At 40.9% G+C, this 72,089-nt stretch overlaps 1 protein-coding gene across 1 annotated transcript; it reads left to right on the top strand.

Annotated features, from left to right (window-relative positions):
- Nucleotides 1–23,417: 23,417 nt before the first annotated feature.
- LOC126278014 (facilitated trehalose transporter Tret1-2 homolog) lies at nt 23,418–65,054 on the top strand. The gene is made up of 5 exons (XM_049977723.1): nt 23,418–23,605; nt 36,882–37,170; nt 45,903–46,182; nt 56,640–56,933; nt 63,573–65,054. Exons 1-5 carry the CDS (start codon nt 23,422–23,424, stop codon nt 64,074–64,076), a joined length of 1,551 nt encoding a protein of 516 aa, XP_049833680.1. The 5' UTR covers nt 23,418–23,421; the 3' UTR covers nt 64,077–65,054.
- The last annotated feature ends 7,035 nt before the right edge of the window (nt 65,055–72,089 follow it).

Raw genomic sequence — 72,089 nt, 5'->3', positions numbered from 1 at the left:
TTGAACTGTCAGATTAAGCAAGTCTTCTGTGTTTCTCGGGAGTTTAAGGAGGGTGTTAAGTTCTCTCCGCTGTTGTCGTATTATTGAGACTTCGCTTTGTCTTGTATCTCGCCCGAAAAGCTGTGTTAAATATTATGGAACCCACTCATTAAGGACTTTGACATCTTAGTTTACCTTTTACTAACACGTGTATCACAGCATCGGAGATCTTCTTGCATCCTTGGTGTTCCGTTAGAAGGCCGTACAGTCCATAATGGGTATGCCAGTCATGCAAAATCGCCTTGACCATTGAAGCAATCATGCCACTGAGGCACCAGGTTGAAGATACCTGAATCTCGTCCGACAGGAGTTGCCAACCCTTCAAGGCCTGTTTGCGTGATAATCGTATGGAGAGGACTATAGAGCGGGTGCTCGAGAATGTCGCTGCTATTGTCCGTAATGGGTGAGACTGGCGACACGGCTTCTTTTGTCGAATCCCAGCACAGATGTAAAAGCACGTTAACGGAGGCTTTCGACATGCATGGTCATCATCCTGCGGTGGATTCGCACCGATGTTTGTCCTTCGCCAGCCAAATAAATGTAACAACAAACTGGTTCTGTTTGCGCCATAGTTAACGCTTCCGCATTTACCGCACACGTCTCCGGAAAACACGGATGCCATACTGATACCTTGCCGACAAGTCAGTGGTTATACATGCTCATCGGAGTCGCGCTACTTTGCAAACAAGCTGCAACGACGCCCTCCAACGCGAATTTTCTGATCATCCTTCATAGATCCCCTGTGCGTCATCAAGTTTATTCTCCGTCCTTATTACACTAATATTATCTCACCTACAAATTCACGGAATCATTATTGCAAGATCCTCTACGAACGTTTCAAAAATATTACAGTTAATTTCTTTAAGCTCAGTCTTTTCACTGAGACGGTTAACGTATCTGGCCTACATTACTTGATAACATCTGAGTTTGCACTGTAGCCTACATTTTACTTCCATGTAAGGCTACACTCTAGACAAACAGTTTCAGAAAGGCTTCATAACATTTAAATTTATATAATATGTTAACAATACTTGCTACTGAGAGTTTGAATTCTGTTTCGTCTTTACTTCTGAAACCGCCTGTTATTTTGCTGCCCAAGTAGCAGGACTCCACTATCTTTGGTGTTTCAGTTCGCCGGCCGCGGTGGCCGAGAGGTTCTAGGGGCTTCAGTCCGGAACCGCGCGACTGCTACGGTCACAGTTTCAAATCCTACCTCGGGCATGGGTGTGTGTGATGTCCTAAGGTTAATTACGTTTAAGTAGTTCTAAGTTCTAGGGGACTAATGTTAAGTCCCATAGTGGTCAGAGCCATTTGAACCACTTGTTTCAGTTCTTAGTCGAATTCCCTCAGCAACGCTAGATTCGACAACATCCTCTTTTTATTTTTGTCGACGTTCTTCTTATAAGCTCTTTTTTAAGACACTGTTCTGTTCGCACATTTTGCCACTCTTTTACTGTTTTTACAGAAGTACAAGATAACAAGCAAACCTAATAGTTTTTGTTTCTACTCCTCAAACATTAATTCCCTTTCCTAGCGTCTACACAGTACTAATAATTTATTTGGAACTATGTTATCACAAGAACACTACGGTGGAGTTAACGATTGTTTAGCGCACTGGACTCGCTGTCGGGAGGATGAGTCTTCAAACACGCGTCCAGCCATCCTGGTATAGTTTTTCGGTGATTTCTCTGAATCGCTTCAGACAAATGCCGAGATGGTTCCTTCGAAAGGGAACGGCCGATTTCCTTCTCCATCCTTTCCTAATCCGAGCCTGTGCTCCGTCTCTAGTGACCTCGTTCTCGACGGGCGTTAGACACCAATCGCCTCCTCCCTCCTTCATGGCAGGCCACCAAGATATATCCTTAACCAACAAATATTTTGAAGTGTGGTTATATATAAGTTTTATCGGAAAATGAGGCGACTTTTCTGACTGTCGTAAGTAGTTTTAACGTTTATAGCAAACGAACTGCGACATTTTTTTTTCTAGTGGAACTATATTCCTTTTTCTGTGACGCTGAAAAGAAATTTAGAAGAGAATTTGGACATAACGTATGTAACTTTATCAACTAGTAACAAGATAAGGCCACAAACTTTTGGCACCTGCAACATGTGTTTACGATACGTAAATAAGTACGTGACTCAAGTACGGTTCGCATGTGTACCTGTGCACTTGATGTCCATTAATTTGTGCTCTGCTGTTGTAGCGACCACTTGTCTTGCTCATCAACCTATTCAGTCATTCACGACAGTCGAAAATGTGTTCGTAGTTTTAGTTTAATGCAAATGTTGGGGTACGGTTAGAACGGCGGCGCGGTCGCCTGCTGAAGGGTATCGTGATCATGCCAAGCTCTGACGCAACATGATTTAAGAAATTCAAGAAATCCGAAATGTGGAGAAACGGTAACGAAAAATAACAGAAAGAGAGAGAAATGCAACAAAAGTTTTACCAAGACACAGTCAACATGTTACTAGAAGACAGATTGAATGTGCGAGTGGTATCAGATTAGGAAGAATTCTGCGAATCCTACCTTCCAACACATTTGTCCTTTAAAAGTTTCGCTCTGTCAACAGCTTCAAATCAGTGACTTTTAAAATCGGTTACAGCTCTCCGAATGGTGTCTACGAAAACTGTAATATGAAGGGTCATTTGTATACAACATTTAGTTTAATGACTTTAAGAAACAACGGGCAATCAATCGTGACTGGTGTGCTAACAATTTCGTTCCGCTTATGTACGGACCTTCTTAACAGCAGTTTTGGAGACAGTTACATCGGTCGTTCCGGAAACAAAAGGGGTGTGCACAGTCTGGAATTTTTATATTTTGGAAAATTGAAACACGAGATCCCTAAGGAAACACTGAATACTCATAAAGACATGAAATGCCATATAACCATAAGGCAGTGCAATGACAAATCCAGATAAAATTCAACATGCAGTAGTCTTGTTATAACATGTATCGTTGCCACAGGTCAATATTTCGATAACTTGATATGACATGACAGTAACCATAAGAACGGACAGAGCCATTTCTTTGCTGGGAATGTGTAAGTTTCGCCAGGCATCTCTGCGGTCTCTTTTTCTGACGGCAGGAGTATGGCTTGCGTCCCTGGTATCTGATTGCCTTGCGATCAAATTCAACACATGTTCTGTCTCTCGATTCTTGGAAGGTTCTTATGAGTGCCACAGAGATAAGAGTACACTTTCTTTAAGAAAAACGGTAGTCATAGGTCATTATTCAACAACTTATTTCCTCTTTTTCTTTTGTCATCAGTCTTCTGGCTGGTTTGATGGTGCCTGCCACAAATTCCCCTCTTGTGCCAACCACTTCAGCTCAGAGTAGCACTTGCAATCTACGTCCTCAATTATTTGCTGAACGTATTCGAGTTTCTGTTCCCCTCTGCAGTTTTTACCCTATACAGCTCCCTCTAGTACCATAGAAGTTATTCCGTGGTGTCTTAACAGATGTCCTATCATCCCGTCCCTTCTCCTTCTCAGTGTTTTCCATGTATTCCTTTCCTCGCCGATTCTGGGGAGAACCTTTTAATTCCTTGCCTTTTTAGTTCACCGAATTTTCAACATTCTTTTGTAGTATCATATCTCAAATGCTTCGATTCTCTTCGTTTCTGATTTTCCAGCAGTCCATGTTTCACTACCATACAGTGCTGTACCCAAAATATACATTCTCAGAAACTGATACTTTGACTTATCTTGTCCAGGAATGTTGTTTTTGGGAGTACTTTTCTGCTCTTTAAGTCCTCCCTGCTTCGTCCGTCATCGGTTATTTTGCTGCCTAGATAGCAGAATTCCTTAACTCTACTTCGTGACCATCAATCCTGATGTTACGTTTCTCCTTGTTCTCATTTCTGCTACGTCTGTTCAATCTGTTCAACAGATCCTGTAATTTTTCTTCACGTTCACTGATGATAGCAATGTCATCAGCGAATATTATCATTGATATCGTTTCACCTCAAATTTTAATTCCAATCTTGAACTTTTCTTTAATTTTCGTAATTGCTTTTTCGACATATAGATTTAACAACAGGAAAGTAAGACTATCTCCCTGTCATAACCCTTATTAGTCTAAGCACTTCGATCTTGGTCTTCCACTCATACTGTTCCCTCTTGGCTCTTTTAAATATTGTCTATAATAGTCGCCTTTCCCTATAGCTTACCCCAATTTTTCTCAGAGTTTCTATATCTTGCACCATTTGACATTGCCGAACTCTTTTTCCAGGTCACCAAATCGTAAGAACGTCTCTTGATGTTTCTTTAATCTTGCTTCCATTATCAAGTGTCCTCTTTGGTAACTGTACCTTTTCTAAAGCCGAACTGATCGTCATTTAACAAATCTTCGATTTTCGACAACCAGAAACGTTAAAAACCTCGTGTACATCAGAAAATTTAGCACATTGTCTGTTACAATTTGGCTTAAACAGCACTGTGATGTATATAGAAGGTGGTCCATTGATAGTGAACCGGCAAAATATCTCACGAAATAAGCAACAAACGTAAAAACTACAAGGAATGGAACTCGTCTAGCTTCAAGGGGGAAACCAGATGGCGCTTTGGTTGGCCCGCTAGATGCGGCTGCCATAGGTCAAACGGATATCAACTGCTGTTTTTTTTCTTTTTTAAATAGGAATCCCCATTTTTATTACATATTCGTCTAGTACGTAAAGAGACATGAATGTTTCAGTTGGACCACTTTTTTCGCTTTGTGATAGATGGCGCTGTAATAGTCACAAACGTGTAACTAAGTGGTATCACGTAACATTCTGCCAATGCGGACGGTATTTGCTTCGTGATACATTACCCGTGTTAAAATGGACCGTTTACCAATTGCGGAAAAGGTCGATGTCATGTTGATGTATGGCTATTGTGATCAAAATGCTCAACGAGCGTGTGCTATGTATGGTGCTCGGTATCCTGGACGACATCATCCAAGTGCCCGGACCGCTCGCCGGATAGTTACGTTATTTAAGGGAACAGTAAGTGTTCAGGCACATGTGAAACGTCAGCCACGACCCGCAATAAATGATGATGGCCAAGTAGGTGTCGCGGCTAATCTGCACATCAGTAGAAGACAAACTGCGCGAGAATCGGGAATCTCAAAAACGTCGGTGTTGAGAATGCTACAACAACATCGACTGCAATCGTACCATATTTCTATGCACCAGGAATTGCATGGCGACGACTTTGAACATCGTGTACAGTTCCGCCGCTGGGGACAAGAGAAATTACGGGCCGATGACAGACTTTTTGCACGCGTTCTATTAAGCGACGAAGTGACATTCACCATCAGCGGTAACGTAAACCAGCATAATATGCACTATTGGGCAACGGAAAATCCACGATGGCTGCGACAAGTGGAACATCAGCGACCTTTGCGGGTTAATGCACGGTTCGGTATTATGAAAGGAAGGATAATTGCCCCCCCCCCCCCCCATTTTATCGATGGCAATCTAAATGGCGCAATATATGCTGATTTCCTACGTAATGTTCTACCGATGTTACTACAAGTTGTTTCACTGCATGACAGAACGGCGATGTACTTCCAACATGATAGAAATCCGGCACATGTGGTTGAAGCGGCATTGAATAGCATATTTCATGACAGGTGTATTGGTCGGTGAATGATCATACTGTGGCCCGCACGTTCACCGGATCTGACGTCCCCGGGTTCCTTTCTGTGGGGAAAGTTGAAACATATTTGCTATCGTGATCCACCGACAACGCCTGCGAACATGCGTCAGCGCATTGTCAATGCATGTACGAACATAACGGAAGGTGAACTACTCGCTGTTGAGAGGAATGTCGTTACACGTATTGCCAAATGAACTCAGGTTGACCGACACCATTTTGAGCATTTATTGAATTAATGTGGTATTTAGAGGTAATCACACTGTAACAGCATGCGTTCTCAGAAATGGTAAATTCACAAAGGTACATGTATCACATTGGAACAACCGAAATAAAATAACGTACCTACGTTCTGTATTTTAATTTAAAAAACCTACCTGTTACCAACTGTTCGTCTAAAATTGTGAGCCATATGTTTGCGACTATTACAGCACAATCTATTACAAAGCGAAAAAAGTGTTCCAACTAAAACGTTCATATTTCTTTATGTGCTACACGAATATGTAATAAAAAATGGGGGTTCCTATTTAAAAAAACGCAGTTGATATCCGTTTGACCTATGGCAGCGCCATCTAGCGGGCCAACCATAGCGCCATCTGGTTTCCCCCTTCAAGCTAGACAAGTTTCGTTCTTTATAGATTTCCGTTTGACGCTTATTTCGTGAGATCTTTGGCCCGGTAACGATCGATGGCCCTCCCTATATATATATATATATATATATATATATATATATATATATATATATATATACGGAGTGATGATGTTACAAACTTTCTATGATGATGAAGAAGAATGAATGTATCAATTTGAGGTAAGGGCACCTGTACCGGAAACGAACGAGTAGAAAGTTATGAGTGAACATCTTTTTGGTACCTCCTACAGCACTCACATGTACTGGTAATGTTGGTGCAAAGGGCAGGAAAGTTTCAGAGGTGGTAGTATGGACCAAAACAAGGAAAAAATATGTAGTAAACGTGGGCTCTAAAATGCATACCTGAAGAGGTACGAGCACTTATTCATCTCCACTACTGTGAAACAGAAGTGTTGATAGCTGTGCATGCATTTTAGACCCAATGTTTATTGGAAATTTTATCTTTTTTGTTTGGTCCACATTACCACCTATCAAAGATGCCTATCCTACAGTGTTAGTGACAACAATACCAGTATATGTATTACACAATCAGGTATATCAGAACGATTTTCGCTTATAATTTTCGACTCGTTCGTTTCCGGTACAAGGAGCCTTACCTCAAATTCATACATTTATCCTTCTCCATCATCGTCGAAAGTTTGTAAAATCATCAGGGAATCACTCAATATATACATACATTTACAGGCGCCGGTGCCTATAGCTTCAACGTTCTGTAGCATCGTTGGATGACTTTACCGGATATGTTTTCCTACGTTAAACTTGACCTACTAAGTCTCTTCTACAAATTCTATATGCGTGATAACATTTCGAAACACCCTGTAAAAGGGGCATGAATAGCGTCAGATGCTGATTGATGACTGTGAAAGACACGAAGGTGCCGTGTGTGGCACAGCTCCGCCGGCCGTTGTGGCCGAGCGGTACTAGGCGCTTCAGTCTGGAACCACGCGACCGCTACGGTCGCAGGTTCGAATCCTGTCTCGGGCATGGATGCGTGTGATGTCCTTAGGTTAGTTAGGTTGAAGTAGTTCTAAGTTCTAGGGGACTGATGACCTCACATGTTAAGTCCCACAGTGCTCAGAGCCATTTGACACAGCGCCGTCAGCTCTTGACAGAGTTTGGATGGGGCCTCCATTTGGGCAGTTGGTCAAATCGTGCACTATTCAGATTTCTGTGGTATTCGGATGTCACGTTGTAGTCAAGTTCCCTGTCAACCTCGTCTGGAGGGTCGCCAAGCATATCTTAACACCTTTGTATTTGTGCCTTCCATACGAGAACAACGACTGAACTGGGTGTGGTGTCGTGATGGGGAAGCAGGGACTAATGATGAGCTGTGAACGGCCTGCATGACGTTTAGGTAATCCCATGCGCTGAAATGTCGCTAGCTCTGTCACATGTGTGGGGCCAGGTCGTACGTCAGAGCTTTCCCAGTCCAAGTATCTGCACCAGATACAACAGTTGAGGGATAGCTTTCCTAGGAATGGATGCAACAGCTTTATGACACATGCAACCAGGACAGAAGGGGTGCAAATCATACTGATTAGTTGGTTCACACTGTCAAGTTTTATATAAATTTGACCCTGTTCTTAAACCACTGAAGTAGTATCACGTTATAGTATCCCTTCCAGAAGTTAACTGCAAAAAGTACTAATTCTCTCTTGAATGAATCTACACTGTTAATGGGCGACTGCGCAGATAAAAAAATGAAGGGAAACAAGAATATTATGAATGTTTTTGCGGCTGACAGCAGGGTTTTCCCTAACAAAAATCTTGAAAATTCTCTGAAAATAACAATAACAATTATTATTATTTTTGTACATCCAGCAATAGAGATTCGCTGGAGGAAGAATTCTTCTTCTGAATCTCGTCGAAGTCGATCCCGGGACTCCACAGCGGCGGCGATAGGCGATTTTGTATTGATGGTTCTGCACAACCTCAAAGAAAAACGGGAGGGGAATGGAAATGACAGCAGATTCTTAATCGTTGTAGCAAGAATAAACTCACTTCCGGGGAAATGAATATTAATTTTGAGAAAAGCTGGCAATGTCGCTCATTGCTGGTTTTGATCCGTGTTAATATAAATTGGATCCAGACTCTTGAAATTATTTTCGCCACAGGATGTAAATCTTGCTGGTAAAACTTAAACATATATAATGGCCAACATGAAGTGTCGGGTTTTTAAAAGAATGAACTTCTCCTTTACTCCTTCCTGTTTTGCTTTCTTTGGCGATGATTATATTTTGGAAATTTGTGGTAAGGTCTTATGGGACGAAACTGCTGAGGTCATCGGTCCCTAAGCTTACGCACTACTTAATCAAACCTAAATTAACTTACACTAAGGGCAACATACACACCCGTGCCCTTGGTGGACTCGAACCTTCGGGCGGTGATTATATTCGCCGTTTATTCATAAAGATGAACTCTTTCGAATTATAATGGTTTTTAATCTACCACCTTTTCCATATAGACACCAAACATATAAGTCACAATTCTGATTGCTACGGCGGATTATCTCTTTCATACAACAAAATATACCTCTCTATGCTCACGCTAGAAAGATAACACAAAAACAAAATTAAAACAATTAGAGATGACATCCAAGCCAGCTAACAAAGCCACAGATACAATGTACAACAGTTTCTTTGTAGCATCGCTGAGTCCACTCTGTAACGCTGTCGGATATGGATGTCTCGAAATTACTACGCAGTTCGTCCTTGTTTGTAGTGCTATAAAGTGAGCGAACAAAGTAAGAAACCAGTGGTTGGTAATGACTAGCATCAAAGGACTTTAAATCTAAAATCTCCTAAAGGCCTGTGGAATACTGCTGGACGTCCAGAGTCATTCGAATGTGTTTTAGGATTAACTATAAGTGTCTTTTCCGTTAGAAAATGAAATAGGTTTTAGATCTGACATGCGCTTATGCGGCTACGTCGAGCATTGAGACTGGAAAATTTCAGAAGAGACACTGGGTTTAAGAACTTGAAAGACTTCATAAAACTGCAGCACACTGACAACATTTTATCGAGAAAGGGTCAAGAGAGGGTTGGAAGACTTTGTCCTCCTCCCTACACCAACTGCATTTATTCCGGTAATGCCATACCCACAATTTAGAAACATATAATTCACCTACATTGCTGTCCACGATCTAGGGAGGCTTACAACAAACTACAGAATACTCAAGGAAATGTTTAAGAAATTGAGCCATGAGTTTCAAATGCTGTTATGAAGTAATTATACAATTTATTTAGATTATTATCTGGGAGCTGAAACTAACATGGATCCGCTTAGAAGTTTTTTGCCATACCAGTAGCAGAGATAATGATTTCTCAATTTTTGCTAAAGAAGATTGTGATGTCAAAGTCTTATATTGTTATTCTAAATAAAGATGATTTCAGGAGACACATGTGTTGAACGTATTTCCTTTATTGTCTCACAATCTCAGAGCTTCGAAAATAAATGACAAAGAACTGTAGCAATAAATGTCAATGAATTTCATAGATATCTATTTTTCAAACCGCTTTTTCACAGATGATGAATGAATGTTTTTATTTGTGCAAATGAGTAATACTACGAATTTTTTTTTTTATTCGGTAATAACGATTATCAATTTTTATATGTATTCGTTATTCGTCATTCTAATAAAGTTTTCCCAGCTCTGGTGGTTAGAGAATCGCATCGGATATGCATGCTCTACAAATTCGCAAGCTATGTGCAGGTGGCCGCTGACATGCGCTCACTCAGCATCGATCATCTTTGACAAATTTCGCTAAGGTACACGAAATGTATTCGCACTCTCTCTCTCTCTCTCTCTCTATCTCTCTGTCACATATCGCAGCGGAGTGCAGATGATTCAACCCGCGTTCGTTATCGACGCTCGTAGCGTTTGAAATCTGGTAGTCTAGGGAATGCAGGATTGTGGACGGGGCCGTAATCGGTTACTATAGGTTGCCTTTTACAGTTACACACGATGTATTTTAAATTAGTAATTTTAGACGCAACAATAAGTAAAAAGATACCACACTTTATTAATGAAGGAATAAACAACATGCAGTCATGGACTGTGCGACTGGTCCCCGGGGGAGGTTCGAGTCCTCCCTCGGGCACGAGTGTGTGCGTTTGTCCTTAGGATAATTTAGGTTAAGTAGTGTGTAATCTTACGGACTGATGACCTTAGCAGTTAAGTTCCATATGATTTCACACACATTTGAACATTTTTGAACAATAAACATCAGTTTAATAATAGTGTTTTCAGTGAGTTACAATTTAGCCAATGACCATTAAATACAGATACCACAGATAATGTTTTAAAAGCATGCCACCGTGATCTGGGCAGAAGGCCTTACATGCCAGGAATGTCAATAAATTAAGAAGTGTATAAAACTCGTTGGAACTTACAAATTACAGGTAGTGAAATATTAAAGGCAAGTCGCCACAAACACAGTAGACGGTATCAGACGCCAGGCATGGCAGTAAATAAGGCTTTAAGGCTTACTTCTAAAATACAAATACCAAATTATAATTTTAAGGCAAATGACCACAATCATGGCTGAAAGTCTTACACGTCAAGAACGCCAAAAATATAAAAAGAAATTGAAAACTGCTGTAGAACAGCAAATACAATAGCAAAAGTTAATTTTAAAAGAACAGGCAGCTGAACAAGACGCTGCTCCAGTAATCTACCTCTGAGAAGCCCGGCAACAAACACTTTCGCGAGCGATGAGACAGGCAGCCAAAAGTTGCATTCACTTCACAACTTGATAACTCAGACTAGTAGCAGTCTAGCGAATGACTAATGATAATTTTGCTGAAGCTACCTGACGTCGGATAAACCAAATGCATCGATGGAACAATACGCCAAAGCCGGAACCGATGGTCTGCACTACGTCCCCAGAATACTGTGTTTGAGCGCCCAGAGTAGAAAGCACTCCACTCGCTGATCTTCGCCTCGGCGACACTACGAACAACAACACGAACCCAAGTCACTGGAGAATGGCGAGATATGAGAATGTAGGTTTCTCTACTTGAATTGAAATGCACTCATTTGAAGGATTGTTGGGTCCGGTTTACGACGAGGTCGTGCACCCTCGTGACCACAGCCCATCCATCCGGCAGTCCGTGCTTGCCGCCAGCAGTCCCGGCGTGTTCTGGCACTGCAGCGACCTGGCTCCTCCTGAGTCCCCAACCGAACTGGCCGACTCACACGACCCGGAAAGACAACGACGTCACCCCAAAAATAGGGAAACAGTCAAAACATATAGGTAACCTCCGCTGCTGCCACTAGCAAATAGGCAACGCTTGCGAAACCGAGTGGCGCCAGTCAACACGAGAAAAAGACAAAAAACCGCAACCATACCAACTAAACGAAACCGTCTGGCCTCCAACTGAGGGCGGAGACCTACAAACAGCACCAACACGAGCAGCAGCACGGCTCAGCGTTTTTGAATAGTATTAGGGTAGTGTCTAAACTTTTGTTCTATATTAACTGTGAAGGACACTTATTGAGGAAGACGCTCCATGAACTGAAGTGGCTTTGTTACCCTTTTTTACTCATTATGATGATATCGTGAGGTCGTGCACCCTCGTGACCACAGCCCATCCATCCGGCAGTCCGTGCTTGCCGCCAGCAGTCCCGGCGTGTTCTGGCACTGCAGCGACCTGGCTCCTCCTGAGTCCCCAACCGAACTGGCCGACTCACACGACCCGGAAAGACAACGACGTCACCCCAAAAATAGGGAAACAGTCAAAACATATAGGTAACCTCCGCTGCTGCCACTAGCAAATAGGCAACGCTTGCGAAACCGAGTGGCGCCAGTCAACACGAGAAAAAGACAAAAAACCGCAACCATACCAACTAAACGAAACCGTCTGGCCTCCAACTGAGGGCGGAGACCTACAAACAGCACCAACACGAGCAGCAGCACGGCTCAGCGTTTTTGAATAGTATTAGGGTAGTGTCTAAACTTTTGTTCTATATTAACTGTGAAGGACACTTATTGAGGAAGACGCTCCATGAACTGAAGTGGCTTTGTTACCCTTTTTTACTCATTATGATGATATCGTGAGTGGCCTGTCTTTCCTGCCTTCGCTATATTTATACCAAGTAACTGCCATACGACACATTACACGATAAGAAAGAACGGAGAGCAACAAATCTACGAGGGGCGTTCCATATTGGTTTTCGCTCTATCCCCCCCCCCCCCCCCCCCACACCCACGAACCATGGACCTTGCCGTTGGTGCGGAGGCTTGCGTGCCTCAGCGATACAGATAGCCGTACCGTAGGTGCAACCACAACGGAGGGGTATCTGTTGAGAGGCCAGACAAACGTGTGGTTCCTGAAGAGGGTCAGCAGCCTTTTCAGTAGTTGCAAGGGCAACAGTCCGGATGATTGACTGATCTAGCCTTGTAACACTAACCAAAACAGCCTTGCTGTGCTGGTACTGCGAACGGCTGAAAGCAAGGGGAAACTACGGCCGTAATTTTTCCCGAGGGCATGCAGCTTTACCGTATGGTTAAATGATGATGGCGTCCTCTTGGGTAAAATATTCCGGAGGTAAAATAGTCCCCCATTCGAATCTCCCCGAGGGGACTGCTCAAGAGAATGTCGTTATCAGGAGAAAGAAAACTGGCGTTCTACGGATCGAAGCGTGGAATGTCAGATCCCTTAATCGGGCAGGTAGGTTAGAAAATTTAAATGGGAAATGGATAGGTTAAAGTTAGATATAGTGGGAATCAGTGAAGTTCGGCGGCAGGAGGAACAAGACTTCTGATCAGGTGACTACAGGGTTATAAACACAAAAACAAATAGGGGTAATGCAGAAGTATGTTTAATAATGAATAAAAAAATAGGAATTCGGGTACGCTACTACAAACAACATAGTGAACGCATTATTGTGGCCAACACAGATACGAAGCCCATGCCTACTACAGTAGTACAAGTTTATATGCCAACTAGCTCTGCAGATGACGAAATTGAAGAAATGTATGATGAGATAACAGGGGCTAAGAAATGAAAGAGGAAGCCGCCTGGTAGAATTTTGCACAGAGCACAACTTAATCGAAGCTAACACTTGGTTCAAGAATCATAAAGGAATGCTGTATACATGGAAGGAGCCTGGAGATACTGACATGTTTCAGATTGATTATAAAATGGTAAGACAGAGATTTAGGAACCAGGTATTAAATTGTAAGACATTTCCAGGGGCAGATGTGGTCTCTGACCACAATCTATTGGTTATGACCTGCAGATTGAAACTGAAGAAACTGCAAAAAGGTGAGAATTTAAGGAGATGGGACCTAGATAAACTGCAAAACCAGAGGTTGTACAGAGTTTCAGGAAGAGCATAAGGGAACAATTGACAGGAATGGCGGGAAATAATACAGTAGAAGTAGAGTGGGTACCTTTGAGGGATGAAGTAGCGAAGGCAGCAGAGGATCAAGTATGTAAAAAGACGAGGGCTAGTATAAATCCTTGGGTAACAGAAGATATATTGAATTTAGTTGATGAAAGACGAAAATATAAAAATGCAATAAATAAAGCAGGCAAAAAGGAATAGAAACGTCCCAAAAATGAGATCCACAGGGAGTGCTAAATGGCTAAGCAGGGATGGTTAGAGGACAAATGTAAGGATGTAGAGGCTTATCTCACTAGGGGTAAGATACATACTGCCAACAGGAAAATTAAAGATATCTTTGGAGAAAAGAGAACAACTTGTATGAATATCAGAAGCTCAGATGGAAACCCAGTTCTAAGCAAAGAAGGGAAAGCACAAAGGTGGAAGGACTATATAGAGGGTCTATACAAGGGTGATGTACTTGAGGACAATATTATGGAAATGGAAAAGGATGTAGATGAGGATGAAATGGGAGATACGTTACTGCGTGAAGAGTTTGACAGAGCACTGAAAGACCTAAGTCGAAACAAGGCCCCGGGAGTAGACACGATACCATTAGAACTAGTGACATCCTTGGGACAGCCAGTCCTGGCAAAACTCTACCATCTGGTGAGCAAGACTTATGAAACAGGTGAAATACCCTCAGACTTCAAGAAGAATATAATAATTCCAATCCCAAAGAAAGCAGGTGTTGACAGATGTGAAAATTACCGAACTATCAGTTTAATCAGTCACAGTTGCAAAATACTAACGCTAATTCTTTACAGACGAATGAAAAACTAGTAGAAGCCGACCTCGGGGAAGATCAGCTTGGATTCCGTAGAAATGTTGGAACACGTGAGGCAATACTGACCCTACGACTTATAGAAGCTAGATTTATGAAGGGCAAACCTACGTCTCTAGCATTTGTATACTTAGAGAAAGCTTTTGACAATCTTGACTGGAATACTCTCTTTCAAATTCTGAAGGTGGCAGGGGTAAAATACAGGGAGCGAAAGGCTATTTACAATTTGTACAGAAACCAAATGACAGATATAACAGTCGAGGGACATGAAAGAGAAGCAGTGGTAGGAAAGGGAGTGAGACAGGGTTGAAGTCTCTTCCCGATGTTATTCAATCTGTATATTTTGTAAGCAGTGAAGGAAACAAAACAAAAATTCAGAGTAGTTATTAACATCCATGGAGAAGAAATAAAAACTTTTAGGTTCGCCAATGGCATTGTAATTCTGTCAGAGACAGCAAAGGACTTGGAAGAGCAGTTGAACGGAATGGTTAGTGTCTTGAAAGGACGATATAAGATGAACATCAATAAAAGGAAAACGAGGATAAAGGAATGTAGTCGAATTAAGTCAGGTGATGCTGAGGGAATTAGATTAGGAAATGAGACACTTAAAGTAGTAAAGGAGTTTTGCTATCTGGGGAGCAAAATAACTGATGATGGTCGAAGGAGAGAGGATATAAAATGCAGACTGGCAATGGCAAGGAAAGCGTTTCTGAAGCAGAGAAATTTGTTAACATCGAGTATAGATTTAAGTGTCAGGAAGTCATTTCTGAAAGTATTTGTATGGAGTGTAGCCATGTATGGAAGTGAAACATGGACGATAAATAGTTTAGACAAGAAGAGAATAGAAGCTTTTGAAATGTGGTGCTACAGAAGAATGCTGAAGATTAGATGGGTAGGTCACATAACTAATGAGGAAGTATTGAATAGGATTGGGGAGATAAGAAGTTTGTGGCACAACTTGACCAGAAGAAGGAATCGGTTGGTAGGACATGTTCTGAGGCATCAAGGGATCACCAATTTACTATTGGAGGGAAGCGTGGAGGGTAAAAATCGTAGTGGGAGACCAAGAGATGAACACACTAAGCAGATTCAGGAGGATGGAGGTTGCAGTAAGTACTGGGAGATTAAGAAGCTTGCAAAGGATAGGGTAGCATGGAGAGCTGAATCAAACCAGTCCCAGGACTGAAGACCACAACAACAACAATCCTGTCATGCACGAATTATCAAGCTGAAATTGGTGCCCTAAGACGTATGATATAAATAATTCATCAGAATTTACCCAAAAATTTATTTTCGAAGACTAAGCAATATGAAGGTGTCTCCATATGAGGATGGTGAGTACGAAATCTACTACCTCTTCACGAAACATCAAAGAATACATGAATTGTGTACACTCTTTTGAATTTTATTTTGTGGGATGCCACTCTCTCATACAACAAAGGGCACACTGCAACATTACACATCTCGAAGACGTAACGTGTTTTGCGTCTACAGTCCCAATCAAAACACCTACTAACATTTGGACCACTTGACTTGGCAGGAAGGAGTAACACACTGGTAAGGGAATGACGGATTATTTATTTAATGTTCCGACAACAATGGCCTTGCTTCTGAAGGTGTATCCATGTCCTTCCGTGTAATCTCAGCTTTCGCTTTGAGTATTAGCCCAGAGGCCACTCTACTTTCGAATGCTAATATATCCGTATTTTCTGGTTCAGTTATCTTTCAGAGTATCCAGGCATTTACTACAGCTACATTTCACATGTGACAGAAAATCCTAATATATCATCTAGGGTGTCCCCTGTCATTTATGTAGAGGAAAACCAGAGAATCCAACACGTGAACGTCTCTCATGCGCTTATTATAAATTCTAATAAATTTTAATCTCTGTAAACTTCTTTTCCTTTCGACGTAACCCGGTAGCGGCCGTTTCCGGTTTCTTCTAGCATATGATGATACAATAGTTACAGGTGAGTTGTCAGTCCAACTTGTGACCTTGGGTTGAAGCTACTGCTGAAGAAATGCCACGTCCCTTCACTGTAATTATTTCCCCAACTTCAGTTTTCTTTCTCTTCCCTGCACTCCGTTTCTGCGAATGGTACCAACGTACCATATGTTTAGTTCTTTCAGTTTTATTACCAAGGGAATGCTACTGAAGGGATTATAAACGTAAACCATTTGGTTCTTTCCATGAATGTCATGACACAGACGAAGCACATCATCTCCCGTTACCCCACATTCCGAGATGTCATTGCGTCCTCCTGCAGTGCCTTGAAACACTTCGAAGAAATATACTTAACCAGGCACACCTGCCCGCATTCTCATTTCACAGCCCCATTTATTGACTTTTTTGGCAGGTATTGTTGCAGTACTGATCTCCCTTTGAATGGAATCACTATTTCGTCAACAGTGTGAAATACTTCAAGTTCGAGAGTCTTGTGATAGCTATGATGCGGGCCTTCCAAAAATGGGCGTAATCTCGTAGCTTTGTCAGTATTATCCTAAGGAATTCTAGAAACGTCTTTAAAATACAGGGAAAAAACGCAGTTGTTCAAATGTTCTGTAACCATCTTCATGCGCAAGCCAGTCACCTTAGGCCAATACTGGCGTATACTCGACTATCGCAAGTAAATCATCACCAGAGTTATTTCTAAATAAATTTTCAGTTCAGAAAGATATGTGGAGAAATATGCTTTTCCATTCTTGTGTGCATATAAGTTGATCTGCTGAACTATTTCACTTATGAGGCTCTCTGGAAATAACTCCGTAAAGAAATCAAGGGGACATTATCCACGACCGCACACTTTCGCTTTTCCAATAAATGGTTGCGCAGTAAATCAATTGTCTAATTCACTGAACCAAATTACATTCCATTTATTTTGAAGATAAAACCGCTTCAACTCTAAGTACATTATTTACAAGCACTTCCGTTTTCACAGCATTTTAGCTGAACCGTCAGATGGAATAAAATCAAGTCATGTTCTCATCCGAAAACAGAATGGAATGACACAGCGTTGTTAGATAGCAATTTCTTGCTGTCCTTATAAATGTCCTTATAAATAAAATACTAATAACTAAAGCGGTTTTATCTTCCGAATGACAGATTATGGCTGTGGCTGCTATGAGTACAAAGTCCTCTACATTCCTTTTAGTAGGTTTTGTTGACATTCCAGGCTCAGAACGATGTCTTCGTTTTTCAGTTTCACCCTGAGTGTTATTTGTTGTACTTGCTTCATTGTTGTGGATATCATTCTCTTGCTTCTGAAGACATATCACAAGTTTCAGTGACGAGGTCCATTTCAAATTATGGGTCATTATCAAAGTCATCTCTCCTACACAAGTCATCTTGTGACTCAGCCTCCAGTATTTGTATAATTTCTGCATCACTTCTAACCTGGTTGGTTCAAGTGGCTCTGAGCACTATGGGACTTAACTGCTGTGGTCATCAGTCCCCTAGAACTTTGAACTACTTAAACATAACTAACCTAAGGACATCACATACATCCATGCCCGAGGCAGGATTCGAACCTGCGACCGTAGCAATCACGCGGTTCCAGACGGTAGCACCTAGAACAGCACGGCCACTCCGGCCGGCTCGCTTCTAACCTGGCGAAAGTACATAATTTATTCTTCATTACAACGAATTCTACTGTCCTCGCATACCTTCGCTGATGAATGCGGCCTATCTCTCATCCCAAAGGAACAGCATAGTCTGACTTACTTTAGGCAAACAGCTATGCAAATAATATTCGTTATGTATGCATAAGAAAGTAAATTTCTGAGGTGAGGCTCAAATCACTAGCTACATTTAGTATACAGGGTGTTACAAAAAGGTACGGCCAAACTTTGAGGAAACATTCCCCACACACAAAGAAAGAAAATATGTTATGTGGACATTTGTCCGGAAACGCTTACTTTTCACGTTAGAGCTCATTTTATTATTTCCCTTCAAATCACATTAATCATGGAATGGAAACACATAGCAGCAGAACGTACCAGCGTGACTTCACTTTGTTACAGGAAATGTTCAAAATGTCCTCCGTTAGCAAGGATACATTCATCCACCCTCCGTCGCATGTAATACCTGATGCGCTGATGCAGCCCTGGTAAATGGCGTATTGTATCACAGCCGTCCACAATACGAAGAGTCTCTAAATTTGGTATAGGGGTTGCGTAGACAAGAGCTTTCAAATGCCCCCATAAATGAAAGACAAGAGGGTTGAGGTCAGGAGAGCGTGGAAGCCATGGAATTGGTCCACCTCTACCAATCCATCGGTCACCGAATATGTTGTCGAGAAGCATACGAACACTTCGACTGAAATGTACAGGAGCTCCAGCGTGCATGAACCACATGTTCTGTCGTACTTGTGAGGGCACATGTTGTAGCAGCACAGCTAGAATATCCCGTATGAAATCGTGATAACGTGCTCCATTAAGCATATAGGTGAAAGAACATGGGGCTCAATCAAGACATCTCCAACAATGCCTGCCCAAATGTTCACAGAAAATCTGTGTTGATGACGTGATTGCACAATTGCGTGCGTATTCTCGTCAGCCCACAAATGTTGATTGTGAAAATTTACAATTTGATCACGTTGGAATAAAGCCTCATCCGTAAAGAGAACATTTGCACTGAAGTGAGGATTGACACATTGTTGCATGGACCATTCGCAGAAGTGTACCCGTGGAGGCCAATCAGCTGCTGATACTGCCTGTACATGCTGCACATGGTACGGAAAAGCCCGCATCTCGTGGTCGTGCGTTCCGGGTTCGATTCCTGATGGGGTCATGTTAGTTAGGTTTAAGTAATTCTAAGTTCTAGGGGACTGATGACCATAGATGTTAAGTCCCATAGTGCTCAGAGCTATTTGAACCATTTGGTACGGAAAGACTGGTTCTCCCGTAGCACTCGCCATACAGTGACGTGGTCAACGTTACCCTGTAAACATCAACTTCGCTGACGCTGACATCAGGGTTATCGTCAACTGCACGAAGAATTGCCTCGTCTATTGCAGGTGTCCTCGTCGTTCTAGGTCTTCCCCAGTCGCGAGTCATAGGCTGGAATGTTCCGTGCTCCCTAAGACCCCGATCAATTGCTTCAAACGTCTTCCTGTCGGGACACCTTCGTTCTGCAAATCTGTCTCGATACAAACGTACCGCGCCACGGCTATTGCCCCGTGCTAATTAATAAAGCAAATGGGCATCAGGCAACTCCGCATTTGTAAACATTGCACTGATAGCAAAACCACGTTCGTGATGAACACTAACCTGTTGATTCTACGTACTGATGTGCTTGATGCTAGAACTGTAGATCAATGAGTCGCATGCCAACGCAAGCATCGAAGTGAACAATACCTTCCTTCAATTGGGCCAACTGGCGGTGAATGGAGGAAGTACAGTACATACTGACGAAATTGAAATGAGCTCTAACATGGAAATTAAGCGTTTTCCGGACACATGTCCACATAACATCTTTTATTTGTGTGTGAGGAATGTTTCCTGAAAGTTTGGCCGTTCCTTTTTGTAACACCCCATATATCAGAAGTAGGTACGTGCTACACAGAGCAATGAAACACAATATTACAAAGTAAAGAGGTAGAAAATCAAAATTCTAAATAAATTGATGACAGTAATGGAAAGTCATATGAGGACACAAGTCATTATCGAGAAAATTAACACTTATACGTACGATTCAGATGTCTGAAAAACATATCAATCTAAAATAAGTATCAACAAACGTATTCGAATACTTACCTCTGCCGAGAGAGCAGTATTTTTCCTGTAGCACAATGACAAACTTCCACAACACAGCTTCGTGGCTACACCAACTATGTGTGAAGTAAGCAAACTAAAGTCTAGTTTACACAACACTGGGTTCGACGCAACAGCATAAGCGACGACTGCGCATGCTAGCGTTAGCGCATCTCGTTGACGAAACTAAACATTTTCGGCGTGTTCCAACTTGGCGACACTAGCTGCATGAATATCGAGGTTAGGTACGTCGGTAGAGCGTAAACTGACTGAAATAATATATGGAAAATTGTTCGCTTTTTAGGTATTAATGCTCAGCGTCTTGTGGAGCAATTTCATGCAACTCGTAGAGCTACCAAAATTTCCATCTTTCACGCAACTACAGCACTCACAAAACGAAGAAACTTAAAGTGTACACTGATGGCGCCCTGTCTACAGAGATATACGCAATTACTTGCGTGCAACTCGTTACACTCGACGAGTGGTGCAAGCCGGTGTCGTCGTGTATACTAGGCTTAAGTTTCCAGTGCACGGACTGTTTGTACTGCCATCTTACTGACATTCTTGAAACTATTATTAGTCCTCATATAAGATATCTGCGCTTTTACAATCACCACACACTTCAAAGACGAGAGAAGTGAGCCGAAATATGTGTCCTTATTTGAGAAAGCGATGCATGAGAGGGTATTTCTTCCCATCACTCAGTGAGCGCCTTTTGATTCACCATTACAATTGCATGTACTACTTCGGCTCAACCGAAGGTGACAGGCTAGTCACTAGAAGTGTAATCTCTGCACCGTACAGCGCAATTTTACAGCTGCTGTCATTCAGTGAGAGGACAAGATGGGGTGTGATCATCAAGGACAGTACCGGCCGACGTGGTGTCTGTGGAAGCAGGGTGTACACAATACGGATATTCACAAGCGATACGTGGCAGTGTGTGGGGTGTGTGCCCAGTCACGAAAAGTGTTCCACCCGATGGGAGTGGGAAAATCACGGCTGCCATCGCTGAGATAGGACTGCAGGCACTACCACACCTTCCTTATTTTCCTGACCTCCCTCCTTCAGATTACCACCTGTTCGGGACTATAAAGTGCGTGCGTTATTTCGGAGACTTACAGTAACTGCGAACAGCTGTCCTGCTGAGGGTGTGTCAGACAACAGCAAAGTGGTATGAGGAGGAGCCACCGAAGTTAGCCCGCCGGAGTGGCCGTGCGGTTCTAGGCGCTACAGTCTGGAACCGAGCGACCGCTACGTTCGCAGGTTCGAATCCTGCCTCGGATATGGATGTGTGTGATGTCCTTAGGTTAGTTAGGTTTAATTAGTTCTAAGATCTAGGCGACTGATGACCTCAGAAGTTAAGTCGCATAGTGCTCAGAGCCATTTGAACCACTTGAACCACAGAAGTTGCAGGGACCAAATCGGCAGAAAACGGTGGACGTGGATGTACCTAGAAACCCAGTTTCACCAGCGACAGCTGTGGTTTTCCGACTAGTATGGGGACAAGCGTTGCCGTGTTGCAGCAGCACTTTTCTTGATGGTGCGCACTCTCCACACACTGCAGTCAATTGCCTGTGAATATCCTCTATATGTAGTAGGGATAACGGTTCTCGCTGGAACAACCTCTTTTAGGGTTTATCGGGTTTTCCACGCCATTTTAACCTGACTATTAAAACAGCTCAAAATAACCGGTTTGATATAATCGATTTTCGGTTGTTTATTCCTATTATTTCCTGCAATGAACGTAGAAATCGAACAAAGATTGAAGAGCTTTGAGTCTATAAGTATCAAGATATACAAAATGAAACTATTAAATTAAATAGACAAATAAAAGAAAATTTACTCCTTCCAACGTTCACTGCTTTTCCCGAAAAGTGGTAAGTGGTTGAATACCACATAAAAAACAGCAGTATTCCCCTACTGATAGTAATTTTTTTAAACTATGCTAAATGTAATGTGGGATCGTATCACCATTTTGGCACTGCGAATAGTTAATGCTGAAGAGTGATAACTGAGGCTTAAGAACTCTTATTTTCGTGTTAATCTGTCCGTTTTCGAGGGCTGCAAGCAGATAAAGGCGTATTATGTAGACGCAGTACGAAGATCAGCCACGTTCTATTTTTATTGTATGCTATATGTGAAGTGTTGTTGAGTTTTCAATTTATTACTCTTACAACAATTTCCTTGCTCTTTTGTTATTTCGTAGAAACGGCAGACAAGTATTGAAGCTTTTAGAGCAAATCAAGCCCTTACTTCCTTCCTACGCCAAATTTTAAAAATATTTCTTGGCTGGAGCTGGTGTCTTTCAGCAATACAACGAATATCCAGCAACGACAGTGAGAAAACACCTTACAGAACATGTGGAGGCAAAGTTTGCACACGTCAAATACACGTGTACCTTAAGCCACGCCACATGGCAGCAGGGACATTATTGTCTCAACAACGCTGTACGGCTTCGTATACTATGTGTTTGTTGCTCGTTTCTGTAGCCCTTTTTATTAAAACAGCACTGACTGCTTTTCCCATTTTCTGTAATAATGCAATATTTCGAACCCATGTAAATTTTACGAATAAAAATTACTCCCTTTTTAAAAAAGGTTTATTTGAAAACGATAAATTTTAGCATTGCTGCTTCGGCTAAATGATATTTCGGTGTCTTTAATCGGTTATTAGTAAAAAATAAAAATTAGCTGTTATAACCAAGACCAAACAAATACGGTAAAATATCCTTTATTAAGAACTAAAACACCGGTAATGGTTTAACCGGTCGCTTTTTCTCATCTACAGTGTTCACACGCTCCTTTCACAGAAAGCTGTACTTGATGATCACACTCTATGTCCTTCGCTCACGTAATAATTGTAGTTCGGAAATTGGGCCGTGCTCTCCAGGGATTACATCTCGAATGATTGACTTGCTTTATTGTTGAGTCAAATGGCGCTCTATGAATGACGGGAAAAATAAGAGTAAATCAATAAGGAATGACATTCGTGTTACATAGGCTGCGCCGCTAGCTTGTTTTAGCTGTGGCGGAGACATTAATATGATCCCAGTCTGTGCTCGTGTTCCTTGCAAATCCGGTCGCCGGAGCAGACACGTCTGGATAATCTCACGGATTATTCGTAGGTACTTAAGCAACGACGTCTTGTGGCAGTTAAGTGCAGGAATGAAGGCCGTCAAAAGCAGACGGTGCAGCGTGGCTGACGGTTATAGTGTGGCAGGTGTCTTCAACAACACTGCGGGCATATGGCCGCATACCAAACTTACCACCAATGGGGAAATGGTTGAAGAGGAGCAGTTGGCGGAAAAGAAGCCAGCTACGTGGCCTCAGTTACTTGCTGCTGTTGTCGGTAAGGCTAAAAATAAATCGTTATTTCAACTTGGGTGCTGTGCGTGCGTATGTGTGTGTGTGTGTGTGTGTGTGTGTGTGTGTGTGTGTGTGTCGGAGGGGGGGGGGGGGAGGGGCGATGCTGGCTGTTTACGTTTCTCTTAAGTTCCTGTGGAGCTTGTGAACTGCGTGATGAAAACGAGCTATGCAAGTTCCCCATCGGTCTGTCGTACAGGAATTATTGGCAGACATTGACAAAAATTTGTCAATGGATACTGCAATATTGAAAATACAAATTTCTGTAACTATATCTGCAGCTACATTCATACCCAGATAATCTCTAGACACTGTTTCCCTCCGGTGTTTTTCTTATGTCACAGAGGGAGTACGGTAACAGTGATTACATTCTTGCTTCATTGTCATCCATTACTAGTCCAACGTGATCTTCACGACCTCTATGAAATCGATGTACATACCTGTAGTGTATGGAGGATCTTATGCCAAACCCTTTCTCAAAATTTAATAAACCAGTGTTTGCGAGATAAACAAAATGTTTCTCTGGGCATCAGCAAATTAATTCTTTGCAGCATTTCTGTTACAAGTCAAACGGACATAAAATTATTTCCGTCGCCTCTCTTTGTATATACAGGACGTATTCTGTGAGGCAGAAGTATGAAAATGAATATCTTTTGGATTTTAGATCCACAAAATTACTTAAGAAGCTGGCTATGGTTAGCAGTATTGCCTTGTAACGTATTCCGTACGTTAACATCTGGTTAAGAATTTAGAAACCTTTCCACATCCTTTCATTGTCGTAAGAGACTTATCATGTATCTCACTTGGCACGAAATTCGACATATTCTTAACGTTATAACGATTTCTACTTGTTCGAACAGGCGACAACACTACCTACAAACCTCTCATATTTCGTAATATACACGATGCTCTGTTTTGTAACACTTTTTTTTCGTTTATCGTTTTTCGTCCTCTCCTTCTTCCTCGCTCCCTGTTTTCTCCCGCATTGACCACGAACATCAAACTCCTTGTTCTTCGCCAAACAGTTCTCAATTTTCTGTAAGAACTGCGTTTCTTGTACAACGGCGGTTTAGTGGAGGACTTTATATTACCCATTATTTATATAATTGCCCTGTGGTGCATTATCTTTTTTTTTCTTCGTATGTAGAATGAAACACAGTTACAAGTCTTTTTCTAACTTTAATAACTGCTGATCCACATCTCAGACACTTGATAAAAAATCTCATTATTTTTATTTCATTGCCCTCTGGTTATTGCAGGCACTACTGATTCCAATTAAACACAAATTCAGTGTTATTTTAGATCGCTTTTGGGACAAATTAATCATTTGTTTTAATCAACTAGTTGTAAATTTCCTCCCTTAACTAAAAGACTCAAACGGTTAGTTGTCATAGCTTATTAAAAATGCACCGATATTACCTAGCTCAATTTGAATATCACGGTTTCAATAGATAGCAGAAAAGTGAAGATCCCACTATTGGGATCCTAGGTTACCGACTGTATTCCAGTCAACTCCATTGCATCTTACACGCTAATGGTAAAAAACACTGTTCGTTGGGATGAATGACTCGGATGGTACGTTCAGCTAACAAACGTTCTTTAGGGAAGAAGTATGAGAAACTATGTCAGAATACGGGATGACGGTTGATGATGACGATGATGATTGGTTTGTGGGGGCGCTCAACAGCGCGGTCATCAGCGCCCATTCAAAGTCCCAGTTTTTGCAAAGTCCAAATTTTTTCACAGTCCAATGTAGTAACCGTCACGAAGGTTGATGAAGGTGATGAAATGATGAGGACAACACAAACACCCAGTCCCTGGGCAGGGAATATCCCCAACTCCGGGATGGCAGTGCAGAACATTATGTACAGAGTGTACATTTAGTCCAGGAACGCTTCCAATTATTTATTGCGCAAGAACCAAACATTGTACGGAAATCACACATACGTCATTTTCAAGAGGAACACAACACTGAAACTTCTTTTTTTATTTATACCGCCACACTGTAAGTTTGGTAATTTGCCGACAGTCAGTGTTAGTCGTAAACATGGCGAATTCAGGTGCGGAGCGAGCATCCTGTGTTTGGGATTCCGACAAAAACAATTGTGCTACAGCTGTTCAACAGATATTTGGAACCAAGTACGGTAAGAAGCAACCAAAAAGGAAGGCCATTTACCACTGGCATTACAAATTTGCTACGACGTGTTGCTTGTGCCCGACAAAGAGAAGCGGGTGTCTTAGTGTGAGTGAAGTAAATGTGGATCGCATACGAGAGACAGTCAGAAAGAGTCTAAAGAAATCAGTTCATCGGGAATCCCGTGAACTCGAAATAGCTCCAATGGCATTGTGGAAAGTCCTATGACGGAAGCTGTCTATGAAACTACTCAAATTGGAGTTAGTGCAGAAGCTCAATGACGACAACAAAGACAAGCGTTTTGAGTTCTGTTCACACTTGCAACAATGGAATCAGGATGGGGATGGCATTGTTGATCGCTTAATTTTTAGCAACGAAGCTACTCTTCACACTAAAGGGAAAGTGAAGAGGCATAATCGTCGAATCTGGGGTACAAAGCAGCCACAAGAATACACTGAATTTTAGCGTGATTCCCCAAAGGTAAATGTTTATTGTGCCTTGTCACGTCGAAAACTGTACGGGCCATTCTTCTTCACCGAGAGCACTGCCACAGGGTATTCCTGTTTGGACATGTTGCAGCCATGACTGATGCCTCAAATGCAATCGGACTCTCTGTTTATCTTTCAGAAGGATGGGGCTCCACCACATTTTCATTGTGACGTTCGTGGGTACATGAACACGAAGTCGCCGCATCGATGGATCGGACGTGCTACAGAAGGGGACAGCTGTCTCATGAAAGGGCCTCCTCAATCATCAGATCTCACTGCGTGCGATTTTTTTCTGTGGGGACCCATTAACGATCTGGTGTATGTACTGCCTCTACCACATGATGTAGCAGAGCTCCGTGAGAGAATACGGGAAGCGAATGCCACAGTCCACAATGCCATGCTGGGACGGGCAAGAATTCATATTACTGTACTGACGTCTGCAGAGTCACTCATGGTTCCTATATCGAATGTTTGTAAAAAAAACTTTCGGAGTTTCCCTTCAAAATGCAATATGTATGACATCTGTACAATGATTGTTGTGCAGTAAATAATTGAAAGTGTTCCCGGACTTTATGTACGCCCTGTATATAACCGAACGTGCACAAGAAAAAAAGCGAAAAGGTAAGTACGTAGATTCTGCTGAAACAAGATCAAAAATAGGGCCACTGGTTATTTCACAGTGTACTAACTGCTGACGAACGGAAGTTATACACTCTTCAACATCTCATGTACATGAGCTTCATTAGGAAGGTGTCACTAATGCGATAGAGAGCGAACAGAAGATTGACAGAATGCGGTGTCTAAATGCCATCACAATGAAAGAATGATGACGAATTTATTGCCGCAGGCGGGATACATTACCCGAGCAATATAAATCAGTTGACGAACGTTCGAGTTACGTTGCCGTGTAAGATCCGTCTCATTCAAAGCGCCTTGAAATATTATGACCGTACTTGAGTACCGTAACCAAAAAACAGGCCTCTACATATTTCCCTTCCAATGACCTCTTGAGTATCTATTATATCTCAGGTCATTCGCGCTTTCTTCCTTTAATAACTCTCCTTATGTCTTCACCACACTTCTTTTATTTCCAAAGGCACCTTACGCGTTTCAACTTTCCATCTTTTCAAAGGTAGTGTTATGTCAAATGGTTCAAATGGCTCTGAGCACTATGCGACTTAACTTCTTGTACAGGAAAAGTTGTTATAAAAGAGATAATGCTATACTTAATTTTGATCGTAGTACATATGTACGTAACAAATTCTATTTATTTTTTATTTTATTTTATTTATTTATTTTTGTACAAGTCAAGATCCTCATTGTGTTTCGAGAATAAGAATATGATACCAGTAGACTGTAATATGTTCATTATCTGTGCGATTAGCCAATTTTAGCAATGGGTAATTTTCACACACATCTTTTAAGCTTTCCGCTTCACCATTAAAACTGCCTATATGAACAGATAATACAGACTACAGCCCACGTGTGCCATGTTTTCATTCCCAAAACTTATCAATGGCAAACATAAAAGTAAATGAGGATGGAATAATGAAACACTACCAGAAGTTTCATCATGGAGAATCCCCCAAGCATTTTGAAGGCACCCTTTAAATCGAATTTTGGATGTGGGGATAGAAGAACTTGGCCCTCGTCTGGCATTTGAGTAGTGACACATTCCACGTCACTGGAAAAGTCATTGATCATTTTTCTATCTTTAAGAATAGTCGCACTATACATGCACTGTGCTCACTGGCTTCCTTTTGTCCCAGAATATAATTTGTGCTTACTTAATGAAGATTTTCTGATAATCTAACAATTCCTCACAGATGTCATCCTTAAGCAAAACCGTTATTCAGTCAAAAAAAAAAAAAAAAACAAAGTAACTCAAAGCACAATGTACTGCAATGATTACAATATAACTGCTAGTGATGCTTTATCCAAAAACGTGAAAAGTGCTTGTGGGATGAGATTTTAAATTTTCAGGCAGCTAAGGACATAGAGAAACCAAAGTAAGAGGGAGGTGAACATGAAGCCTCATATTTGACGGATTTTGCTCATAGTTTAGTTCCCGATTGTTTCACACAAACGACGCCTATTCCTATCAAACAATGTTGTGTAATTAATACATGTGGTGTAATTGATAGAACACACCACTATATTAAATTCTGCAGCAAAATTTTATTCACTGAACAACGGTAATTGTAGTTTAATTTCATGAGACTGCTGAAAATGTTTGATAACACTTCCAAGAGAGGCCTCGTGCACATGAACTTGTCTGCTGATAGTAGAGTTCATCCGTTTTTGCTTAGCTTAAAAAAAAATTGTGCCACTTAAATAGAGGAGAACCTGAACTACAAATAGACATTGAGACTACACAACTCTTTCTTGATATCACCGTGGAATAACGAAAAACTGTTCACATATTGAAATGTGGAAAAGTTACTGTTTTACATTAAATGAATCTGATGAAATAATTTGAATATTTCCGGGTCAATCAAAATTCATATCTTTCAAAAGAATTTCTATGTTAAAATCGCTCCTACGTGGTGAACAAATGTTAAGTATATACCAATGAAAGTCTCTTCGAGTTATTTCAGTCACTTACTTTGGTAACTCGAAGTCTTGATGGAGAGTGTCCATCACCCACTACTATCAACATCACAATCCCAGTATGACGCGGCTTGCTATGTCACTACTTGGCGCAGCTATGCCATTCTGAGAAAAATTTATTGTTGGGCCGAAAATCAAACTTCCTCCACTTTGGTACAAACGAAATGGTTTAACTAAAGCTCAATAACCTTACCTTGACTCGCCAGGTGAGGATCAATAAGTGATCAGTTCTATACCACCTTCATCTTCGTAACACCATGACTGTCACAATTCGTCCTACTGAACTGGAAACATTGATCACTGCTAGTCTCCACATAATCCCCAACTAAAGCCCCGCAAATTCATCAAAAAGCTCAACAAGCAGCTAGTCAAAGGATGAATTCTATTCATAAAACAAGCTTCTAAATCTCAACATATTTCACTCCTGAAACCACAATTTCCAATCAGCTATCAATGCCGGTAGCTGCCACCTAGAAGACTCGCTTATCTACGCCTGGTGCCAAAATTTACCTTGAGAATTCGAAAACTACTTATATAATCTCACATCCATGTGCAAAATATAGAGATCTTGCAGTATTTTCGCATCAGAAAGATTGCTTGACCAATCTCTACAGATCCCAAATTTATGTCTTTGGAAACTACTATGCTATCAAACTTGATTACCACCTCATGCATGACTCTAGATGCTACGGCATCTCTTTACAATCCTGTATTCTGTGTGGTGAAGATACAATTCTTCTATTATTCCACCTGCACTGTGACCGACAAAGAGCTGATATTAACGAATTAATAATAGAAATATGGTAATAATTTTTGGAAGTTGGACACCGGAGCAGAAGGCTGCTGAATATGAAATGCTGTTTGTTTATTCTGAAACAAATGCAGCATGGACTTTAGAGACGTTCTTATGATTTTGTTGCTGACTTTTGTTGTGATGGTTATCAGCTGCGTTACGGAAAGAAGAAAAAACTGGCATGAAGTTAATCAGCACTCCAGCGAGTTTCGAATCTATGCCGATAGCTGTATTAACTTCAAGAAACTGTTGACATGGCACACATCTAGTAAGACGACGCTGATGCGAATACTCTCTCGTTGTAATAAGATACTGCAGTGCCTGTGATATTCCGAATTACGGTGCAAAGTTGCTTCGGACTGCAATATCGTATTTATCAGCCGACACCAGTCAAGCGACTTTCAAGTATAACGTCTCCCTTGCATGGGAATATACATAACTGATGTATGCGTAGAGATTGTAAACACATGGTTGACGACATATGGAAGTTTGAATGTGGCTATGATTCGTCATCGGCTAGTCATAAGGTAAGATGACCGCTCGCAAGAAAAGAGAAATTCGTGTCCGAGCTCCAGCCCGGCACAAATTTTCATCGTCGTCATTCAATTATACCAACTATAGAAGTCCATAATCGCAATTGTGAATACATTTCATGTACTGTCACTACTACTGTTGCTACAACTGTCAAAGAGAGAGGCAAACGGTTCGTGCAGCGAAAGACAAGAGCAACGGTCATTTATATGTTGAATTGTAAAGGTCATTTATATGCTGAATTGCCTTCCAGCAGTCCAAAACTTTAAATTTTTACCTCACTGTCATACGTTAGGTAAGAATCATTCACAATATTTCATCAAAATTGTAAGAAAATATAAATTCAATTTAGAACAACAATTCTGTGTCACTGGAGGAAGTAAATTGACAGCCACAGAATTGTCAAACATCTTTGTGATGTAGCCAGTTTCAGCTACTTCAGCAGCAGTGACAGTTTTTGGGATGGTCTCACAACATCTAGCAGTTGTCCAGCTATCTGAACCATACACCAGCAAGCAATCGTATATTCTGAGATAAGCTTTTCAGGACATCGCATCATGATGTGCCACAAAATTGTTATTATAGAACCTACTGGAAACGCTGCAAAAAGCACAGCTCTTCATGCTTCTATCCAATAGTCTGTTTCCAGTAATGCATTCCTGCAGTTTGCAATTTTTTTACGGACTTTCTGGCATTGGAGTTTTCAGCAGAGTAGGCATAACATTGTTTTATGTTTCCAGTAGGCCATACGCTATCAATGTGGTACCACATCATGCTACAGAATACTAAAATGATTAATGTCACTATAAACGTGAAGATACATACGGTACCGAGCGAGATGGCTCAGTGGCTAGCACACTGGACTCGCATTCGGGAGGACGACGGTTCAGTACCGCGTCTGGCCATCCTCATTTAGGTTTTCCGTGATTTCCCTAATCGCTCCTGGAAAATACCGGGATGGCACGGCCGACGGCTGCCTAATGCAACCCAACATGTGGTGCATTGTGCTGAAAAAAAAACGCATTGTTTAACAAGTTCTTGAAGCGATATGAATGCATGACTGGAAACAGAATGTGGATGGAAGCTTGGAGAGCTGTCTGCATTCCGTATTATCTGAAACCTTTTTCGGCCAAGAGCATTAATCGGAAACTTTGGGCTTGGTTAATCGTGTACCATCAGGACGAACGTAACTGGTGGGATGAGATCTTGGAGTGGTTGATACATGTCTTCAGTAGTTCAAACATGGCACACAAGTGACATGTAAGGACACTCCAGCAAAATTTATATTTGTCTTGCAGCCAAAATCGTCCCTGACTAGCCACAGTCCGCTGATGAATTACTATCCAACAGGGCAACTCCTGAACACATTCATGAGAAGTAGGGTTGGGCCAGAAGAAACACTCAAGCAGCCAATTTGTTGTTCCTGGAATTGTTCTTTTAAAGGAGATCACAACAGCAAGGGAATGTTATATTTCTCACTTAAACTTGGTTATGGCATGGCTGATGCGTAATTTTGGTTTTTATATTTATTGTGCTTTCCTCTGGGACTTTTATAAAATGCGTGTATCCCTAAGAGGCGAAACCGAACTCCGATGCGTATTTGGTTTGGATCAGACATTCCTTCCTCAGAGCATGAAGTAGGGCAATCTTTGGCCTGCTAAGTGGGTGGCACAATGGTTGCAGCAGTTTCCTCACCCTGCCAGAAAGGGGTGGGTGGTTTCTGGAGTAGAGATGCGCAAGCACCAATCTGAATCAATTAGCTAATGTCCACTGTGTGCGGAAGTAATTTTGTTGGGGGTCGATGGGATATCCTCAGTTTGTAGCATCTGCCTGTGCAGTCGATTAAGGATTAATGGCTGATGATATGTGAGAGTCAGGCACCAAGTACTGAAGACACCCATTCACAGGTCTACCAGTATGCCAACCCACCCTGCAGAGCAGGTCTGCCCCAACACATTCGCCTTTGTGTTTACGATTTTATAGTGGTAGAATCCATGATCTAGATGCCTCGGCTCCACTTATCGGTTCCACTGGCACAATGCTACGTGCTAGCCCAAACTACTACCTGCCACCCTACACTTCACCCTTTTCCCTTCGGATTTTTACATGCTGATAACTGCAACACAACTGGGCGCAGTTAGGTAGGGCCCACCAAACAGTAGCATTGTGCCCACAGTCAGATGGGTTTGGGACCTGCTTAGTGGATGCGGCGGGTGAATGGGCAGCTTTATTGAATGGCTAGATTCGCTCTGTTGTGATGCCTGGGAAGAGAACACCTGGAATGTGCAGATGTGGAAGTGCCTAGTGCTGGCTGCCTCCTGCATAAGGATGCTAGAGCAAGGTCTCATGTGAAGCTCTCATGTATTACAATCTGTAATTGATAGATTTTAAAATCAGTCCAAGTTGCAAATTTATACTTTTATTCATTTGATGACAAGTTTTGGGCCCAAAAATAATCACCCAATCAATAAAAAGTAAATATTTGCATCTCGGACTGGTTTTTCGTTCTATTGACTAACAGAAGTTGCTGACCCTAGCTAAACCAGCATGCTGAACGTTCGTCCGTTCCTTGATGCCAGTAATGCATTCCTTTGACGTTAAGCACTTGGAGAACAGGATGGCCAGTTTTGTTCTGATGCTCAAGAAGGCTGCGCCTGGAATGTACAGATGTGACAGTGTCTAGTGCTGTGTGCCTTGTACACAAGACTGCTCAAGGACACTCCCATGTGAGGCTCTTATATCTTTCAGTGTGCAACTAACAGTTCCTTGATGCCATTTATGCACTCCTTTTTGACCAAGTGCTTGGTAAAATATTTTTTTTGAAGGTGTCATACTTTGATCAAGTAACACACTACAGTTCCTGTTTAGTGTTCGGCTGTGTTGATTTGTTGTATGAACTTACTATTTGATACAATTCTATTAGGTCAAATGACACCTAGTGTATATCCAGTCTTTCAAGAATATTGTCTTAACCCTGGATTCTTCTTGATGTATCTATGTACTTTAAATTTTAGTTTCAATTGTCTACATTGTGTCTTACATCAGGCTTTTAGTGTTCACTTGTTAATTTATTCTGTAATTGATGGTTTGTAGTATTTTCAACGAGAATTTAATTATGGATTATGAGATTTTCTAATATATCATTCGTATCTGAAAGATTAAACACCACATGGAATCTGCAGCTGTGATACATATTGTGTGAAGTACGTAAACTGAAGATAGATGTAGGGGAAAGTAAAGGAGAGGGACTATTGATGTCATGTGCATTTGGTTCTTTGGATGGAATCAGAAGCATTGAAAATGTGTGACTGACTGGGATCTGAACCTGGAATCTCCTGCTTATTAGCCATCTGTATTAACCACTGTCAACCACTGCACCGTGCAGATATAATGTTCATCGCAATTGGGCAGAGCATCTCAGCACACCTATCGGTCAATCCATATTCCCACCTAGAGCCATTTATCCACAATACGTGTTCTTGTATTCCATGCTCGCTACTTCAGGATGTCCAATGTAACTGTACATCGACATTGAACGTTGTGGAATCATTGCCCAGTGAGGCAAATCAATTATATGAATGTGTGATGTCTGTTCTTTCACTCATCAACAGTACCTTTCATTTCCTTTCCTTTCTAACCCCCCCCCCCCCCTTCCACACTCACATACACACACAGTTGTTGGGCAATGAATTCTCCACCTACAGTGAACATGCACAATTACGTTCGACCTTCTGCATCTCAAAGTAGCAGGCATGAAGGACAAGCACAGTGACAGGTGGGGCTACAGAGGAATGTGGGACGAATGAGAGACGTGCCGAGATCATCTGTTCAGTTGTGAGTCTAAGACGTTCAGTGGTTAACGAAACTAGCTAGTAAGCAGAAGATCCCGAGTTCGGACCACAGTCTGGCACACGTTTACAGTCGTTGTCGCTGATCCTGCATGAAAGTCCCAGTAGGAGGCAAGAGCTGGTTCTGTCACTTGGGTCAGTTATCCAAAACCGGCACTTTCCTCCTCTTATACTGCAAATTTCAGGGTTAACTCACTTATTTTCATTTTAAAAATTCCTTATGTATTAAAAATTTCTTAGGAAAATTTACAAAAATGAATATTTTTCTTGACATGCTCACTTACTATAAGAACATTTTCTTTTCTCATAAGAGGTAAATGTAAGGAAAAAGGAATTTTTTTGTATGAAAGGTGCATGTAAGGAAAAAAGTTAATGAATTATGGTTAATGCAGAATGAATGATTTTTTTTAAATTTACTAGCGTATCGGTTCAGTGTATTTTTATATAAATATTATCCTTAAAGTTGCTATAATGCCTCAGAAGTTTGGTATTGTCCACTTAAAATTATAAATTTTAACAGGAAAATATAAAGCGTTCATCAGATTCAAAGAGTGAATTACAGATCATGAAATTCTTTATTTTTAAGTTTTTTCAATCCTTTATATCTCAATTCCATCTGCCCTTCTTCAGCCATTTGAAAATTCCATCCAGTAACTTAGAATACCTAACTGGTAAGATAAGCTTAATCTCATTATCAATCTCCACACAACTTTTTTCTCCAAATCTAGCATTAAAATTTTCACAAATGGTTCAAATAGCTCTAAGTACTATGGGACTTAACATCTGAGGTCATCAGTCCCATAGACTTAGAACTACTTAAACCTAACTAATCTAACGACATCTCACACATCCATGCCCGAGGCAAGATTCGAACCTGTGACTGTAGCAGTAGCGTGGCTCTGGACTGATGGGCCTAGAACCGCTCAGCCACATAGGCTGGCAAATATACACAACCACTAACGTTACACAAAACATTTGTCTCTAACTCAATTACTTTTTCAATCTGTTGCGAAACAACTGCATTGTTGAGCTTCTTGATTAGTGTCTCCATTTATATTTAAAAATTATTAGATTTTTCAAATGTCTGTATGGTAATGTTGCTATTTTATTTTCCAAAACATATATGTTGACATCATGACTACTTAAGCCTTTTATTTGATTTGACTAAATTCCATCTTTTTCACATGAAATCAAATTATCAAATTCCTAGTTGTGTATTATTCTCTATTCTTAAACATGTAATCTTTATAATCTTCTAAGCTTATTGTATTTTTAACAACAGATTCCTTAACACCTTATCATCAACTTAATATGCATACGTTTTTGCTCTGAAGTCACAGAATTCTTCCATTACTTTTCCATTGCATTCGTTTTTCATTTTTCCTTAAACTTTCTTGTTTACTTGTGGAATAGCATAAATATTATCTGTTGGGTAACCACCTCTATCAATGCACTCAATCGTCGATTTCATGTCTTCATAGAAATGTTAAATTTTTATATTGTAGATATAAACTCTCCGTATTTTGATAATATAAATCAATATTTTCTTCATATACCTGTTTCATTATTCTATTAGGTAAATTGTGTACACTAATACCAACGTAGTTCGGTTTACTAAATGTGGTTTTTTTCTTATTGGTATTACTGTCAACAAGATCTTCATTACATATCATTCTTCCTGTACAGTTTGGCTTAGATATTAATTTATCGCACTTTTGTCCATCTGACACTAATTTTATATCCACTCTGTGTCTTATATTTCCCATTGTCTTCCCAAAAACAGATTTACTAAATTGTAGAAATCTTATTCAAAATAATACTTCGATTGCATTCTCATTTGAGTATTCAAACCTATATATTTCTTCAACCAATCACATTGTGAAAATTTTAAGAGTTTACGTATTTTTGTTATTTTCATTTCTAGAGACACATACTGTTTAAGATTTTTATAGTCAAGAACTATTTTATTTTCAGGAGAGAATGGTAAATCTTTTTGTAAATTACGTAATTCTTTTCGATATTCTAGATCCACTTCGAAAATATAGCCACTTTTTGGTAGTACCCGAAATACGCTTGTTTTTGCACAATCAAAATTATTTGGTGCATCCCATTCATATAGGTAAGAAGATCACTTCACTTTACTTTCAGCTACCAACTTTTGACTACATTTTAAATTTTCTACTTTTTAACCATTTGTGCATTCTAGGTACTTTTAATCACATGTAATGTTTTCCTTTTTCCGCTATAAATGGAAGCTGAAAATAAAATGTGTGCTAGAAACAAAATGAAATATTCTATAAGAGAACTTTTCGGAAATAAACCACTAAACGAAAGATTTTTTCCTTAAGTGCACCTTTTATAAAAGCAAGAAATATTTTTTTTTCTTACGTTCACCTTTTGTGAGAAAAAAAATTATAATAAGTGAACGTTATTTTAAAAAATATTCTTTTAATTTTTGTAAGTAATTTATAATAAAACAGGCGTTTTTTAAATGAAAATATATAATTTAGCCTTGAAATTTGGACTATAGTAGTGTTTGTTCCGTAACAGAGCTGTGAATAAATGGTGTGGCATCACAACCTTCATCCACTTCCACTCCGCAGCCTAAGATGCTGCTTAAATTTTCTCCAAGCCATCTTAATACCGGATCCCTCATGGCCGCCACATTGGTTCTCATTTCTTCTTCTGTCACGTCAACAGACAGTTCTTCGTCTTTGTAGAGCCTTAAGTGTACACTTCTCAACTATCCGCCCTCTCCTCTGCTTCTAACATTAGAATTCCTCTTGCACTCTAATTGTCGATGATTTTACTTTCAATTTCAACGAAGCGTCTGTTGACTGTACTCTGTTCCTGCTCAGTGAACCTGAACACGTTCGTTACGGGCTCAGCCATGGTGTGGCCGGCGATGGCGCTGCCGCAGCTGGTATCTGCAGAGAGCGGCCTCAGAGACCGGCCTCTGACGGCGGACGAGGCATCCTGGGTGGCGTCTCTCCTGCTACTCAGCGCGCTCGTCGTCATTCCCCTGTTTGCGGTTGCCAGCGCACACGTGGGTCGCAAAACGCTCGGATACGTCACAATAACACCGTTGCTGGCTAGCCTGATCATCCAGATGTTCTCTGTTTCGATCGAAGCTCTCTACATTGCAAGGTAAGAGTGATAGTCTTTCGAGACAGTGTTCACTGTATTACAACAACCTACTTCTTTTGGGGGTGGGAAAATCATCAGTGTTTTCTTTCGATGCAGTCACAGTCCGCTAAACCTTGCTCTCTGTGTCACTCTCTTCATCTCAGAATAGCACGTACACATTCAATAATCTGGTGTGCATATCCCACCTATGGTCTAGGGGTAGCATCTTTGACTAATCATTTAAACGTTCTGGGTCCTCGGTTCGAACATCTCTACTGCTTATATATCGAATAAAAACCATCAGTAATGACGGCCGAAGACTTCCCGCATAAGAAGACAACCTCTTACTACCAAAGGCCTTGTCAAAGATGGTGGAGGAGCGGGCAAAGGTTCAGGGCACTCTCTTGCCCTTAGGATGGAAACTGCCTAAAAAGCCAATGAGAATGCAGAAGCCAACGGAAACCATTGCATTAAAAAGTAAAAAAAAATGTGATGTGCATCCACAGAACGCGTGCCCTGTACTTGAAAAGCAAAAGCGTTATGATGATTTCTCCATTAGCAAAATACTCGGGGGAAGTCCCTCATTCGCATTTCCTGCAGAGGATTGCCAAGAAGGAGGTGATCACGAGAAAAACAGTGAATAAGCAACGAAAGGGTAGTTGTACAAACTCGGGTCTGGAATGTCAAAGATTGAACGTGTCAGGGAAGCTAGGAAATTTTAATAGGGAAACGCAATTGCTCAAACTAGGTATAGTGGCGATCAGTGAAGTGAAATGGAAATGAGTCAAGGAATTCTGGTCAGGCAGGGCTAGCATAATATAAAGAACAGCAGAAAGTGGTATAACGGAAGTAGGATTCGATATGAATACGAAGGGAGGGCAGAGACTGGCTTACTGCGAACTGTTCTGTGATAAAGTCGTCCACAAATGGCTCTGAGCACTATGGCACTTAACATCTGTGGTCTTCAGTCCCCTAGAACTTAGAACTACTTAAACCTGACTAACCTAAGACATCACACACATCCATGCCCGAGGCAGGATTCGAACCTGCGACCCCAGCAGTCGCGCGGTTCCGGACTGAGCGCCTAGAACCGCTAGACCATCGCGTCCGGCTGTCCACATCAGAATCGACAGTAAACCAACACCAACAATAATAGTTCATGTGTACATGCCGACGTCCCAAGAGGAAGTAAGAATGAATAGTCATAGAGACTGGAATGTGGTTGTAGGGGAAAAAGAAGGGGTTATGGGATAATACAGGCTTGGTAGCATAAATAAGAGAGGAGAAAGACTGAGTTCTGCAATAAATTTCAGCTAATAAGAGCGAATACTCTGTTCAAGAATCACAAGAAATTAGGAAAAGGTCGGCGGATACGGGAAGATTCCAGTCAGATTTCATAATGATCAGCCAGAGAATCCGAAGTCGGATATTGGATTGTAAGGCTTAGCCAGGAGCAGATATAGCTCAGATCGCAATTTGGTAATGAAGAGTAATATAAAGGGAAATTCAGCATTACAAGTCTGCTATGAATTAAATAGTTAGGCCGTGCACGAAAGCTACGGCGAAATTTTTGCATGAAAAATGTAAGGAAACGCCAGAGGAATCATTGTCAGAGGAACGGACTCAGCATCAATAGAAGTCAAAATTCTGAGAAAAATAGTGGAAAGCTATAGGAAATGACGGGCAATACACAATATCTACAAGAACCAAGACGAACAATACGAGTGAGAGACCGAGAACGAAGTGCTCGATTAAAAAGAATGCAAGAAAATGATGTAATCTTTCGCCCCTACTGGCCAATCTACACGTCAAAGAAGCAATGAGGGAAATAAAGAAAACGTGCAAGGGTGGAATTAAACTCTTAGGTGAAAGGACATCAACGATAAGATTCGAGGATGAGATTGCTATCCTCAGTGAAAGCGAAGAAGAATTAAAAGATCTGCTGAATGGAATAAACAGAGTATAGATGAGAGTAAATTGAAGAAAACCAAACTAATGAAAAGCAACAGAAATGAGAGCAGGGATAAACTTAACATCAGGTTTAGTGATTACCAAATCGATCAAGTTAAGGAATTCTGCTATTAGGCAACAAAATAATCCGTGACGGACAGAGAAATGAGGACATAAAACGCAGACTAGGATTGGCAGAGAGGACATTCCTGACTAAGACAAGTCTACTAGTATCAAAGACAGGCCTTCATTTGAGTACGAAATTTCTGAGAGTGTACGCTTGCAGCACAATATTGTATGTTTGTGAAAGATGGATTACTGATAAACCGGAACAGAAGAAAATAGAAGCATTTGAGATGTGATATTACAGAAAAATGTTTGAAAATTAGACGGACTCATAAGGTAAAGAATGAGGTGGTTATCTGCAGAATAGCCAAGGAAAAGAATATATGGGAAACACCGACAAGAGGAACGGAAAGAATGATAAGACATCCGTTAAGACATCAGGGAGTAACTTCCATGGTAATAGAGAGACCTATAGAGTACAAACTGCAGAGGAAGACACATACTGGAATACATCTCGCAAATACACTGGTGTCTAAAATTAAAGAAACAAAAGGAAATTTTGCGGCACCTCTGGCAGCAATAGGCGTCTTCTCTGGTGTGTCCTTTGTGCCGTACAGTACCATTTTTGACTGTGTACACATCGATTGTGAATGTCGAACTACCAAGCGCACACTACATGTTTGATAGGTTCCCTGACGTCATCGCTTACCTGATTGTCCAAGCAGGACACACTTATATGGTTATCTGTTCACAGTTTGAATGATTATACCGTGATTTAGACACAATAGGGGAAATAGCGGTTTGTTGCTTTAATTTTGGACACCTATGTAATTGAGGACGTAGGCGATAATTGGTACTCTGGAAGAAAATGCTGGCACTGGATAGGAATTCGTGGGGGGGGGGGGGGGGGGCGCATAAAGAACGACGAAAAAAGAAATCCAGTCTCTTTGTTCCAGAACAGTTTCTACCTTCTATGGCTCTGTTTTATATACTATGTCTATTCTTCTAGTTATCGTTTTCTTCATACTCCTTTCCTCGTCGTTTCCGTGGAGGACCTCATTTCTTATCAGTCCACGTAATTTTCAGCATCTTTACGTAAGAATAAGCCTCCAACACAACGCTACCCTGTCCCAAGTTTAAACTATGGAAAAAATATCTCATCCATCTACTAGTTTCGCGTAGGAATGACTGTTTCATTAAATTTCGGGTGTTTAGGCAAATAAATTCGACTTCTTCTATTATTTTGGCCCAGTAAAGTTCGGCCGTCTCCAGAGTGAGCTAAAAGTCTTTCGGCTCATTCTATAGATTGCCGAGCGGTATAGGGCCTAAATATTAGATGGAGTGGAACTTACTTGGCTGCATCCCGAAATTTAATGGAATAGTTAGTTGAGTTTTGTACGGTCAATAATCTCCCGCCTGTTACGAACCTACCATTACTATAAAAAATGGGCTAGGTAGGCAATTATAAGTTACTTAGTATGCATATTGAGGAAAACATAAATTTAGAAAGCCATATAGTGGATATCCTAGGACGTTTAGATTCGTATATTTTTGCCATAAGAATTATTTTCAACTGGAGATACAGCAATCAGAAAGTTAATGTTTTGTAGATTTTCATTCAGCGATGCCATATGCGATAATATTCTGGGTTAATTAGTTACTTGCTTACATAAAAAAATGTTCATCGTACAAGAGAAAGTAATTGTAATTATTAGAATTAGGGTTTTCTCAAGTACATCTTTCAAGCTTCTATTTAAGCAGTTGTGAATATTAATCACATTAATATTAATATTAATTAATTAGTACAAATGCTCACTTATGAAATGGTTTTACCTGCACTCATTTGTCCGACAGCAACAAGAATACACAAGTAAAGTACTAGGAGGAAAAATTATCTGCATTACGCTTTAATGATCTAACTTTGTTACAGAAAATGTTGAAATATGCAGTTGTATAACTACTTTATAATTTACCCTGAGAAATAAAATGACTGGCAGGTGAAGTTTCTTCAAAGAAAGAGTAAGGATGCTTCTATTTAGCAACTCCTTGTATATAACAGCTGAATTTTTTAATAGAAATATCAGTCTTTTCAGACGAAAACCTCTAACAGCTAGCCGGAACAGAAGAAAATAGAAGCATTTGAGATGTGATATTACAGAAAAATGTTTGAAAATTAGACGGACTCATAAGGTAAAGAATGAGGTGGTTATCTGCAGAATAGCCAAGGAAAAGAATATATGGGAAACACCGACAAGAGGAACGGAAAGAATGATAAGACATCCGTTAAGACATCAGGGAGTAACTTCCATGGTAATAGAGAGACCTATAGAGTACAAACTGCAGAGGAAGACACATACTGGAATACATCTCGCAAATACACTGGTGTCTAAAATTAAAGAAACAAAAGGAAATTTTGCGGCACCTCTGGCAGCAATAGGCGTCTTCTCTGGTGTGTCCTTTGTGCCGTACAGTACCATTTTTGACTGTGTACACATCGATTGTGAATGTCGAACTACCAAGCGCACACTACATGTTTGATAGGTTCCCTGACGTCATCGCTTACCTGATTGTCCAAGCAGGACACACTTATATGGTTATCTGTTCACAGTTTGAATGATTATACCGTGATTTAGACACAATAGGGGAAATAGCGGTTTGTTGCTTTAATTTTGGACACCTATGTAATTGAGGACGTAGGCGATAATTGGTACTCTGGAAGAAAATGCTGGCACTGGATAGGAATTCGTGGGGGGGGGGGGGGGGGGGGGGCGCATAAAGAACGACGAAAAAAGAAATCCAGTCTCTTTGTTCCAGAACAGTTTCTACCTTCTATGGCTCTGTTTTATATACTATGTCTATTCTTCTAGTTATCGTTTTCTTCATACTCCTTTCCTCGTCGTTTCCGTGGAGGACCTCATTTCTTATCAGTCCACGTAATTTTCAGCATCTTTACGTAAGAATAAGCCTCCAACACAACGCTACCCTGTCCCAAGTTTAAACTATGGAAAAAATATCTCATCCATCTACTAGTTTCGCGTAGGAATGACTGTTTCATTAAATTTCGGGTGTTTAGGCAAATAAATTCGACTTCTTCTATTATTTTGGCCCAGTAAAGTTCGGCCGTCTCCAGAGTGAGCTAAAAGTCTTTCGGCTCATTCTATAGATTGCCGAGCGGTATAGGGCCTAAATATTAGATGGAGTGGAACTTACTTGGCTGCATCCCGAAATTTAATGGAATAGTTAGTTGAGTTTTGTACGGTCAATAATCTCCCGCCTGTTACGAACCTACCATTACTATAAAAAATGGGCTAGGTAGGCAATTATAAGTTACTTAGTATGCATATTGAGGAAAACATAAATTTAGAAAGCCATATAGTGGATATCCTAGGACGTTTAGATTCGTATATTTTTGCCATAAGAATTATTTTCAACTGGAGATACAGCAATCAGAAAGTTAATGTTTTGTAGATTTTCATTCAGCGATGCCATATGCGATAATATTCTGGGTTAATTAGTTACTTGCTTACATAAAAAAATGTTCATCGTACAAGAGAAAGTAATTGTAATTATTAGAATTAGGGTTTTCTCAAGTACATCTTTCAAGCTTCTATTTAAGCAGTTGTGAATATTAATCACATTAATATTAATATTAATTAATTAGTACAAATGCTCACTTATGAAATGGTTTTACCTGCACTCATTTGTCCGACAGCAACAAGAATACACAAGTAAAGTACTAGGAGGAAAAATTATCTGCATTACGCTTTAATGATCTAACTTTGTTACAGAAAATGTTGAAATATGCAGTTGTATAACTACTTTATAATTTACCCTGAGAAATAAAATGACTGGCAGGTGAAGTTTCTTCAAAGAAAGAGTAAGGATGCTTCTATTTAGCAACTCCTTGTATATAACAGCTGAATTTTTTAATAGAAATATCAGTCTTTTCAGACGAAAACCTCTAACAGCTAGCATGTAGCGTTATAAATATGTTCCATCGCCTTTTTTGCTCATGGTTTCTATGTTCGTTCCGTTGACAGGTTTCGTATAGAAACTTTTAAGTGAATATGATCTATGGAACAAGTAACTGATTCTCACATACCATCCTCTTCTTTACATTCTCAGAGATATTAATACTCAAATTGAAACCCATGTTTGATGCCTTTAGCGAAGTGAGCCTGTCCCGCTTTCCTTGTCATACACTGATGTGGCAAAAGTAATGGGATCGCGATATGCACATTTACAGTTGGCGGTGGTACCGTTTACATTCCGTTTCGTAAATCCTTAGGGTATTCAATATTCTGAGATCTGGCTGAGAATACCAAATTTTAATCACTACCTCTCACCGCGCACAACTCAGCGGCCGAGACTGCGTAGAATTATGAGTGCTAATAGAAACGCAATACTGCGCGAAATAACCGCAGAAATCAATGTGACACGTACGTCGAATGTATCCGTTAGGACAGTGAGGCGAAATCTGGCGTTAATGGGTTACGGCAGCAGAAGACTCATGCTGGTGACTTTGCTGGCCGCAGCAGCTCTCCTGGTCTCGTCACCATATATGCTGGACGCTAGACGACTGGAAAACCGTGCCTTGGTCAGGTGAGTTCCAATTTCAGCTGGTAAGAGCTGATGGTAGGGCTGTGTAGCGTAAGATCCTAGAGACCATGGGCCAAAGTTGTCAACAAGGCATTGTGCAACGTGGTGGTGGCTCCATAATGGAGTGACGTGTGTGTTTATATGGAATGGACTGGGTCTTCTGGTCCTACCGAAGTGACTGGAAATAGCTATGTTCGGCTACTTATAGACAATTTACAGCCAAACAGCGACGGGATTTTTATGGATAATAAGGTGCCATGTCACTGGGTCACAATTGTTCGCAAGTAGTTTGAAGAATATTCTGGACAATTCGAGCAAATAATTTGGCCAATCAGATTGCACCACATAAATGCTTTCGCCATTATGGTTGGCTATACAGGCAGCGTAGCTCATTACTTCTGCAGGAGACTTCCAAAAACTTGTTAAGCCCATGACGCATAGATTTACTCCACTGCGCCGGGCAAAATTAGATAAGGAACGATACTGGGAGGTATTTCATGAATTTTTTCACCTCGGCATACATCATTTTGCTTCCAAGGAAGCAAACTTCCTTTAATTCGTTTTCTGCGTGGTACTTCTCATTAATTTCTTCTTTCTTTGGTTTATCTTCGATCGCATTCTGAGCTTATTAAACTCTCCACAGTCACGCCAGATTACAGCACAGACCAACTGAAGTAGCCATAGAAACACTACTGGCCATTAACGTTGCTACACCGCGAAGATGACGTGCAACAGACGCGAAATTTAACCGACAGGAAGAAGATGCTGGCGCCGGTGCCGACACCTACAACGTGCTGACATAAGGAAAGTTTCCGGCCGATTTCTCATACACAAACAGCAGTTGACCGGCGTTGCCGGGTGAAACGTTGTTGTGCTGCCTCGTGTAAGGAGGAGAAATGCGAACGATAACGTTTCTGACTTTGAAAAACGTCGGATCGTATCCTATCGCGATTGCAGTTTGTCGTATCGCGACATTGATGCTCGCGTTGGTCGAGATCCAATGACTGTTAGCGGAATATGGAATCTGTGGGTTCAGGAGTGTAATACGGAAAGCCTTGATGGATCCTAACGGCCTCGTATCACTAGCAGTCGAGATGACAGGCATCTTATCCGCATGGCTGTAACGGATCGTGCAGCCACGTCTCAATCCCTGCACGAACAGTTCGACGATGTTTGCAGCGGCATGGACAATCAGCTCGGAGACCATTGCTGCGCTTACCCTTAACGCTGCATCACAGACAGGAGCACCTGCGACGGTGAACTCAACGACGAACCTGGGTGCGTGAATGGCAAACGTTATTTTTTCGAATGAATCCAGGTTCTGTTTACAGCATCATGATGGTCGCATACGTGTTTGGCAACATACATTGGAAGCGCGTATTCGTCATTGCTATAATGGCGTATCACCCGGTGTGATGGTATGGGGTACCACTGGTTACACGTTTTGTTCACCTCTTGTTCGCATTGGCGGCACATTGGGCGGTGGACCTTAAATTTCAGATGTTTTACGAGCTGTGTCTCTACCCTTAATTCGATCACTGCCAAACCTTACATTTCAGCAGGATAATGCACGACCGCATGTTGCAGGTCCTTCACGGGCCTTGCTGGAAACAGAGAATGTTCGACTGCTGCCCTGGCCTGCACATTCACCAGATCTTTCACCAATTGGAAACGTCTGGCCAATGGTGGCCGAGCAACGGGCTCGTCACTATACGCCATCACTACTCTTGATGAACTGTGGTATCGTGTTGAAGCTGCATGGGCAACTGTACCAGTACATGCCATCCAAGCTCTGTTTGACTCAATGCCCAGGCGTATAAAGGCCGTTATTACGGCCAGAGGTGGTTGTTCTGGCTACTGATTCCTCTGGATTAATGCCCCTACATTGGGTAAAAATGTAATCATATGTCAGTTCTAGTATAATATATTTGTCCAATGAATACCCGTTAACATCTGCATTTCTTCTTGGTGTAGCAATTTTAATGGCCAGTAGTGTAACAGAGATAGAAGATCCTAAGTCAGAGCCAGGTATTGCTTCACGAGTTCTATGGCACAGCTTCCCAGGTATCCTTGTAGTGTTTTGGCTTTAAGTCCGTTTCGAAAGTACTTCGCATCTCTCTGATCTCCTCGGCTTGCAGAGTGCTGGCCGGTGTGCAGGTTGGTGGCTCCCTGATGCTGACGGCTCTGTACGTCAGCGAGACCGCCAGCGACGAGGTACGGGGCAGACTGGGTTGCATGCTGCCCCTGCTGTGTAACAGCGGCAACCTGTTCGCGTACGTGATCGGCGCCTTCCTGCCTTACTACACCGTGCTCTACGTGAACCTCGCTCCTGCAGTCATCTTCATCATCAGTTTCGCCTTCATACCTGAGACGCCATATAGGCTGGCAACCGTTCATCAGTATGAGCAGGCGAGAAAGGTAATAACTGCTTGAGGATTGCCTTTATCTATTCCACAATATAAAGACAAGTCGTTGTTTACCGTTGTCACCTAAAATCTTGAAAATTGCTTGACCACTTTACTTCATACGAGCTTTGTCCAGAAAGTAATTTGTCTCTAGTAATCAGTCGCTAGGAAACCACAGTGAAATCAGATACATTTTACTTGCAAAAGTTAGCTACCCTTTCCAGATACTTCTCTACATAGTCGCCGCTCCGACTTCGATATTTGTCGGAGGGTTATACCAAATTTCCAACACCATCGTCATGTCAGGCAGCCGCCTGTCTTTCCGATAATTCTCTACGCTCGTCTATAGCGCGTAGCCTGCGCCCAAGTGTTGTCTTCGTACCCAACGTTTCATGTAAACAGAGATGATACTCAGGAAGAGCCAATTAGGGCTGTGTTGTGGGTGATCGAACACTTCCCATCGAAAAGGCTGCAGCAGCGTCTTCACTGACCCTGCAGAGTGCGGCTCAGGATTGCCATGAAGACGGAAGGGCGTGGCAGTTGTGTTAGATAGGCTGCATTCATTAAGGCGGAGCCTCTCAGCGGGCCCTCCTACTTGGCGGGAGACATCGTTGTTCTAGGCACCTTTACTCGCTCACAGTGCGCTCACAACTGAAAAGAGCGTCTTGAAGCGATCGCCGGACATACTAGAGACACTAACCAACACATCTGTGTAAAGCTTCATTGGGTTTTCACTGTAATGTCCATATCACGACCGATCGGAAGTTACTTCCTTGTGAACCCTCGTATTTTTACACGGTACTCTAATAAACATTTGGATGGACATGGGCATTGGTTGAAACAAGTGCAATTACAGACATTTTTACATGTTGTATCGTAATATGTGCACACATCAGATATTTATTGGTTTTCCTCTGTCTTCCCACAAACATATCACAAACTTGACGACCTGATGTTTTTTTCCATGACGTACCTGCACTTCAAGTGAACCACACCTGGGAGTATAGACGATCCGTTTTGCATCCATGCGCCCACAGTTCAACGCCTGAACTGCTGCCCAGAGGGTATCAGCATTAATTGCTTGCTCTTGCCACCTGTATGTGGAGCTACTACCCGAGCTAAAAAGAATTCAACTTGTTGTAGCTATAATTATTAGTCTGCAAATGACATAAATGCTTATATAATCTTGTTCAGTTCACCATCCTCAACCATCAGTGGAAACACTCATATCTGCTCTTACACGTGGTAAAACCTATATAAAGGGAAAATTGATTAACAATAATCTCGGCGAGTTCTTGACCGACTTACTTCAAATTTTTACACGATTCTCTAGTAAATATTCAAATGGACAAGGGCTATGAATTTTTTAAACAACTATGTGAATGTTTTCTATTAAAACTGAGTGCGAGGAAGAAAATCATGTGCTACGCTGTGCTGTAAAAGTGAACAGTTTCGTTCTTTCTCACAGTCAATTTCAACTACGGAAACATGGCCATGGCACTTAACCCATTAGAAAAATTGTTTCCTCCAAATAATTTTCCTCCTTAGACACAATTGTAATGATAAAACACTAATGTGGTGTATATTACTTTGTTACTAAACAATCGTAAATTTTACTATTTCATATTTTATTCAAAAGAGATCACTTTTAAAATTTATACACTAGAATGTCACATACAAAAGAAGTGCAAAATGTCCTGTTTTACGCCATATACTGACTACCAAATTGGCAGGAACTGTGATGTGGTATAACTGCAGTTGTGCTAACTGTAATCGCGGGTTTAGCAATCTAGTGTTAAACAAAATTTGTATACTCGACTGTGTGCTGGTTTGTTTTCTTCCTCTCTCTGTCTGTTTTGACGGGGAACAGGAAAGTTACATATATGGCTTATCAGCTTATCATCAGAATACTACTGTTGTTGTTGTCTTCAGTCCTGAGACTGGTTTGATGCAGCTCTCCATGCTACTCTATCCTGTGCAAGCTGCTTCATCTCCCAGTACCTACTGCAACCTACATCCTTATGAATCTGCTTAGTGTACTCATCTCTCGGTCTCCCTCTACGATTTTTACCCTCCACGCTGCCCTCCAATGCTAAATTTGTGATCCCTTGATGCCTCAAAACATGTCCTACCAACCGATCCCTTCTTCTAGTCAAGTTGTGCCACAAACTTCTTTTCTCCCCAATCCTATTCAATACCTCCCCATTAGTTACGTGATCTATCCACCTTATCTTCAGTATTCTTCTGTAGCACCACATTTCGAAAGCTTCTATTCTCTTCTTGTCCAAACTAGTTATCGTCCATGTTTCACTTCCATACATGGCTACACTCCAAACAAATACTTTCAGAAACGACTTCCTGATACATAAATCTATATTCGATGTTAACAAATTTCTCTTCTTCAGAAACGCTTTCCTTGCCATTGCCAGTCTACATTTTATATCCTCTCTACTTCGACCATCATCAGTTATTTTACTTCCTAAATAGCAAAACTCCTTTACTACTTTAAGTGTCTCATTTCCTAATTTAATTCCCTCAGCATCACCCGATTTAATTTGACTACATTCCATTATCCTCGTTTTGCTTTTGTTAATGTTCATCTTATATCCTCCTTTCAAGACACTGTCCATTCCGTTCAACTGCTCTTCCAAGTCCTTTGCCGTCTCTGACAGAATTACAATGTCATCGGCGAACCTCAAAGTTTTTACTTCGTCTCCATGAATTTTAATACCTACTCCAAATTTTTCTTTGGTTTCCTTTACTCCTTGCTCAATATACAGATTGAATAACATCGGGGAGATGCTACAACCCTGTCTCACTCCTTTCCCAACCACTGCTTCCCTTTCATGCCCCTCGACACTTATGACTGCCATCTGGTTTCTGTACAAATTATAAATAGCTTTTCGCTCCCTGTATTTTACCCCAGCCACCTTTAGAATTTGAAAAAGAGTATTCCAGTCAACATTGTCAAAAGCTTTCTCTAAGTCTACAAATGCTAGAAACGTAGGTTTGCCTTTTCTTAATCTTTCTTCTAAGATAAGTCGTAAGGTCAGTATTGCCTCACGTGTTCCAACATTTCGACGGAATCCAAACTGATCCTCCCCGAGGTCTGCATCTACCAGTTTTTCCATTAGTCTGTAAAGAATTCGTGTTAGTATTTTGCAGCCGTGGCTTATTAAACTGATAGTTCGGTAATTTTCACATCTGTCAGCACCTGCTTTCTTTGGGATTGGAATTATTATATTTTTCCTGAAGTCTGAGGGTATTTCGCCTGTCTCATACATCTTGCTCACCAGCTGGTAGAGTTTTGACAGGACTGGTTGTCCCAAGGCCGTCAGTAGTTCTATTGGAATGTTGTCTACTCCGGGAGCCTTGTTTCGACTCAGATCTTTCAGTGCTCTGTCAAACTCTTCACGCAGTATCGTATCTCCCATTTCGTCTTCATCTACATCCTCTTCCATTTCCATAATATTGTCCTCAAGTACCTCGCCCTTGTATAAACCTTCTATATACTCCTTCCACCTTTCTGCCTTCCCTTCTTTGCTTAGAACTGGGCTGCCATCTGAGCTCTTGATATTCATACACGTGGTCCTCTTCTTTCCAAAGGTCTCTTTAATAGTCCTGTAGGCAGTATCTATCTTACCCCTAGTGAGATAAGCTTCTACATCCTTACATTTGTCCTCTAGCCATCCCTGCTTAGCCGTTTTGCACTTTCTGTCGATCTCGTTTTTGAGACGTTTGTATTCCTTTTTGCCTGCTTCATTTACTGCGTTTTTATATTTTCTCCTTTCATCAATTAAATTCAAAATTTCTTCTGTTACCCAAGTATTTCTAGCAGCCCTCGTCTTTGTACCTACTTTATCCTCTGCTGCCTTCACTACTACATCCATCAGAGCTACCCATTCTTCTTCTACTGTATTTCTTTCCCCTATTCCTGTCAATTGTTACCTTATGCTCTCCCTGAAACTACGTACAACCTCTGGTTCTTTCAGTTTATCCAGGTCCCATCTCCTTAATTTCCCACATTTTTGCAGTTTCTTCAGTTTTAATCTACAGGTCATAACCAATAGATTGTGGTCAGAGTCCACATCTGCCCCTGGAAATGTCTTACAACTTAAAACCTGGTTCCTAAATCTCTGTCTTACCATTATATAATCTATCTGATACCTTTTAGTATCTCCAGGGTTCTTCCACGTATACAACCTTCATTCATGATTCTTAAACCAAGTGTTAGCTATGATTAAGTTGTGCTCTGTGCAAAATTCTACTAGGCGGCTTCCTCTTTCATTTCTTAGCCCCAATCCATATTCACCTACTATGTTTCCTTCTCTCCCTTTTCCTACACTCGAACTCCAGTCACCCATTACTATTAAATTTTCGTCTCCCTTCACTATCTGAATAATTTCTTTTATTTCATCGTACATTTCTTCAATTTCTTCGTCATCTGCAGAGCTAGTTGGCATATAAACTTGTACTACTGTAGTAGGTGTGGGCTTCGTATCTATCTTGGCCACAATAATGCGTTCACTATGCTGTTTGTAGTAGCTTACCCGCATTCCTATTTTCCTATTCATTATTAAACCTACTCCTGCATTACCCCTATTTGATTTTGTGTTTATAACCCTGTGTTCACCTGACCAGAAGTCTTGTTCCTCCTGCCACCGAACTTCACTAATTCCCACGATACCTAACTTTAACCTATCCATTTCCCTTTTTAAATTTTCTAACCTACCTGCCCGATTAAGGGATCTGACATTCCACGCTCCGATCCGTAGAACGCCAGTTTTCTTTCTCCTGGTAACGACATCCTCCTGAGTAGTCCCCGCCCGGAGATCCGAATGGGGGACTATTTTACCTCCGGAATATTTTACCCAAGAGGATGCCATCATCATTTAATCATACAGTAAAGCTGCATGTCCTCGGGAAAAATTACGGCTGTAGTTTCCCCTTGCTTTCAGCCGTTCGCAGTACCAGCACAGCAAGGCCGTTTTGGTTAATGTTGCAAGGCCAGATCAGTCAATCATCCAGACTGTTGCCCCTGCAACTACTGAAAAGGCTGCTGCCCCTCTTCAGGAACCACACGTTTGTCTGGCCTCTCAACAGATACCCCTCCGTTGTGGTTGCACCTACGGTACGGCCATCTGTATCGCTGAGGCACGCAAGCCTCCCCACCAACGGCAAGGTCCATGGTTCATGGGGGTGGAATACTACTATGGAATCTGAATTGTGTGAAACTTTGTGGATTAAAACTATACGAAATAGTTTAAGCGAATTCCATTAATCAAGTTCGTTGGCTATAACAAATAACAAAGCTCTAGGTCAGCGATAGGTGGGAGAGGAAATGAACAGAGAGTGGAGATGGGCCTAGAGAGGGAACGAAGAATATGGATAGAGTGTGCGGGAGGTATTGGACGGAGAAATGGTGACGAGGAGAAGATAAACAATGAGAGGGGAGAGGAAGAGATGGACAGAGAGAGAAGGAAGAAGGAGAATAGGACGTATAGCCAATTCCTTTACACGTTTAGCAATTGTGAAACATTGGCAGGTTTGGTAGTGTTCTTACAAAAACAATGCCAGAAAAACATTTACTGGTACAAGTTATGTTAATGTTGCGCGGTGCCGGGGCTATCAGTGTATTTAACACTAAATTCTTCTAGAATCTACGAATGTAAATGATGCTCTAAGCCCCCCCCCCCCCCCCTATTCTAACTACGACTTTCTCTGTTGCACATGGATTAAAAAGAAAAGCGAACTGACTGTGATCTACCCTGCAAGTGGAGTAGAAAAGAGTTTGGCACCTGCAATAATTTCATTTGATAAATAAGTTAAATAAAGGAAAGTTTCATTAACATAGTGACAAATGATAGGGTTGCTCTACCGATTAACAGAATGAATGTTCTGTCCAAAATAACAATATGATTTATTATAACACAAAATAATAAACAAAAATACATGAAACATTTACAATACATCAAATTGGCTCAAACTGGATACTCAAATAAATGTTGTGAAGGTGAAGCTGTCCCTAAACTAGATTGTGATATTTATGACGAAGTGGTATGTGGAGCCAGTTTCTTGCAACTCAAGTCTTAAGAGAGACACACAGCCAACCCATCATTAATTACTGCCACATTAGTGAGACCTCAGACAATGAACACCCAAGACAGATCAAAGTTAGAAAAGACAAACAGGCGCGCTCTGCTGAGCTCGGATTGTCACATAGCAAAATTGCCTGCTTTGCTGGTGCTGCAGACATACATTACCAAGCTATCTTCTTAACTGCACGGACAGGATCTGGAATACCGGAGGCGATGGCTGGTTGCTTCGACGTCCCATCGTGGTGATGATAATGTCGCAAGTATAGCCCGAAACAAATTGTCCTGGCCTGGTTGTTACAGACTGAAGACTTCCTAGCCATACAAATGCGCTTCTGAGGGAGACGAAGAAGACTCGCTACACAATCACTGACGGTACAGTGATTGATTTAAACAAGCCAAGTCACACAGCAACTCCGATGCAGTCAACTTTAGCCTAAATTCCTCAAGACAGACAACATAGGCTTCTTGTATACAGAACGCTCAATTGCTAACTGTACTCGGAAAGTTACATTGAAGTCGAAACTTCAGCAACTTTGTCAGTTACAATTAAATAAAAGTATATTAGGCAGCCAAAGGAAGGCAGGCTATCCAGAGCAGCGAGAGCTCAGTCTTTTAGCCTATTCCGACCGAAAGGCGAGAGCCGAGTACCACAAGAGCACCCGTACAAATCGAACACAGAACATTCCGACCCCACGACAGTGGCCGTGGTTAAACGTTCCAAGCAGCAACTCGAAAACCGGCGGAAAATTCCACTCTATTGCCGAAGCACTACCATTTCACCAATGGAGATTCTTGGTGCCAATTTCTGCGCTGATTTTGCTACGTCACGAAGCTATGCCCTGAGCAAACCAATCATAGTTACGATTTTGCAGAAAAACCCGGGCATGTGCCCGCCAAGACTGCCTGGGTACACAAGTCATTCCCACGCCTCGCTGGTAGCCCGCCAGAAAGTGTTTTCGCTAAGTTTCTCCGAAGTAACGGAACCTCTAGCCCAGCTGTTCCTTCAGGCCTTGCGGGTGCGTCTCCGCCGCTATTATGCCAATTTCGGTGTCTGGAAAGCATTCACTCGACTCCCTTACACCCGTCGGCTTAACCCTCTCAAGATCAGCAGAGCCTGCCTGCCACTGGACCACCCGGGTGACGAGAGACGCAGCGTGGGAAGTCCGCGTGTGAAGGAATAGCAACTTTTCACCGCATGCAATTAGAGAGGAAGATCGAATTAATCAGACTAAGATAGAAATATGAGATGGGGCTCATGCCACCTCTCAATGTTTCACAAAATATTGCATTTTAAATACACTTTTGTATGCTTCAAAAAAATTGTTGAGCGCTAATCCTGTAGAAAAGCGCTCTACCGTTAAGGCAGTCTGACAAATATTTTAAGAAAATTTCCTAAATTTTTCCATTTTTTTAAAAGTAATGTTCTAAAAAACTGCATCGCCCCAGGATTCATCTGTAACGGCCCGAAACGGCATTTACCCAATGAAGGACTACAAAACAGTTCAAGCAGCTTGAAGAGTTTTCATTCACTGTGAATTTCACGAACTCGTAAGATCTTTTTAGTAACAAACGGTCTGAAGATTCTTACATTTCAACGATGTACTCCTTTATCTATAGCTGCCCTGTGTACAAAATGGTAGAAAATAAAACAATTAAACCATCAGTACGGTCTGAAGATGTTATTTATACTGATAAATGTTAGAAGGGGATGGAAACGTTTCGGTAAGGCTCTTAGTTTCTTTATCGAAAAGATTAGTCTACACACTACTTTTTAATCGCTGATTTTATGTAGCACGTTGACTGCTTCGGAAATCACGGAGAATTCAGCATATTTCTACGTCACTCTTCCCTTCATAATTAAAATTTGAATTACTAGCTCACCTCTTGCAGTCATTCTTCTGCTAAATGGTGGACTGTGGCTGGTTAAACACAGTGCGAACACTCCACCGAAACGCCCAACTCACACAGTATTTATACACACATTGTTGGCCTTGACCACCAAGGGCGAATCTCCTGTGAGTCTTGACTTCACAAACCCCACACGACGAAACAAATTGTCCAATATAGGGTAAGCTTCAAGCACTTCATACTGACAGCATAACTGACAGAAAAGCCTGTATGGGCGTGATATGCATACTTGAAATAAATACTTATTAAGTAAAAATCGCAGCCCGTCACATATGTTTGTCGCAAGAAACATTCCATCCATTACGAAAAGCATAACAAATTAAACCTTTATCTTACTAAATGCTGTGATAGGAAATCAGATTGAATTGGAATACACCAATCTAACCATTAACCCACAGCCAAACCTGTTTGCACATAGCGTATTGATTAATCAATAGGAAGACCAAGATTAAGTATTTTGTTACAGGTTGTAAGTTGGAGTCCTTCGTGGAAAACCCGTGCATTTAGCACATCCCAGAAATTGCGAGAAGAAAAGTAGGATCCAATCACGTCGGCTCAGGGCAAGATAGTGAACCACTGGCAGATAAACCATAACTGATGTTCATTGGCATTACACACACATAACAAATACTAGGAATGTGACTATCTCGCTCCCCTGTATTTTAAAAATGCAGCACAGGTCGCCAACAAAAATGTATTTCCAACTAAGTAACATATGACTTTCATAACTAATATCAGAAATCACTCTTATATTAACATGTAGAAAACACCTTAAGTGTTAATACAATTATAAAAAGCAAAGCAACGCTAAACAGTTAAACATACCAACTCTCGTCCGTAAGAAATGTTTATTTACAATAACATGACGCAAGTCTTTTATATTTGACTTCTTATTATAGAACTGGATCTTCTGGTGTGGATACAACCCTCTTATTCTGCCTGAACTTGAAAAGCTGAGTTAATAATGTCCTGTATGCTGTATACATATGATTTCATGGTGCAGGCCATAGAAATTCCCACTTATTCGTTTTCTCGGCTGTTGGGAAAATTTAGTATGATTGAAAACCAGGACTATATCACCGCCTTTATAGTCACAGATATGAGTAACTTCTCTATAAAAATAGGAATTACTTTGGTTTTCTCTCTTGGCTAAGTTTACCAATGCATGTATGATGTTACCAGTACAAGATTGGTTATGTCGTACTGGTTCTGGAATGGAATTACACTCTTCATTAACTTCTGAGTCGTCAAACAGCAGCTCATGTTGTTTTTAAACTGTTGTTGTGGTTGGCAGCAAATCGTTAACTACCCTCTCGAAGAGTTCAAAAGATTCTGATAACTTAGTCTGCATATGGCCTCTTGCTAAGTAAGAATACATAAATCGAATCAATTCATTGATATACCATTCGACTGAACTCCGTTCCGGATGTTATTTAGAAATCAAAGCCTTATTCGATTGTTCCAGAAAAGTTTCTCCAGTTGTAGCTCGCAAATAATGTGTCATTGTCTGAGAGTGGCCCCTCAGGCTTGTTATCTCTCACAGAATAATAAGGTTGTCCGCATCTAGTAAGATGTGGCAAAAAAGGAAACTATGTGAATCGAAGTATGTATTATGGAAGTATTTTCAAAATTTGGTGAAATGATATGAAATTATGAGTTTCTCTACAGAATCGGTGAGGAAAGAAACATTTATCAAACACTGAACATAAGAAAGAATAGGGTGTTAGGGCAAGTGTTGGAGCGCATCCAACAAATAATTGAAGACGTTGGTTGCAACTGCTGCTCTCTGGAGAAGAAATTGGGAGGGGAAGAGGATTCGTGATGTGCCACATCAGATCGGTCAGAAGACTGACGACGAAGGAAAAAAACCTCTTTCTTCCAGAAGCACATTTCTTAGTTATCTGGTCACGGAATTCAGGTGGCATTTGTCACAAATAGCTTTAGTTCGTTGTATTAGCGTGTTTAAAAATTCTTTCTTTTGAGATGGAATTTGAAACTTTTGTGCGGCTAGATATTTATTAGTATGTATCGGCTTTTGGTATACAATGTGGCCTGGAATTCCACAAAGAAAACATTTAAAAATGATAATTTACCTTTCCTCTCCGTCCCAGTTGTGAGCTTAACGTTAAAGTGCATTCTGTGTACATAATCAAACAATAGGCGATGAATCTGAATACCATGCGGCCAGATATCTGTAAAGCATTTATTCATGAATGTTTCAGATCCTCAATCCAAATTTTGTTTGATAAGCCATATGATCGCACTTGTGTTAATAAACGTTGACGTGGTGCAGATCAAGCTACTCTTGGTAAGTCAAGGAATACTGCATATGCCTGACGGCGTTGATCAAAGGATTTCATGATATCGTATGTGAAAGGCACAGGGCAAAACATCGCACACAGTAATGTCAGTGGGGCGGTTTGTTAGGACTTTCTGTGAGATGGCTGTGTGTCCTTTGTCACAGGCACTGAGGTGGCTGCGCCGTGGGATCTCAGACGAGCAGGTGGAGCGCGAGATGGAGCGCATACGGTCATCGCTGGTTGCAGACGGCACGAAGGAGGGCAGCGCTGGACGCGTCTCGCTCAGGGAGATCTGCTCCAGGGCCTCACTGAAGGGCTTCGCTAACGTCATCGTCCTTTCGGCCAACTTGCAGTTCTGCGGCTCCTATGTTGTACTCAACTACGCCGTCATGATGTTCGACGAGGCTGGAGGATCTGTACCTTCCGAGGTGGCAACAATCGTTCTAGGCGCTCTGCAGGTGCGTTACGTTCCTCAGTACAATAACTGATCAAATGTGTCTGAGCAGCTATTAATGAACGCTAGTATAGAGTTTGTCCACCGTCCTCCTTTATGACGGCTCAAACATTGCTGGTGAAACTTCCAAAAAAATGGTTCAAATGGCTCTGAGCAATATGGGAATTAACATCTGAGGTCATCAGTTCCCTCGAACTACTTAAACCTAACTAACCTAAGGACGTCACACACACCCGTGCCCGAGGCAGCATTCGAACCTGCGACTGTAGCGGTTGCGCGGTTCCAGAATGAAGCGCCTAGAACAGCTCGGCCACTGCTGCCGGCTTGAAACTTCCACTAAAGAATCTAAATATCTGTACAGGAATGGCCCGCTATACTTCTGAAATCGCCAAGACCAGAGAAGGTAGTGAAGTTAGACCCGGGGGACGAAATTTTGTCAACTATCCCAGTCGCGCTACTGGAGTGCCACTACTATTCTCCCTTCTACAGTATACAAGTATTTTCCTGCATGGGATACCAGATGCCCATATCTGTTTCATACTTAATCACTCCACTCCACTTTCACATTAGATTAGATTAGGTTCAGTTTTTATTCCATACATCTAAAAATGAGGTGAGTGTGGAAAATGTCAGAAAGTATAATATAAAAACCATAGAACATTTTAATATAATACTCACTTCCCTGATAGTTTGTTAGGAGATTGTCAGAATTGTGAATACAGTACAGTAAAATGGAACTGGTAATATTTATAGAATTAATACACTCTCAGACTGAAACAGTTATGCACTTTTGATAAATTTATGATACACAAAATACCTAATCCTGACTGTTGTGACTAAATGCTGTCAGAACTGAAATCTAAAAGCTATTTCTACTGAATAGTCCCTGCTAAGATATTCATTTGTAGAGTAAAAGGGATGATTACCAAAAAGTCATTCAAACTCTGTTTAAACTGCGCTTTATCTTAACCCAAGTTTTTAATAGCTTCTGACAATTTATTGTAAATGTGTGTTTCTAAAATATTGGACCCCTTTTTTGGACAAATGTAAGTGATTTTAGGTTTCTATGTAGACTGTACTTATTCCTAGCATTGATACTAGGAATTGAGTTATTGGCTGGAAAGAGAGACATGTTATGTACAACAAATTTCATTATAGAATAAATATACTAAGAATTCCTTGACAGATTTCTACTTTATATTCCCGAATTTACGCCTCAAATGATTCTTATTACACGCTTTTACACTCTAAACATTTTTGCTCCGATTCACGATTTACCCCAGAATACGATCCCATACGACCTAGTAAACGGAAAGTAAGCCAAGTAATCAAGATTTTTTTATACCTACATTTCTTACAACTGATATCATTCACATTACAAATGCAAACTTGTTAAGGCTCTTCAGTAGATCTGTGGTATGTCTTTCCAACAGAATTTCTTGTTGAGTTGTAATTCCAGAAATTTAACATTGTCAACCTCTTCTATCTGCATGTCTTCGTATGTTGTACATATGATGGAAGTATATCTCACACAGATTATCAACTGCGTATAGTGCTACATTTCAAATTTTAATGAGAGTGAATGAGCTTTAATCCATTTATTAATGTCAGTGAAAATTTGATTAGCATCCATTTCTATATCTGTACATGACTTGGTATTTATTGAAATGTTTGTATCATCTGCAAACAAAACAAACTTATTATATCGCAATGTAACAGACAAGAGGTCATTACTGCACACAGGAGAAAGCAGCGGATCAAGATGGAACCTTGAGGAACACCATATGCAATTAGTTAACAATTAGATGGAGATTGATTGCTCACTCCAAAAGTATTTTGGAACGACACCTTTTGTTTACTGTTAGTTAGATGAGAACTGAAAAACTCTGCAGCATTGCCAGTGACACGATAATACTTCAATCTACTTAAGAGAATGCTGTGATTCACAGAGTCAAAGGCTTTTGTTACTTAACAGAAAATGTCAGTAGCCTCTAATTTGTTGTCTAATGAATTAAGTACATTCTCACTCTGCAAGCAAATAGGGTTCACAACATCGAAATCGTTAAGGAACCAAAACTGTTACTTGGACAATATAGTATTTGCAGTCAGATGCTTAAGAAGGCGCTTGAACCCAATCTTTTCAAATAATTTTGAGAAAGAAGTGTAACGTACCTTCTCTCTGATTTTTTTGTTATTGTAGTTGTAGAGATATGAAATTATTGCAGCGGTTTGCTTGGTCAGTCGTACTTCGGAATTTTCTGACATTAAATGGATCCCGAAACTTGCGTAATAAATACTTCGCGTGAAGTGCGATTTGCGGCATAAACAAAAATTAATTGCGGAGATGCAATCCAAAGAATGTTAACAGAAAAGCTTTTGAACTATGCGCAAGACTGACTAGACACATTCAGAGGGTCCGTACATTCGCGTACGAGTGGTTGCAATCTGATGAGAAAGACCTATCGTAAATTTTTTTGTGTAAAATAATTACGTCGTAGCACACTCGGAGATTGCCAACGTACAATCAGGGTAGAGGCACGTACTTTCTATCATTCCCCTGTGACCTGGGTAAAAGAATAGCGATTATTTAAATTTAAGAATATTTATTTTTCAATCGGACTCCTATTTTTTATACGAAAAGGAAGATTGCAGGTTCTGAATGTCTCGGCAAAAACACATCTAAATGAATCTTAGCGGCCACCAAAGGAAAGTAGTGAGCACAATCACGTACCTCTATTGTTGAACAGCGCCGTCGTAAAGATCGTCGCCTCCATCTAAAATTCGCCTTCTCGAATTAACAGAATAATTTGTACTCCATTGGCATGGAATTTAGGCTTTATTTTGTCAGAAATTATAAAAGACATTTTCCATTATTTAACACCATCATTTAACACACGCATAGATACGAAACTATACAGTACGCCTTTACCCAAGCACATCAGAACAAAATGGTAGTTAATACTAGAAGTAATAAAAGAAATTAGTCCTTTGTCTCTCAATGATAAAAAAGTTTTTTAGAGTATTTCTCTGGTATGACAGTCGAACAAATTTGCTTCTTGTATCTCTGAGATTAAATTACAACATTTTTTAGTTCCTTTTCAGACGAAAAAAGCGAAATTGGTCGATAGTTCGACGGTATCTGTTCTTCTCCCTTCTTGTAAAGAGGCTTAATTTCAGCACATTTTAGCCAGTCTGAAAATATTCCACTGATAAGAGACTGATTAACAAACAGTTTAAGGTATACCTCGACTCATATGAACACTCTTTAATTAACTAAATTGCTGTGTTATCATAACCACTAGAATACTTTGACTTTCCGGATATAAACTGATTAGAGCTGTTTCCTAGAGTTTGCACATGGTGGAGAAAATCACCCTGTATAAGAAGTTGAAAATGAAGTGAAAGTGCCATGCGAGTGTACACTACCCTCCACCCAGACATAATGTTAGAACGGGTAGCCATGTACGTTCCCCCATTTAATTACGAATTAAACTATAGAAGTACAATCAATTGACCATGTACTTGTACTAGATAGAGATTGATACGCATTGAAAACATGGTAATCACTAATTTTGTTTTATATTTATGAATTATGTTATTATAAACAGCAATTAGTAGATGAATGTATTCAACAAACCATGAAGTTGTATTCTGTATATGCAGCAGAATATTTCAATAGTTAAATTGATCATTGTGCCTCACTGGAGTAACAGATGTTATGGCCTTGCACGTGAGAAAGCACATACCTGTCCCATAATCATAATTTGTTAAGACATGTTGATTAACCTGGTTATACAGCCACTGTCATCAGTTAATAGCAAATTAAAACTGTACGATTTACATATATGCATCGAGTGCACATTTTAATTTATTATTTTAATTGTATACAGCTCAATGCTGAAATCATAAAGTGAGTGGATTTTGAATATTAACTGTTTCATAATTTTTGTGCCTGTAAGATAAGACATTTCGACAACAGCAGCAATAAACTACGTACTATCAGCTGTGTCACACACTTTAATGTTCATATTCTAAGACAGATGACATATTGGGTATATGTGCACAGTAACAGTACATTTCAGAATGAGCAAGAATTCAATAATCAAGTAGGCAGATGAATAGGCTTGATTATATATTGTTATATTTCTGTGGCAGTATAATACGTACATATAGGGAGTTACAAAAAGGTACGGCCAAACTTTCAGGAAACATTCCTCACACACAAATAAAGAAAAGATGTTATCAGGACACGTGTCCGGAAACGCTTAATTTCCATGTTACAGCTCGTTTTAGTTTCGTCAGTATTTACTGTACTTCCTCGATTCACCGCCATGATTTCATACGGGATAATCTACCTGTGCTGCTAGAACATGTGCCTTTACAAGTACGACACAACATGTGGTTCATGCACGATGAGGCTCCTGTGCATTTCAGTCGAAGTGTTCGTACGCTTCTCAACAACAGATTCGGTGACCGATGGGTGGGTAGAGGCGGACCTATGTATGGAGAGTGCTACGGGAGAACCAGTTGTTTCCGTACCATGTACAGCGTATGCTGGCACTTTCAGCAGCTCATTGGCCTCCACGGGTACTCTTCTGCGATTGGTTCATCCAACAATGTGTCAATCCTCATTTCAGTGCAAATGTTCTCTTTACGGATGGGGCTTCATCCCAACGTGATCAAATTGTAAATTTTCACAATCAACATTTGTGGGCTGACAAGAACCCGCGCCCAATTGTGCAATCACGTCATCAGCACAGATTGTCTGTGAACGTTTGGGCAGGCATTGTTGGTGATGTCTTGATTCGGCACCATGTTCTTCCACCTACGCTCAATGCAGCACGTTATCATGATTTCATACGGGTTACTCCACCTGTGCTGCTAGAACATGTGCCTTTACAAGTACGCCACAACATGTGGTTCATGTACGATGGAGCTCCTGCACATTTCAGTCGAAGTGTTCGTACGCTTCTCAACAACAGATTCGGTGACCGATGGATTGGTAGAAGCCTCCACGCCCTCCTGACCTCAACCCTCTTGTCTTTTATTTATGGGGGCATTTGAAAGCTCTTGTCTACGCAACCCCAGTACCAAATGTAGAGACTCTTCGTGTTCGTATTGTGGACGGCTGTGATACAATACGCCATTCTCCAGGGTGCATGTATCCTCGCTAACGGAGGACATTTTGAATATTTCCTGTAACAAAGTGTTTGACGTAACGCTGGTACGTTCTGTTGCTGTGTGTTTCCATTCCATTATTAATGTGATTTGAAGAGAAGTAATAAAATGAGCTCTAGCATGGAAAGTAAGCGTTTCCGGACACATGTCCACATAACATATTTTCTTTCTTTGTGTGTGAGGAATGTTTCCTCAGTCACCTAACGTTACCGCTGGATATATTCCGTAAACCACATCAAATACTGAAGAAATCGATTCTTCAGACCGAACGTTAGGAGAGGGGCTAGTGAAATTGTTTAATACAAACCATACAAAAATGCACGGAAGTATGTTTTTTAACACAATCCTACGTTTTTTTTAAATGGGACCACGTTAGTTTTGTCAGTACTATTGAACATATAAACAAAGCGTCAACTTTAGGTTACAATGCAACAAACGGCACTGATTACGTATTTGTTTATATGTTCAAGAGTGCTAACAAAACTAACGTGGTTCCATTTTAAAAAACGTAGGTTTGTGTTAAAAAACATACTTCCGTGCATTTTTGTATGGTTTGTATTAACCAATTACACTAGCCCCTCTCCTCACGTTCGGTCTGTGGAATCGATTCGTCAGTATTTCATGTGGTTTACGAAATATATCCAGCGGTAGTTTTAGGTGACTCACCCTGAATATATATATATATATATATATATATATATATATATATATATATATATATATATATATATATATATATATGGTAGGAATAACTTTTTTATGAGTTTTAGTCATTGTATACACTTCATTGCTACAGAAGAATGCTGAAGATTAGATGGGTAGATCACATAACTAATGAGGAAGTATTGAATAGGATTGGGGAGAAGAGATGTTTGTGGCACAACTTGACCAGAAGAAGGGATCGGTTGGTGGGACATGTTCTGAGGCAGCAAGGGATCACCAATGTAGTATTTGAGTGAAGCGTGGAGGGTAAAAATCGTAGAGGGAGACCAAGAGATGACTACACTATGCAGATTCAAAAGTATGTAGGTTGCAGTGGGTACTGGGAGATGAAGAGGCTTGCACAGGATAGAGTATCATGGAGAGCTGCATCAAACCAGTCTCAGGACTGAAGACCACAACAACAACAACAACAACATACACTTCATGGAGAGTTTGTTTCCTTTTGTGCACAGGTCTCATGTATAGTATGAAACAGACGAAACTCAGTCAAGAACCAAATAACCGGTACAGATTTGTATTGGAAACGCAGTTTTTAACATTGATAAAAATCCAACACTGCATACACAAAATATTTTCAACAATATGGTGTTTCGTGTACGTATTTTATTAACCCTGTATGTTAATACATAATTTCTAAAATAACCTAGACAGTCACGCCCTCAGTACCCTAATATTTCGGAAAGAAATATTGTACAAATGTTTGTAAATCTTTACTTTTTACTTGTTGTCTTTGTTGGAACAGGTAGTTGGCACTGTAGCTTCCGTGGTGGCGGTGGACCGCCTAGGTCGACGACCCCTCCTGTTCCTCTCTAATGGGGTTGTCGGGACTTCCGTCACAGTCATGGGGGTCTACATGTACCTCAAGCAAGATACGCAGACGGACCTGTCTTCCGTCGGGTGGCTGCCCGCCACATGTCTCTCGATATACATCCTGATGCTGTCGTTTGGACTGAACTCACTGCCACATGTGGTGGTCTTGGAGATCGTGGCTCCGAGGATCAGAGGTCTGGCCGCCATAGCTACATACACAGTGATCGCTGGCACTGCGGCCATCATGACCAAACTTTATCCAGCGATGTCAGAGGCAATAGGAGCTTATGGTAGCTTCTGGTTCTTCGCAGCTGTCTGTCTGACCTGCGCTGTCATTGGGTGGTGGTTGCTGCCAGAAACCAAGGGACGACCTCTAGAGGACATCCTAAAGGAACTCAACGGTTCAAAGGACGTCATTGTTAGCAGCTCCAAATGAAGTGCTCTAAATGTATCACAAATGTCTGAGAATGTGTCACGCTACATCTACATAATGTTTAATCCCCTGTGTGCAGTTTTAAAATGTAGGGGAGCATTATACTATTATATTGCCTCACGAGCTGAAATATGCTTCTTGACTAAAGATTTGACATATGGTCCTGAGCTGTGTTCTTCACCCGTCGGTTTGACAAAGCTGTTCATATAGCTACTGATATAAACAAGAAATGGTCTCAGCATATGATATCGTCCCACGTTCTGCTCCCCAGATACCTCTTCAAAGTCTTCATCTAAACTGCCCACCACTGAAAATCTGAAAATATACTTAAGACTTAGGGTGAGTAGAGCACTCCAGTATGCATACTACAAATGTTTCATATCTGAAAAAGCTTTAGTATCGCAAGATTTTTATTTGCTTTCTGCCATTGTAAATAATTCACTTTGAGTGTTCTGGGACAAACATAAATGACCACGCTGTACAAGTAGTGACTAAGGCCTTTGACTATGTGTTCAAGTTTATCTGTCGTTCTCTTGCTCACCACCTCAGTTGTCCATCGGTGGGGCATTCTTAACTGGGACATACTAAAGAAGAGTTGATGTTTTAGAGAAGGAGAATTGATAACTTTGTATCTGAGAAAAGTTATATGGAATACTTAACTATGGAGATTAAAATTTATTTGTAAGCATTTGTTATTTGATTCTGCTGATAGAGAAGATTCCTTGAAGGAATTTTTCAAGTAATCAATGCGTCTGCAAGAATGAAATGTTGGTCAGAAGAATTGAAGGAAATCTTTGTCCCTTAGCTAACTGCTAATATTGATAACTAGTATTGTTTGAGCCTTTTGTTAACGTTACATCACAAGTAGTGCAATTAATTTAAATCTCTATAATTTTTTTAGTAATAAGAGAATTTTATAATTTTTTGCGTTTCCTAAAGTTGGAGAATATTTTTGACAATAATTAGAGTATAATTTTTCAAGAACGACTTTCTTTAAAGTAAAACCCTCCTCCATATTTCTTACTAAAGTTTTGAATATTTTGTTTTGTGTGCATTGCACCTTACGCCGAACCCAGCCACACATTGTTTCTGACCGGTATAAACAAATTTTGCAGTGAGCTGATTTTTTTTCTTTACCTGCTGCATCTGGTGATTTCTATCTGCTTTCAAGAACGTCAGCCCCACAGATACAAAACAATATGCTGACAAGGGAACCTCCCCCCCCCCCCCCCCCCCCCCCCGCCCATCAGATTAAGCGATAAGATAGCTTAATGGATAGCCCGTCAGAAACGGAACACAGATCAAGCATGAAAAAAGGAAGAGGTTGTACTGAATTATGAAAAAAAAGCAAAATAGAAACAGTGAGTGATCCAAGCTTAAGAAGCAAAAAATTGAGAAGTGTGTAGGAGCCATGATGTCATAGTTAAGTGGTTACGGTCACGGTGTTCATAGGCAAAGCGGGCGAGCCGGGTTGTAAATTCTCAGTGCCTTTTTTTCCAGTCCGTTCATTCACTGAAATGTTTGTTCTCTTTCTCTAGTCTTGGTAGTTCTCACACCATATATTCTTTATAGAATATAAATCATATGGTAAGAATACATTACCGTCACAAGTAAATCTGATGAACAGTGGGAGCAAGCGAGAGACCGCATAGACGTCTCACAGGAATGAAAACAACACATAAACGGACGTGAACTATGTCACAACAAGGGAATTCAAGAGTCAAAACTCCCAAAACGCAATGCAACTTCAAAAGTATTAAAAACATATGTTTTGACAGAGCACAGAGAAACTGTGTGATGGCGGAACTGTTGCTTTCATTAGCTGCAGATTGTGTGACAAACTATTATGTTTTCATTATTTCCTTGGAATAGATCACATTCACATTGATACTCACTCACCAACTTAGGTCATGTCGTATGACACCCGTCTGTGACACAGCAGACTTATTTTCCGGTGGAGGTTTCCGATGACTTGTCGCCTTGTCATCAAAGGTTTACGGTTTCCATTCGAAAGCCACTTCCTTTTGGCTGCTAATAGAGTAGTTGTGCAGACTCAACTTTCATTATCGATCTCTTCCTGTCGCAAATGGACGTTACAACGCGGCACTGACACAAATTAGGAATACAGCGAACCGCGAAAAAGAGTGTAGCTTTGAAAACGGCTCGCCAGCGTTGCAGTCCAGCACGGGGAAATCTTAACCTTGATGCCGTCGCTTCTCTTCTGCACTTCTTAAGCTTGGACCGTTCATTGTTCCTATTTTGCTTTTTTTGTCACAGTTCAGTACAGCTTCTTCCTGTTTTCAAGCTCAATTTGTATGAGACCTCTTACCTCTAAATCTGAGAGGGGTGCGATGGGGAGATTTTATTGTGAGCATATATTAAGTTACTTTTACATAAGGGCAGATCGCACTTTGTATTCTTGTGATGAAACAGTTTGTAGTCAGAATTATCGACTGTTGTGCTGAGGTATCAGTTTAATATTACAGTAAACACTGCGGGTAATCTCAGTAGTTGTTTTTCTTCTGCGTAGAGCCATATTTTTCAGAAACTGCACGTCATATCATGTAACTTTCATAATATACTTCACTATTGAGTTTTACTTAAATGTTTTTCACTGAGTGATCCATTACTTACTCTTGGCATTCAAATATATTAATTTTCGTTATTTGAAACTTAGTATATAACAAAGCTTAAAGTTTTGTTTCATGGCAATGTTCATAAGCACAACAGAGGGCCAACGAACAGCCAGTATTATTCAGCAGTTGAATACGATGTCTACATAGAGCATACGTTACAGCAAGAGAAAACTTTTGAAAAAAGGATAATCTATACTTCGTTTCTAGATAATTTTTATAGGAAGCTTACAGCATATAGGTAGATAAATGCTCTATCCACTGTCTTCAACTGTGGTATCGTTAGCATAGTGAGATATGAATACTGTTACTGCATGAATCTCGTGCACGGCCAACTGGCACTCACAGTACCGCTAATTACTTGCACTATTTATGATATTTCCGCTGCAAAACAAAATGCTAGTGAAAGAGTCTGTAACCTACGGTATTTACATTTGATAACTGATTCCCATAATGCTTATGCTAAAAGCGTGGCTTAAACCATTTTCTACGCTGGAAAGGATACTTTTCATATCACGTCAATAATATTGCCTTTCTTCACCTCCAGGTTCGACGTGAGCTCTGGTTGAGAGCGTCACACCTTGTGGGATGACATTTTTTGGGAAGGAGAAACCCACAGCCACTTGGTTTGAGCAGTAATTATAATACTACTGTCACTAGCACCACATTGGTTCATAATGTCAGACAGATTGTCAGATAAGGCTGTTTCATTATTTTACTTGTGGTACTTGCCTCTTCGATATCTATCCAAAATGTTAATTTTAGCGATGTACGTCATTCAATGTGGACACCTTCACTGCTACTGTGCGATCCACACTGAGATAGGGTTACTTCCTTCAGGAGCGTCTACCTGCGTCACTCGCGTTAATTGCGTTAACAGCCTGCAGGGGTTGGCAGCAACAGAGCGACAAAACATGTGGCTTTCATGCGATCGTCAGAATAGCTTAATACCCTTCTGGTCGGTTCCTTTTCTTTATGGGACTTCTATAATAAAATAGCTACATCGAAGGGGCAGTAAGTTTGGGGGGAAATTTAGATACACATTGGTATATAAATAATTGTGATGAGCTGTGCACTAATAAGAATGTGAAGTAATATCTGAAGTCACTGAGGATGCGGCCACCATACACCATAAACAAATTGTTACCAGCTTTGTAGTAGCATGTATCAGCTTTTTAATTGAATTTATACCCACCATGAACTGAGTGACTACCTAAGCTGTTATCAACGTCTCCTTATGTGTGTCTTAGCTCTACTCCTGTTGGCCAATTGTACCAGTATCAGATAGAGGATGGACATATCGGGATGGTGCGGGGATTGGAGGGGGTCAAGCGAAAAAGTTTTTCAATCATCTATAGCTGTTGTATATAATACTGTGTACTGTATGAAATACTGGATCTACTTAGTTCAGCTGTTAATAGTCCATCTCGTTGCGAATAAGCAGATTTAGGACATTTAGAGCTGTTGAAAAATTCGAAAGACGTGCGTCATTTTAATAATAAAATTTTTAACTTTAGATATGAACAGTCATTCTTCAGAATTTGACTAAAAGAGTGTTGAATACATATATCGGAAATTTATCGCGCTTAAATTCTAGAAGAACAACAATCAAAAGATTGTCATAAAGGTGAATGTGGCGCACATAAAAAAATGGCTCTGAGCACTGTCTAACTTAACTTCTGAGGTCATCAGTTCCCTAGAACTTAGAACAACTTAAACCAAACTAACCTAAGGACATCGCATACATCCATGCCCGAGGCAGGATTCGAACCTGCGACCAAAGCGGTCGCGCGGTTCCAGACTGCAGTGCCTAGAACCGCTCGGCCACTCCGGCCGGTATGGCGCACATCGTTTCTACTTTTTGTACGAGCCAGACGATTACTGAATTTCATGTAACGTTTTCACTAAGTTTAGTATTGGACAACTGGGTGGAAGCTTCACAATTCGATGTAAAGAACATAATAGAAAAGGTAAAATCAACCAGTCAAGCTTCTACATATACCGAAAGAGCCAAAACTGCACTGCAAAGCACATTTAAAATGGTTTAAAAATTCTGTGAACTTTACCTAGAGGTCCTAGTATGTACATTTTGGAAGAAATGGAACCGCACACACATACGAATAGATTTACCAATGACTTCCTCAACGAGCGAACCGACTTGATACAAAGAAAGTAATTAGAATGCTTTATTCAAATATCAAAGAAGGAAAATGAACAAAAATCACATGACATACAAGTACAATAGGCAACCTTCCACTCATGCAGGTAAAAAAGGAAGGGAGATGGCGCTATAGACTTACGCTGTACAATTATTTGAAGCCAGAGTGGGCGGGGCTTTTGATATCTTAAACAACTCATAATATTAGCAGGCTACTGTTTACGACTGCTTCTTGGTCATAATTTCTGTCGTGTGGCGTAACAACAATTTCAAACTCTAAGTCGCTGCAGCCATGGGCTTCGCGGCTAGACCCGGCGGAGGCTCAAGTCCTCCCTCGGGCTTGGATGTGTGTGTTTGTCCTTACAATAATTTAGGTTCAGTAGTGTGTAAGCTTAGGGACTGATGGCCTTAGCAGTTTAGTCCCATAAGATTTCCCACACATTTGAATACATTTTTTCAAACTCTAAAAATTACAATGCTTACAAGAATAACATAGTACCAGAACGCAATTTCAGCCAACTGGTGTGGCCGAGCGGTTCTAGGTTCTTCAGTCCTGGACCGCGCGACCGCTACGGTTGCAAGTTCGAATCCTGCCTCGGGCATGGTTGTGTGTGATGTCCTTAGGTTAGTTAGGTTTAAGTACTTCTAAGTTCTAGGGGACTGATGACCTCAGATGTTAAATCCAATAGTGCTCAGAGCCATCTCAGCCAGACCGCAATTTCGAACGTTTTTCTGTTTCTGAATGCCTATTTGCTCTAGTAATACGACATATTAGATCTCGTCAATGTATCTAGTTTTTTATCCGTTCAAAAATTTCCGGGACATTAGTAATTTCACACCAATGTTGCGTTCCAGGAAATGGAGTTGGCATCTGTCGACACGCCTGTGTTTAATGTGTTAACTGCCGGAAGTTTTATTGTTATATGTCTATTAGTCAATTTTTAGTACTGTATTAAGTAGAACATTGTGTTGCATAGTTTGCGAATTTCGAGATGACAAAGCTAGAGAAGCAATGCGTCTGCATTAAATTTTGCATGAAACTCAAGAAAACCTTTACAGAGGTACACCAATCGATGCAGGAAGCCTACGGCGATGAGGACTTAAACCATATTTGGTGCTACGAATGGTTCACACGGTTGCGAAACGGCCGGACTTAAGTTAAAGTGATCCTCGTTCACGACAATCGTCGACGTCTGCCGAAACTGTGGGTTCCAATCGAAGACTGACTGTCCAAGAAACTGCAGAACAAAGTAACATTTCAGTTCCACCCTGTCATAAAATACTTGTTGGTTGTGGGGACCAAACAGCGAAGTCATCGGTTCCATCGGCTAAGGGAAGGATGGGGAAGGAAATTGGCGGTCACCTTTCAAAGGAACCATCCAGACATTTACCTGACGCGATTTAGGGAAATCACAGGAAACCGAAATCAGGATGACCGGACACCGGTCTGAATCGTCGTCCCCTCTAAAGCGAGTTCAGTTTGCTAACCACTGTGCCACCTCGCTCGGTATGAAGTCCTGACAAAGCATCTTGGAATGCATCATGCTGTCGCCAAGTTCGTCCTACGGCTTATGACTCCAGACCAGAAAGACCGTCGCCTCGCAATCTTTGAACAGCTTTTGGAACGTGCAAATGAGAACTAGATGTTCCTTAAGAGAATAATAACGAGTGACGCTGCGTGGGTCTACGATTATGGTGTTGAGACCAGGGTTCTATACTCGAAATAGGTCGTGAAAGGTTCTCCAAGGCCAAATACAGCTCGTCAGGTCACGTCAGGTCAGGTCAAAAGTCAAAGCCAAGCTGACAGTTTTCTTTGACTTTGATGGATTAGTTCATCAAGAATTCGTGCCACAGGGACAAATTGTTAACCAATGGTACAACCGGGATGTTTTGGGATCCTGGGAGAAAATTTGAGAACCAAACGGCCTGAGATGTGGTGAGACGATCCATGGTTTTTGCATCATGCTAGCGCACCCACTCATTCATTCCTGTTGCTCTGTGACCATTGCACAAAAAACGAAATCACTGTGCCGTGTCATCCTCTGTACTCTCCAGACCTGGCCCTTACGGACACTTTTTATTTCCACTGTTGGAAACCCCGTTGAAAGGATGAAGATTTGCAACAATAGACGAGATAAAAGAAAACTGGAAGATGTCGCTTCGTGCGACCAGGAAAGAGGCGTAACAAAACTGCTTCAGGAAGTAGAACGGTGTTGGGAGCGATGTATCAATTGTAGAAGAGATAATTTCGAAGGAGACAGTGCACAATAAGGAAACGTTAAGGGTAGAAAAAACTTTGTGGACAAAGTTCTATATCTCGAATAACAAAGAAGAGAAGGAAGTGATGTGAAAAGCGTGCTTTCGTAATGAATTTCACTCCATTTTTACTGTATTTGACTCGAAAGCAAACGTAGCTGGAAGTCCGAAATCAATACTTGGTTGTTTACTGGTATTGCTTCTTGTTCGTAACATGTTCGGATTTCGTTTCAAATGCACAACATTTCTAATATTCAAGTTTGAAAAAACTTCCCTAAGTGTCCATAAGGAATAGCGCAGCAGGCAACACAGTTGAAGAGGAATGGACGTCTCTAAAAAGGGCCATCTCAGAAGTTGTGAAAGAAAACATAGGTACAAAGAAGGTAGCTGCGAAGATACCATGGGTAACAGAAGAAATACTTCAGTTGATTGATGAAAGGAGGAAGTACAAACATGTTCCGGGAAAATCAGGAATACAGAAATACAAGTCGCTGGGGAATGAAATAAATAGGAAGTGCAGGGAAGCTAAGACGAAATGGCTGCAGGAAAAATGTGAAGACATCGAAAAAGATATGATTGTCGGAAGGACAGACTCAGCATACAGGAAAGTCAAAAAAACCTTTGGTGACATTAAAAGCAACGGTGGTAACATAAAGAGTGCAACGGGAATTCCATTGTTAAATACAGAGGAGAGAGCAGATAGGTGGAAAGAATACATTCAAAGCCTCTATGAGGGTCAAGATTTGTCTGATGTGATAGAAGAAGAAACAGGAGTCGATTTAGAAGAGATAGGGGATCCAGTATTAGAATCGGAATTTAAAAGAGCTTTGGAGGACTTACGGTCAAGTAAGGCAGAAGGGATACATAACATTCCATCAGAATTTCTAAAATCATTAGGGGAAGTTGCAACAAAACGACTGTTCACGTTGGTGTGTAGAATATATGAGTCTGGCGAGATACCATCGGAAA

This window comes from Schistocerca gregaria, chromosome 6 (assembly GCF_023897955.1).
Source record: "Schistocerca gregaria isolate iqSchGreg1 chromosome 6, iqSchGreg1.2, whole genome shotgun sequence".
NCBI classification, from domain to species: domain Eukaryota; kingdom Metazoa; phylum Arthropoda; class Insecta; order Orthoptera; family Acrididae; genus Schistocerca; species Schistocerca gregaria.
Note: the sequence above shows the minus strand (reverse complement) of the source record. Positions and strands in the feature narration are given on the sequence as shown.

Coding starts and splice junctions, on each gene's coding strand:
- LOC126278014 (XM_049977723.1), top strand. CDS start 23,422: ATGAAGGCCGTCAAAAGCAGACGGTGCAGCGTGGCTGACGGTTATAGT. Junction 23,606..36,881: donor GTTACTTGCTGCTGTTGTCG/GTAAGGCTAAAA, acceptor GTTCCTGCTCAG/TGAACCTGAACACGTTCGTT. Junction 37,171..45,902: donor GAAGCTCTCTACATTGCAAG/GTAAGAGTGATA, acceptor CTCGGCTTGCAG/AGTGCTGGCCGGTGTGCAGG.